We start from the raw sequence: 72,089 nt of genomic DNA on the forward strand, positions 1-72,089 counted from the left end.
TTTTAAATCATTATTGAAATTATTATCAGTATCCTGTGGAGAAACTGCATATTCTACAGGAGCCAAGGAGGAAAACTAGATAAAATTGTCTCTGCTTTCACCTGCTTTCTCCCCCACACCCAGACCCCCAAGAGGCAAGGGACCACCTTTTCAGAATCAGAAATTTTCTCAGTTTGCAAACTGGCAAATCAGAATTGAGCTGCTTTAGTTGAATGCCCCCAATCAAACGTTCACTATATAAAATTGGGCAAAATTTGTAATGAAAGAGCATGCAAGAAAGGAGAGTTGAATTGCACTTCTATCTTGTGGAGCTAGAGATATGGTACTTGTACTTGTAAAGATATAACTTTGAAACAAACTATTGCTGGCAGTCTATTCACATCAGATCAGGGGTGAAATCCAGCAAGTTCTGACAGGTTCTGGAGAACCAGTAGCAGAAATTTTGAGTAGTTTGGAGAACTGGCAAATACCACCTCTGGCTGGTCCCAGAGTGGGGTGGGAATGGACATTTTGCAATATCCTTCCCCCAGGAATGAAGAGGAAATGGAGATTTTGCAGTATCCTTCCCTTGCCATGCCCACCAAGCCACACCAAACCATGCCCACAAAACCGGTAGTAAAAAAAATTGAATTTCAACATTGATTCCGATCCAAAGGCAATGATTGTAGTTCGAGCCTCTTGAAATGTGTCACATTTCAAAATGTTCCATAGTACAGTTGTTCTTTATATAATGAATATGACGATGATGTTCTCAGCCTGATGTTTCCTTCCCAGCTCCTAATAGTCTAAGACCAGATGTAAGTTACGCATCAGATCAGCTACTGCTGGGCTCCAGGGAGCCTTATGGGTTTCTTACCTTTTGAGGCTGGGGTGAATTGGGATGGAGAAAAATGGCCCCTGGCTCTGCCCTTGGCTGCCAGTAGTTCTGGAGAGGGGATAAGGAGCAGAGGCAACAGCAGCTTTTGGAAGAGGGATCCTCACTTCCGCTGTCTTCCCTAGTGTTGGAATTCAAATTCTTTTGCTACTGGTTCTGTGGGTGTGGCTTGGTGGGTGTGGCAGGGGAAGGATACTGCAAAATCTCCATTCCAACCCCATTCCAAGGAAAGGATACTGCAAAATCTCCATTCCCAACCCACTCCTGGAGGAAGGATATTGCAAAATGTCCATTCCCTCCCCATTCCTGGAGGAAGGATATTGCAAAATCTCCATTCCCACCTCACTCTTGGAGGAAGGATATTGCAAAATCTCCATTCCCATCCCACTCTGGGGCCAGCCAGAGATGGTATTTGCTGGTTTTCCGAACTACTCAAAATTTCTGCTACCAGTTCCCAGGCACCCCTTGTCTTCCCCCATCGCCCCAGCTCAAAAGGTAAGAAATCCATAAGGCTTCCCCGAGCCTGGCAGTGGCCAATCCGATCCACAACTTGCAAATTCATCAATCAATCACCTTGCTCTACTGACATTTGAAATCCGGTAAGAAAGGAAGTCCCTTTCCCTTCTCTGCTTCTTGAGGGGATGCATCAAATAAGGCTGGCCCCATAGCCACTAGAGGCCCCGTCAATTCAATTCCTCAGAGACCAGCCACCTGCTCACCTAAGGTGCTTCTCCACTGGGCAGATCCAGGGGTATGCCACATTTTTCACCCTCCTGAAGCAGTTCTTTCTGATGCTCTCCCAGTAAAGGAATGGAAAAAGGAAAAGGAAAAGACAACAGGAGGAGGAAAAATTAAATTAAATTAAATTATTAAATTGTTATTGGGTGGAACAACTACCAATTAAAGAAAGAATAAAGAAAGAGAAAGAAAGAAAGAAAGAAAGAAAGAAAGAAAGAAAGAAAGAAAGAAAGAAAGAAAGAAAGAAAGAAAGAAAGAATGTTCTTTCTGCGCCAACTCAGTAAGCTCAAACTGCCCAAGGAGCTGCTGATCCAATTCTACAGAGGAATTATTGAGTCTGTCATTTGCACCTCTATAACTGTCTGGTTCGGTTCTGCAACCCAACAAGAAAAACACAGACTTCAGAGGATAATTAGAACTGCAGAAAAAATAATTGCTACCAACCTGCCTTCCATTGAAGACCTGTATACTGCACGAATCAAGAAGAGGGCTGTGAAAATATTTGCAGATCCCTCGCATCCTGGACATAAACTGTTTCAACTCCTACCCTCAAAACGACGCTATAGAGCACTGCACACCAGAACAACTAGACACAAGAACAGTTTTTTCCCGAAGGCCATCACTCTGCTAAACAAATAATTCCCTCAACACTGTCAGACTATTTACTGAATCTGCACTACTATTAATCGTTCCATAGTTCCCATCACCAATCTCTTTCCACTTATGACTGTATGACTATAACTTGTTGCTGGCAATCCTTATGATTTATATTGATATATTGATCGTCAATTGTGTTGTAAATGATGTACCTTGATGAACGTATCTTTTCTTTTATGTACACTGAGAGCATATGCACCAAGACAAATTCCTTGTGTGTCCAATCACACTTGGCCAATAAAAAATTCTATTCTTCTATTCTTCTACTGCTGGGCACCAGCCTGAGTTAGCAGTTGATATTTCTTCTGGTGGGGCACCAAGTTGTGTCCATGTCCAGTTGGCCAGGGCAACTTTTCCCATGCCGGCCTGTCTATGTGCACCCAGCCATGCCGACCTGTCTGCTCCAACCTGGCCATGTGAAGCGATCTATGCCAACCTGCCCATTCAACTCATTCATCCCCACCCACCCATCCATACTCAATCATCCATGCCCCCATCCCATACCAACCTGTCCATGCACACTCAGCCGTGACCACCTGTCCACCCCAACCTGGATGTGTTGAGTCCGCACTGAATCATCCATGCCAACCTGGCCAGACTCATTCATTTATGCCAACCCAGCCATATCAACTCAGCCATGCCAACTCATCTATGGTGAGTTGTCCTAGACCCATATTGTTATGACTTTGCCCTTCCATGCTTTACACATACCCTGCAAAGATTGAATGGGGAAGGATCTATGGGGGTGGGTGGGAGATGTTAACAAACCAGAAGTGGGCAAACCAGATAATTAACCTCAGATATCAATTAGATATAAAGTGACTTTCCTTCCTACCGGATGAAAGGAACAAACAGGAGTCATACAAGTATAAAGGGAAACAAGAATAAAAATGTGAAAAATCTGGGTGATTAAATCAGGATTTCTTTGAAATTTGAACTTTGGGAATCTCCCGCTGATGTAGTGCCACTCTTCCATAAAAAGTCAATACAAATCAAGAGAAAAAAGGACCAAAATGAAGGAGACCAAGAGCTTTCTGGCTACCTTGCATAGACTTCTAAATTGTGTTTTTGCATTAATTACAAATTAAAATGAATGCTTCCCAGTACAGATAAATGTTAAGTCTTAGATTGAAATAATACATACCACCTGTTATGAATATGTCATTGAAATCTGTGTTATTATTTTGTTAATCTTAGGTGACAACTGCACTGGATTTCATGAGCATGGAGAGGCTATTCTCTGCTCAATTCTATTTTCTTACTTTCATTTTCTTTCTTTTCCTGGCTGATAAGTTCATTAAGGTCAAGAGCTTTTACTCAACTTTTAAACCTCAAAATCACGGAGAGTTCTTTTGGAGTTATCACCTTTCTACCCTTTTGCTGTTTTATAATCAGCAGGATTGAGTCTTTTCAAATAAAAAAGTTTTCACAAGATTGAACTATTCCCTCTCATTGTAATTAGACATTCTCAGCAGTTGCCATGAGATATATGATTAATCCATGGACAACACGATGCATTTGATTAATTGTTTGGTTTTAAGTATTCTTTCTTATTCTTTTGTACAGTGAATTTATCTTCCCATCATCTGTGGAAGTCAGATATGGATATATTTCTAACTCCATTTACAGATAATATTGTAAATATTATTTGTAAATAATATAACACAATTATTATAAATAATATATTATAAATAATATTATATATATATATATATATATATGTAGGTCTGGTTATTCGGGTTTTTTCCCGCGTAAAATTGGAAGTGTCTTGGCGATGTTTCGACGAAGTCTCATTCGTCATCTTCAGGCTTCAGCTTTGTGCTTCTGGGAGCAATGTGTGATTGCAGCTGTTTCTTCCTTTTTAACTGCTAGTGGGGGTTTGAACTGATTGGGTGGGAGCTTGGCTTGCTCTGATTGGATGGGGGGGTTTGTGCTCTGATTGGCTGGGGGTGTGTCCTGTTTGGGTGGGGGCTTGGTTGTGCTCAGATTAGTCTGAGTTGCAGGGGGATTTGAGCTGGGTGAGCTGCATTGCTGTTGTTTGGCTTCGTGTTCGTGTTCGTGCTACATCTTCATAGTGGGTGTCAGTCTGCTGCATGTATGGATTGGAGGGGTTCGAAATGGCTAATGTTGCAGCTGCGGTCCCATATATAAAAGGCACCACAGACAGAATCAGCAAGATCCTCCACAAACACATCAAGACAGCATTCTGCACAAACCAAAAAATATCCACCATCCTAAGAAACCCCAAAGACAAAATTGAGTTAGAAAATCAAGGAGTATATGAAATCCCATGCACCGCCTGCCCCACCACATACATCGGACAAACCAACAGAAGAATAAGTGCACGCATTGAAGAACACAAGAACTCAGTCAAAAAAGAGGAACCAACTTCTTCCCTGGTCCAACACCTTAAAGCCACAGGACACGATATTGACTTTAAAAAGACCAGAACTATCGCCAAAACTGAACACTTTAACAACAGAATAATCAGAGAAGCCATCGAGATAGAAAAACGCCCACACAGCATGAACAAATGAGATGATACCTCCTGCCTACCAGCCATTTGGAAACCCGCCCTTATTGACAAACGAGTCCCTAACACGAGGAATGACACCAGACCCACACTCACGAGGTCCACACAGGATGTCACCACCACACATCCACCCAAAAAGCAGACCCAAACCCACACGGATCAGGAAGCACGACCAAGGACCAGAAGCCAGACCGCACATATGTGTGAGGGGAACCTTTACCTTTAACCCTGAATGATCACAGCTAATCAACTAAGAGCTGGGTAGATACCAAGACTGAACCTTAAGCTCATGCCTTACATGTACCTGGCCAATGTAAATTGACTCTGGCCAGATCTATTTAAGTTAGTCCCTTTTTATGCCAGCATCACCTCCTACCCAAATTACAAACAGTAGTAAATTAATGACTTATTATACAGGGAAAAGGAAAAAAATAGAGTTCCTTCGCCTTGTATTGAAAAGCTGGCTATGGAAGAAGAGTTTGATGGTTGCTATGGGCTATTCTGCATTTCTGAATAATATAGAGATAATAAAATCAACCTTGGTAGGTTTTGTACAGGTAGAAGAAGGTGAGAAAGTTGAAATGGAATTGCTGAATATTTTCCAGCAGGAATACTAAGCTGCAGAAAACAATTTTAAAAAGTGTTTTGTTTTTATTTATAAGTAAATTCAAAGTTTACAAAGCAGATACTGTAGTGTTGTGAAATTGTAGCTAGGTTACCATCACAAGCAAATCCTTACTTGAATATTATCACCTATCTCAATATTTAGAGATTTTCTGAGTTGTACACCTGAGAATTTCTTCCTACTGGCCAGCTCTAGCTGAAAATAAACCAATTAACCAACTAAATCGCTTTGAATGTCTTTGACCAAAACTCAGAAAGCAAGGATCATGTGAAACAACAAGCAATTCTCCCACTAAAAAAAGTATTCACTTAAAAAAAACCCAACAGTATTTGAATTACAAGACTAGTTGATCAAACAGAGCGTGAGTTTTCTTTTTCTCCTAATAATCACTGCAATCGTCTGATTACAGGGTCTAACTGCAGGGCCAGATTCATACAACATATTTAACCTTGTCAATCACTAATTTGATTCCTTGTGTGTCTAATCATACTTAGCCAAATAAAGCATTCACTTCAATTTTGTGATCACTAAATGAGGAATATCAATATTGTCTTTATAATTTTCAACCCATATCAATCCACTGCAAAATGAAAGCCTCTTTACATATCTATAGCAGTAGCAACAGTTCTTAGACTTTACAGCACTCTTTAAGTGGTTTACATAATCAGCATATTGCCCCCCAAAATCTGGGTCCTCATTTCAAAAACCTCAGAAGGATGAAAGGTTGAGTCAACCTTGAGCCGGTCAGGATCAAACTCCAAGCTATGGAGGTAATTAGCCTGTAATAGGCTCAAGCTTAATCCCTCCAAGACGGAGTGGCTGTGGATGCCGGCACCCCGATTCAGTCAGCTGCAGCCGCGGCTGACTGTTGGAGGCGAGTTACTGGCCCCAAAGGATAGGGTGCGCAACTTGGGTGTCCTCCTGGACGATCAGCTGTCGTTTGAAGATCATTTGACGGCCGTCTCCAGGAGGGCCTTCCACCAGGTTCGCCTGGTTCGGCAGTTGCGCCCCTTCCTTGATCGGGATGCCTTATGCACAGTCACTCATGCGCTCGTTACCTCTCGCTTGGATTACTGTAATGCTCTCTACATGGGGCTCCCCTTGAAGTGCGCTCGGAGGCTTCAGTTAGTCCAGAATGCAGCTGCGCGGGTTATAGAGGGAGCTACGCGTAGCTCCCATGTAACACCGCTCCTGCGCAGCCTGCACTGGCTGCCTGTGGCTTTCCGGGTGCACTTTAAGGTGTTGGTTATGACCTTTAAAGCGCTCCATGGCTTAGGACCTGGGTACTTACGGGACCGCCTGCTGTTACCACACGCCTCCCACAGACCCGTACGCTCCCATAGAGAGGGACTTCTCAGGGTGCCGTCTGCCAAACAATGTCGGCTGGCAGCCCCCAGGGGAAGGGCCTTCTCTGTGGGGGCTCCCACACTCTGGAACGAGCTTCCCCCGGGTTTACGCCAAATACCTGACCTTCGGACATTTCGTCGCGAACTCAAGACCCATCTTTTTATCCGCGCGGGGCTGGCTTAAATGGGGATTTTAATGTTAAATTTATTAATTTTAAATCGGGGTCTTAGTATGGCAAATTTTAATCACTGGGCTAATTTAAATAAGATTTTTAAATCGTATTTTAAACTTGTATATTGTATTGTCGGTTTTATTATGCCTGTACACCGCCCTGAGTCCTTCGGGAGAAGGGCGGTATAAAAATCAAATCAAATCAATAAATAAATAAATAAATATTGCATTCTGTACACTGCGCTACCATGGCTCTATATCCATATTTTCATCAACATGTAATTTCCCGTGCATTCCAAAATTAATCATGAACCCAAATGTTTTGGAGTTCCTCTTGTTCAAGTTAAAAGTAACTGAGTGATGGCATGTATGAATGAGTTATTAGATGTTAGACTTGTCTTCTGGACAAATGGAGCGTATTCCATGTGATTTTTCTCTATCATTCTCCAGAATGGTGAAACTATAATGAACAATATAATTTACTTGAATTCACCATGGGCTACTTCTTTTGAAAACAAAATTGATATTTTTTATGACTATTCCCCGGAGTCCAATGAATGCAGAGAACCATAATTTTTTTTTTTCCTGAGGTCTCTTTGGCAACCATTCTATCAACCCTTGCTTCAGGTGTGAAAATATTATTTCAGGACATATTTTGCTTGTTGGATTCTGGTTCAGATTATTCATGACAAACAAACAAAAAACACATTGTGGGCAGAAATCTCAGTAGAACATCTTTTATGTGAAGAGGTACTTTAGATTTTTCAATTAGCAATGTTCTTGCTGGGTTCTATTAATGACTCTTTCTAAGTACTTTTCCAGGAAATGCAAGAGAACCCAATGTTTGAGGACAAATCAACTGAATAATAATTTTAGAGGGCCAACTAATACCAGGTTCCTCAACTTCCAAATATGATGGATTACAGCTCTTATAATTCACAGCCAATTTATTGAATGGGCTGCATAATCTACTCACATTCTACTCACATTTGTACATTTTTAAATTGTACAATTGTATTTTCGGTCTATAAAATATATATGTCTTTTAAAATGACAATCCTTCAAAAGTGTTGACAGTTTGATTATAATTTGGCATTAATGCATTTTCTGCATGCCTTATTAATACCATCCTTCCCATTAGTATTTTGACACAGAATACATTAACCCCCTAAAAACACATCCACATGGCAATGAAAAAAATTACAATAAGAACAGTACCGCAGCTGTGTTTCCACAGCATATGGCCTACATACCTATGGTTTACTAAACTATCCTATTTGTCTGGATACTGCACACCAGCCTGTAGGGTTCACACTATAAAACTGGGATTGCACAACTCATTGAACTATCAAGTGACCACCAGACTATGCTTATACTACACACGGAGTCCAAATAGCCAACCACAACTAAGAGTAGCATGGCATGTGAACCCACTGCCATATTTCAGTATCTCTACTATGAAATGGAGACAAGATAACTACCCTCTCTTTCTCATAGTAGCTTCACCCCTTTTGCTATCTGTTGTGCAACTTGGTAGAATCCTCCATTTTTGTAGCAATTTTAAGAGATTAATGGAGAAAATTACTGAAAGAAAATAGCTAGAAATCGTGGCTTCTTTGTTTCCTGCATCAGTGATGAATCCAATTATATGATCTAAGGTTGCATTAATACTAATTAAAGCTTCAATCCTTTCCTGGGAGAAATCTTTATAGAACTCACCAGCTTTTATTTTTGAGCAGACATGCGTATGCATAAGGAAGACCCTATAGACTTCTCATAAACAGGAAAACAGCCTAACAATGCTAGATTAAAAAAATATACTGCAAACAAGATTGTTTTTTAGTGGTGAAACATGAAATTAATTTGTAAAAAGGCCTGGAAAAAGAGGGAACTGAAAAACCCAGCGGGAGCATAAAAAAGAGTTAAGATACTTCAACTCAACACCATTTCCACTCCCCGTCTCATCAACATTTTTTAAAGCTTCTTGCCCTGGCCAATGATCTTTGAGAACTACAGTAAAGATCACCACCCAATCACATGCCATTTACTTGATCAAAATTATAATTCTATCATTGCCCCATGCCCTGTGCTATAGCAGCTCTTGGAGTAATAACAGTTCCTGTGTCACAATCCCACAGAGAAAGGGGAAACATCTTATTGCTTTCTCCGCCCCCATCCTTGTTTTATGTATATGGCCATTTGATAATAAAACCAAGCTGATTGCCCATAACCTCTCCCCCCACCTACCTTAAAGTTCTGTCACGTGTCAATTAAAGCAACTTATCTCACCTCACTATGACCCATGGGTGACATTTAATTGGAGGGAAATTAACCCTGGTGCACGATACTCCAATTTAGCTCTCTGGGATGGACCTTCTGACCAGATATCTTTTTATTTTTGTTTTGTTTTGTACTACCGGGTATGCTTTTCTTATGCTTGGAACCTTTTCACACATTGTAAATGTTACCATAAAAACCAAAGCCACCATTTTAGAAGAGACCTGTTTAATGAACATTTGATTTAACCCACCTCTAAATTTTTCCATAAAAGCATATTCTAATGGCTTGGAGGGTCACTTTTGGTGTCACAAAATAAGCCATGGCAGTTAGTTTATTGTGCAAACATGGCTTAACATGGTAAACACAACACAAAATATCCTCTCATCTTTTTGATCACTTTTAGATATGATACAATCACAATTCTACAGGTACCTGGAAAGTCTAAGTATGCTGGTGATTTCCTCTTTCTGGACATGACCTAAACCTTTCTTGTAAGTACCCCCTGCAAAAAAAAAAGATCCCAATCCCCACCTCTATAGGGTGACAATTGCCTTTGTGAGATGTTGGTGGTGACTTCACTTTATTTCTACCATGGTGGTCTTTGAAATTGCTGTCACGTTCAATCCTCAGATGAAAGTCAATCTAAATGGCAGCAGGGAACCGAAGAAATCCAATGGTGGAATTTATTTTTGCTCCCTAAATAATGAAACGATAGGAACTATTTCTTTATTAAAAGGATGTACGATTTGGTTCTAGTGAGGCCTTTGTACAGAATAGATCAGTGTACAGAGATGTTTCAATTAGAAACAATGATAAGCAAGTCCCTCTTCATCTCCAGCTTGATCTGCAATAAGTCTCAATAAAATGGTGGGGGATGAAGATAAATAGTAATAGACTAGACTAGACTAGACTAGACTAGACTAGACTAGACTAGACTAGACTAGACTAGACTAGACTAGACTAGAATAGAATAGAATAGAATAGAATAGAATAGAATAGAATAGCATTCTTTATTGGCCAAGTATGATTAGACACACAAGGAATTTATTTCCAGTGCATAAGCTCTCAATGTACATAAAACAATAGTGATAGATCATTAACATAGTCATTGTAAAATACATTCATCATAAAACATTAGATACAACGCTTAATGATAGTCATGGATACTAAATAAGCAATCAACATAAATCATACTAGGATACTAAGTAAACAATGTAAATAGTAAGATACAAGCAACCAAGCTATAGTCATAAGAAGATAAGGAGATAAGTAATAGTGAAGATGAGAACAATTATGGTAATATTGCCTTTTTAGATAGTTTGACAATATTGTGGGAATTAGTTGTTTAGCAGAGTGATGGCATGGGAGAGGAAACTGTCCTTGTGTCTAGTTGTTATGGTGTGCAGTGCAGTGAAAACTCGTAATATGTCTTTAGTCTATTCATAGAGATAGATCTAGCAAAACAAAAGGGTTCAAGTACTTCATCTCATCCTCCCGTGAGTGCAAAGCTTCTATAAAATATTTGCCACTCGATCCATAATTTATGTAGCCAAGATTGTGGCAGGAATACTTTCCTATGGAAGAGGTCAAATGGCCAAGCCTTCTTGATAAGATTGCTTCTTTGCAGTCAACAACTATGCATTTTCTAAGAAATGTGCTTTTGGCAATCAGGAAATGTTGTACCTTGATGAACGTATCTTTTCTTTTATGTACACTGAGAGCATATGCACCAAGACAAATTCCTTGTGTGTCCAATCACACTTGGCCAATAAAAATTCTATTCTATTCTAACAACTATGCATTTTCTAAGAAATATGCTTTTGGCAATCAGGAACAATAACGGAAGTTGGGCAAAAGTTCTGATCTTTTTATTTTTTATTTTTTGTTGTTTCAGATCCTGCATTGGTCCTAATATATATTTAGTTTTATTGTAAATCAGAAAATGGTGAAAAATTGTGTTATTGAGTTTTGATGATTTGTCATCTTAACTTCAGTGGCTCTCAAGGTTGTACATTATATATATATATATATGTGTGTGTGTGTGTGTGTTTTCTGAGGTTTTCACGGGTGTTTGTATATAGGTCTTTGGTTGTTCGGGTTTTCTCCCGTGTAAAATTGGAAGTGTCTTGGCGACGTTTCGACGAAGTCTCATTCGTCATCTTCAGGCTTCAGCTTCGTGCTTCTGGGAGCAAGAAGCACGAAGCTGAAGCCTGAAGATGACGAATGAGACTTCGTCGAAACGTCGCCAAGACACTTCCAATTTTACACGGAGAAAACCCAACAACTAAAGACCTATATACATATATATATATATATATATATATATATATATATATATATATATATATATATATATATATATATATATATATATATATATATATACACATACATACATACACACACACACACACACACACACACACACACACATATATATATATATATATATATATATATAGTTCACACAGACTACAATGTTATTTGTTCAATTTGTCAGTCCAGTCAATCCATCTATCCATCTGCCAACACCAAAGCTTTAGCCTTCAATCTTTTCCTTCAGTGTTGGAGAAGGTGTAGGCTTTTTGCTCCATATTGGGAGAGAGAATATGAAAGAGAGTTTTTATAAAGATTTTAGATAAATTACCAGGCCAAGTCCAAAAATGCCAGGGAATTTCTAGAAGCCTGGCACTTTGACAAATTAGCCATCAATAGACACATAGGCATTATCAGCATCTATAAACTATGCAAAAGAGACAATCTACCAGCACAAAATGCAACAAAAAGACCTAAACACCTCTCCACTAGCAATCAGCACCCAGATCAGCATAGATTAACTCCATGGTTAACTTCAGACCAACAATCAAGTAAATAATACCATAATCAAGGAATTGCCAAAGAGCTAACAGTAAACAGCCAAACCAAAGAATCTCTGAGACCACCCGCACCAACATTGACAAGCAAGACAGCAAAATATAAACTGACAGCAAATGGCACTCCTTACTAGCACTGATGATGTTACCTAGTTTAGGTAATGAAATGCCTGCAAGAAAACAAGAAAGCTCAGAGAACACCAAGGACCCCTTATATAAATCTAAAAGAACAAGAATCCAATAAGTGTTCATGAGGGAAAGAGGTTTTAAGGGATAGAAAATATTGGTATAATGATACTGGGAGATTGCAACAAGGACGGCCAAACCAATGACTAATAAATCCTTTGCGTATCAAACGAAAATATAGTAATAGATATCACCACCCAAAAAGTGAGAATTAACAGCCTGCATTGTGAGTGTTAGGTAGAGTGGTGCGATGGCCTAGAGATGGAGTTCTTGTCTCACAATCAGGAGGCTGAGAGTTCGATCCTAGGTAGAGGCAGATATTTCTTTCTCTGGACAATGAGAATATATCTGCTGAAACAATTTCAGCACTGGTGACAGGAAGGGCAGCCAGCCAGTAAACACACAGCTCCATTCAGTTGCCCAAGAGTCCACCCCGCAAGGGATTATGGGGTCTTTAAAAGATGATGATGATTGTGAGTGTTATGTAGTTAGAGGGTGAACCAGTGGTGGGCTCCAAATATTTTAACAACCGGTTCTCTGCCCTAATGAGTGGCTGGCTGGGTGTGGGTGGGTGGGTGGGTCATGTGACCGAGTGAGCGTGGCCAACTCTACATCACTTGTGTTGTTGGTACCTGCATGGGACAGGCAGGTTAGGGGAGGGAATCCAAAGGTCTCCGGTGGGGGGACAGGAGGAAAGATCTAACCTGTTTGTGTGTGTGTGCGTGCGTGCATGTGTGTGTATGTCTATGTGTGTGTGTGTGAGAGAGAGAGAGAGAGAGAGAGAGAAAGACTGCATCAAGCTAGACTGGGAAAGCTGGCTGCGAGAGGAAGAGAAGCTGGGTAAGCTGTAGCAACAGTAGCAGTAACCTCACACCCCCCTCTCTGCTAGCCCCGTTCTTTGCACAGGATCACCCCACAGCAGAGAGAGAGAGGGAGAAGGGGGCAGTGGCGGCTACTTGCATATAGGAGAGAGTGCTACACAGAAATGGGAGCACACAGAAACACCACCCCCTTCTCCCTCTTGGTCTCCATTGCTGGGCGATCCCGTGCAAAGAAGAGGGCTAGTAGAGATGGGAAGAGTGTGAGGTTGCTGCTTCTGGGACAATGGGACCTGGGACACATCTGGATCCAGCTCACCTAGCTTCTCTTCCTCTCATAGCCAGCTTTTTGGGGCCATTTTCAGGCTGGTGTTTTTTTTTTGGCTGTTTGTGGACCAAAAAATGGCCTGAAAATGGCCCGAAAAATGGGTGGGGGCGGGGCCAGCCGGTGATCCGATTTCCCAGTTCTCCGAACCATGCAGAATTGGAACAACCAGTTCAGGCGAACCAGTCCAAACCGGCAGCAGCCCACCTCTGGAGTGAACCCAGATTTGCTGGACTTCTTGGAACTTTTCATGGTGTGTACTATATTACATGCTTAGGTTCAAGCTATCCTGATCTGGGTCATTTAGGATTTGATTTGGAAACCAACAGTAGCATTTTTGGCTATTCTCTCAGTTCTCTTGAGCCTGTTTTGCTTCTTGTTTAAGCCAAATTAATTGAATTCTTAAGTGACTGGAATCATTTTGTTCATGCAGAGAAACTATGCTAACTGAAGAATGCCAGTTTACGGATCTGATTAAATGTGAATGCATGAACTGTATGTGAGATATATTTCTGTATCATTTCCTATAGTGATGTAATGCTTCTTCTGTTTTAGTTTTCTTACAGGTCATAAAAAAGCTGAGTCAGTGCAGGAAAGACCAGAGTTTGAGTTATGCCCCATGTAATAAGAGCATTACTTATTAATGACAGATTTTTTTTAATGTTTGGCTCTTTTCAATTCAAAGAAAGCACACACCACAGATTAACAAGGAGCTAAATGGATAACGTAAAAACTGGGAATCTGTTTGGGGTCTTTTCATATCATTGATTCTGTGGCATTAAACATTAGAGAGAAAAAAAAGAAAATGAAACACAATGGCATCTTGGCAGGTACACGGAGTCAACGTCAGAGACTCAGAAAGTGCCTTTGACACATTTCAAAGCTCTCAAGTGGAAAATATAGCTTCCTTTAACAAATCATCCATCTAGGAGGTTTCACAGTGAGCAAGTGCTTTTTAAAAGTGGGATAGAAAAGTGCAAGGGAAGAAGCAAATTTTAAAGTTTTTTGAAAGGGATGGAACCACTGAAATCCGGCTAGGTAATAATTAATGTCTCACAGAAGAGGAATGCATTAAGGTTTTGTTCTTTACTGAGCATTCAGGATCAATTTCCTAGCACTATATAACCCAACCTTTAAAGAACCTGAGAACTAAGGACATTTTCACCCATCCTCTCTCCTTGTCCCTCTGCAGCACTTTTGGAGTCTCAATGAACCATCCTCCAGAGTTAGACAAGTCAAAGATATAGAAGTTGACAGCACTCATTCCTTCCTCTCGTTATTTGTTTTTCACAGTGAAAAACAGTAGCTGCAGCAACTAAGAAGGTCAGAAGTCTGAGAGCAAAGTATCATGTTGTCTTACCTGTAGGAGGGAATAAAGAAATCCCATATCTACTGAGGCCCATCATTCCTGAAATAAAGCTGTAAAACCAAAAGTATTTTTGCAGATTTTTTTCCCCCTAAAGCAAGAGATAAGCGAAGATTGAATATGCTTCAGTTTCCAATCCTGTACAAGTATTCAATATCATAGGATACAGACAGGGGTAGGATTCATCCGGTTCTGACTAGTTTGGGCGTACCGGTAGTGCCAATGATCAGCTGAGAGCGAATCGGTTCGCTCCGACGATCAGATGGTGCCACCCACCCGTCCCTGCGCCATAACCTACCTCTATTTCTTTTGTTTTAAGCCCAGCTGATAGTCACAGCAGAGCCAATTGCCATGCCTCAGCTGTTTTACTCCCTCTGGATTCAGTAGAAGGTGATCGTAATGTGCATGCGAGTGAAGTGATAGCAATAGCACTTACACTTATATACCGCTTCATAGTGCTTTACAGCCCACTCTAAGCAGTTTACAGAATCAGCCTATTGCCCCCAACAATCTGGGTCATCATTTTACCGACCTCGGAAGGATGGAATGCTGAGTCAACCTTGAGCCTGGTGAGATTCGATCTGCCAAACTGCTGATAATAATAAAGGTGCAAGATTCCTGTTGAAGACTACTTCAGCTTCAATCACAACAATACACGAGTACACAATAGATTTAAGCGTAATGTGAACCGCTCCAATCTTGATTGCAGAAAATACGACTTCAATAACAGAGTTGTTAATGCCTGGAATGCACTACCAGACTCTGTGGTCTCTTCCCAAAATCCCCAAAGCTTTAACCAAAAACTATCTACTATTGACCTCATCCCATTCCTAAGAGGTCTGTAAGGGGCGTGCATAAGAGCACCAACGTTCCTACCGTTCCTGTCCTAATGTTCCCTTTTATTGTATCCAATTTCGTAGTTATTACATACTTATGCTTATATATATGCTTATACATCGTATAGTTATTTCATGCTTATGCTTATAATACTGTTGTGACAAGTAAAATAAATAAAAATAAAATAAATTAGGAGGGGAGAGATCCTCCCCTAGGCACAAATGCAGCTGGATGATGTGGGCTGGTTCTACCCTCTCAGCTGTAGACTGAGAAGTCAGAACATTGTCTATCAATATGCACTGGATCAGTATAATGTATTATTGTCTCTAACCTTCATTGAATTGGCCTTCATACAGCAATGATTGATTGGGGTAATAATTACAATTGTAATACGCAGTATTTAATTAATGTCACTGTTACATTAGCAACTGTGACTTTGAATTATACATGCAAAAAGTATTGAATCCACCTGAATAAAAAGGTACCTGTTGAATTACATAAGAAACAAAAGCTCAATTGCTCTGTTCAATTAAGACTTAAAAAAAAAGAACTCCAAGCAAAGAAAAATCAGTCAGCAAATGGTTTAGATTGTTTATCAAAATTTGATTCTCTCTCACACAGCTGGATAATGGAAATGTTTTGAAATATTTGGCATTAGTGCAAACAATCAGAATTATGAAAAAGAAACTATGGGAAAATGGAAAGCAAACTTGTGGGTAAATGGCAATAAAATTGGAAATACAAAGATCAGGAGAGGGATTTTTTTCAAGAAGATTCGCTGTCTCCATTTTTTTTTTTTACCATCTTGACAATACACTTGAGCCATAACCTGAATAAAACAAAGATATGAATAGTAGAAACAGATTGGGAAAAAATATTCCACCTATATATACCTGGAGACTTGAAGCCAGGGGTGAAATCCAGTTCTGACAGGTTCTCGAGAACCGGTAGTGGAAATTTTGATCAGTTTGGAGAACCAGTAGCAGAAATTTTGAGTAGTTTGGAGAACCGGCAAATACCACCTCTGGCTGGCCCCAGGGTGGGGAGGGAATGGGGATTTTGCAGTATCCTTCCCCTGCCACGCCCACAAAGCCATGCCCACCAAGCCACACCACAGAACCGGTAGTAAAAAAAATTGGATTTCACCACTGTTTGAAGCTATATGGAAAAATAAAATAAAAAAATGAATGTGATTGCTTTCTTCATTACATAAGGAAATTCAGGGAGGATATCAAAATGGAATTTTGTTTAAGTATGTGATGATTACCAGAAAGAAATACTGAACCAATAAAGGGATACAATTTGAAAAGGGGAACCTTGCAAAACTTTTGTTCATGGCAGAAAGCTGCGTATAACTATGAAAAATTGAATCAGAAAAACACTTTGTGTGGCAAAGTTAAAAATGTGTCGTTAATTTAATTGAGTATGCAGAATTCAATTTTAAGTGGCAACAATACAATCAAAGCCATAAACACATGGCAATACCAGCAATAAGATACACTGCTAGGGCAGTTGCCTATATATAGCCTGAGGACATCTAAAATTGATGGTAATGCATCATGCGTTACCTTCATAAAATTAGGTTGATCAACTATGGCAGCATTTTTCAACCTGGGTGACTTTAAGTCACCTCAATTCCCAAAATTCCCCAGCCAGCCTGTACAGAGTTTGGGAAAGTGAGTGGGTTGGAAATCTTGGAAGTAAAGAAAGAAATATGCCAAAATCACTGTGGAAGATATTAGATCAGGGTTTCCCAACCTGGACAACTTTAAGATGGGTGGACTTCAGTGGTGGGATTCAAATTTTTTTACTACCGGTTCTGTGGGTGTGGCTTGGTGGGTGTGGCTTGGTGGGTGTGGCTTGGTGGGCGTGGCAGAGGAAGGATACTGTAAAATCTCCATTCCCTCCCCACTCCAGGGGAAGGATATTGCAAAATCTCCATTTCCTCCCGATTAGCTGGGATTCAGGAGGCAGAGAATAGATGAGGGTGGGGCTAGTCAGAGGTGGTATTTACCGGTTCTCCAAACTACTCAAAATTTCCGATACTGGTTCTCCAGAACTGGTCAGAACCTGCTGAAACCCATCTCTGGTGGACTTCAACTCCCAGAATCCCCAAAAGTATGACTGGCTGGAGGATTCTGGAAAATGAAGTCCACCCATCTTAAAGTTGTCAAGGCTGAGAAACCCTGCACTATGGTTAGCACAAAAAATGTATTCCGTGAATTACTGAAAATAAGACAGCAACAGAAGAACACAGATTAAATAACTACATCAGGGTAAGCCAAGAGCAAATTCCCATCAAAGAGAAAATGTTCCTCAAAGAAATCAGAAAGAAATTCTGAAAGTAGCAGAAGGAAAATAGGATTATAAAAGGTGTTTAAAAGTTGGAAAGCTGTTCAAAAGAATTGGAGAAGTAATGGCCAATATCTAAAAGAAAGTGAAGGTAAAGGGGACAAACCAAAAACTAGCAATGCTTACAAGAGAAAGAAGACCAATCCTAGCTTGGATTGATTAGAAGAAGGCATTTGATTCACTGTCACATGATTGGATAATCAAGTAAATCAAGTAATCAAGTAAAACAGGAGTGAATAGAAACATGCAAAAATCAATGGTAAATGAAAGACACAGTTGCTATTCAATGGTGATGGAGCGGTTGATATTAAGAGAGGAATCTTTCAAGGAGATTCACTATCACCACTACTGTTTGTCATTGCACTGATCCCTCCGTCAACAATTCTGAACATGTCAGGCCAAAATTATCAAACATCAAAAACATATGCCATCCCACTTCCCTACATGGATGATCTGAAAGGGAAAAACATCCTCTGAAATGTGATTGCTGCTCAACATTGTCCATTTATATAGCCAAGATAATGCAATGGAGTTGGACTAGACCAGGGGTTTGCAATCTTAAACACTCAAAGAGCCATTTGGACCCGTTTCCTACAGAAAAGAAAACACCGGGAGCCATAAAACCCTTCCCGTGCCTGACTATTTCTTGAGTGGCCACAAAACTAGCATATGTAGTTGAATTAAATGTTCTGTTTTCTTCTGAAACTTTTCTTTTCTTGAATTTATCCATGGTTGGCCTACCAGGGGTTGAAAAGTTCAATAAATTGCGGGCCGGCGGGTTTTGCACATTGGTGGTTGTGATGCATATTTTGAGTAACAGGGAGCCGCAGCAGAGGGGTGAAAGAGCCACATGCGACTCCAGAGCTCCAGGTTGCTGACCTCTGGACTAGACAAATATACCACTTATCAGAACAGGAGGAAATGGTAAAAATTGAAGGAATCTTATGGAAAAAAACACATCAAAAGTGGAGGAAGAAGAGTACTACAATTCTTCAAGCTGACACCAAGGACAAGTCAAGAAAAAGTTAGAAAGGTGGAACTGAATAAATCATAAGAGCAAATGCCAATCATTAGATACAAACCTGGAATAATGAGGCTGGACTAAAGTCGAACTAAAGTCCTGCATAGAAAGATAATAATGACAATGAATCATGTCCCTTATTCATGCAGCGATGTTGACAGAATCTACTTACCAAGGAAAGTAGGTGGGTGTGGCATGGTGCAAGTATACCAAACAGTTGTAGAAGAAAAAGGGGGGATTGGAAGAATATCTGAAGGACAATGAAGAAGTGGTGTGGCCTGCCGGTGGCCAGTGGAGCTGGCAGCAGAGTCAGACAGTGAGGAGGTTGGGGGAGGAACATGGGCAGTCCTGGGGCCTGGGGAAAGCTTGGCCAAGGGCTCTGCATTGGAGGCAGAGAGGGAGATAGACAGCAATGAAGCAGAGGAACAGCTGGAGCCCGTTCTCAGTGCGCACATGCGCAGAGCTGTCAGAAGACAAGAACAACTCAGAAATCAGGGTCGACTTGGGAGTAAAGCCACACCTTGGAGATGATTGGCCCCTCCCATAGGAAACAAAAGAGGAGTGAATGGGGAGGGAGCTTTTGCAGGAAACAATTCGTTCCTTCAGTAGTTTCAAGAAGTTCTATTCATGACTCTAAGAGACTCTGTGCCAAGTTTTGCCTTACTCTGCGGTTGAAAACAAGTTACTTGGCAGCTTGCCAAGTGAGATAAGGTGTGTTGAGAAATATTCCTTTGAAAAACTGTTTGGACAAACCTTGCTGACTGTGAATGAAAGTTAATTCACAGTCACGTAAATAAAACAGGTTTTGTCGGGACCAATTCCTGCTTCCTGCTTTTTAAGGGAGCCTAGGTGAAAACAAGAAGATGCATCAAAACTGGTACACCATGGAGGCTTACTGAATACTGGAGAGGCCAAACTGACTTACGGTACAAGAAAGACCAAATGAAGAATAGAAAAGAAATATGGCAGAGCCAAGTATTACATGATCAATACAGTTTATTCAGTAGACCATTGTTTGCCTAATCAAGGTTTGTCACAATGGTGAATTTAGTCTTAGATAGAAAGATGAGAAGCAAAGAAAAGTTCATTTCACAGGGAATTGTATGGATGTGAAAAGCTGGATTTCACTCAATGTTTTGAGTCAAATCTTTAATCCAGGTTCCTAGAATGGTTGCTGCATCAGATACAAAGATTCCTAGTTATTAATTTATGAACTATACACATAACCACTGAATACAGAATCATGTAATTCTTTACAAGTATAGAAAATATAATACAAAATTTAAAATGTGGGGCAGCTCATTCTTTGCTCATTTTTAATCTGAGAAGTGTTTGTTTTTTAAAAAATATAAAATTTTAATCTTTTGTAGATGAAAAAAAAAGAAGTCCAGCTTCAGTCTCATAAGTCATCATCACATTGTTGGAATCTCTATAGTTTCTCTAACCCTTGAGGTTAAACATCAGCACCATCCCCTGAATCTTATTGACTTAAAGCTCCAGTTCTTAGGTTACAGTCCCTGCGGGAGGTAAAGTATTATTTTTCTCCATGACAAAAAGCTCAAAAGACTTTTCCTTTTCTCAAAAAAGTACAGATACGTGTACTTTGTTTGAAGACACCCAAGATCCAAGGAACTAATTAAAAATGGGATTTAATAAGCACATGTGTATGTGTCAAAATACCGCAAAGGCGGTCATCTGTCCAAATCTCGCCATTTTTGCAAAAGCAACAGAGTATCCAAAATATTACACCAACATCTCCATTCTGTTTCCCCTTTTGTCTTTTAAAGCAGGGGTCTCCAACCTTGGCAACTTTAAGCCTGGAGGACTTTAACTCCCAGAATACCCCAGCCAGAAAAGCTGGCTGGGGAATTCTGGGAGTTGAAGTCCGCCAGGCTTAAAGTTGCCAAGGTTGAGGACCCCTAGCCTAGTATGTTATCTGGACCAGGTTCATAGCTGCTTTAAGTTGTCTGATTTTCCACTGATTCCTTTCCCCTGTGTTGGCCTCCTATTCTATAATACAGGGGTCTCCAACCTTGGCAACTTTAAGACTTGTGGACTTCAACTCCCAGAGTTCCTTAGCCAGCTTTGCTTTGCTGGCTGAGGAATTCTGGGAGTTGAAGTCCACAAGTCTTCAAGTTGCCAAGGTTGGAGACCCCTGTTTTAAAGAACGTGGAAAAGGGGAAAACCTTGGTTTCTCCACACTTATATCATTGATTTCATTATTTCTAATTTACAATTTCCCTTTACTTGTAGATTCTCAGTCTTAAAAAGCCATTTTCCCCTCAATTGTTGATGTCAGGTGCAGGAAATCAGGAACTGGGATAGAGTTCAAAAGCACTGCAAATTTATTTCATACTATCTATTCACAAGAATCTGATCTACTAACAGTCAAGGTAAATTGATACCAGATAAGAGGCAATGGATTTTAAGAAGTGGGGGGGTTGGACTCTTCCAGGGTATAGCAATTCTAAACTGATGATCAGTTTGACCCCATCCTCAGGCTCAGCCTGGTCTTCTCCTACAGATGAGTCTTTCAAAACATGTCAAAGACTTCTAATTTAGTTTAGACTGGAATATGAAAGAAGAAAGAGACATTAAAACACCAGGTTATGATCCTGAGCTTTTGGGCTAGAACAGAGATGGGCAACTATGGCTCCTTTATGACTTGTGGACTTCAGCTTCCAGAATTCCTGAGGCAGCATTCATGGCTAGCTCAGGAATTCTGGGAGTTGAAGTCCACAAGTCGTAAAGGAGTCATGGTTCCTCACCTCTGGGCTAGAAGGTCAGGTAGTCTGATCCCGTTTTGATAAGAAGCACCATTTCTACTCAACTGTGTACCTGAACTGCTCTTTTACAGGGCAGTGGAGCACCCAGCCTGGTTTTTCAGCATTGGCAAGCTTAATGATTCTATGGCTTTAATATATCAAAGCTGAAAATCCTTTTCCTTTCACTGATTGCATAAGCCACTGAGGCTTTAAAAACTTTGAGGGATGAATGTTATGTAAAGAGTTGAAAAGAGGACATACGATAGTAATGGTGCAGAAGGCTCCCATGAGTCAAACAAAGCAAGAGGTTCAAACATTTCTGTTTATATAACTCCGATACAGCTTAAGTAATTATTTGCACAGAGATATGAAAATCTTTTTGTGTTCTTGTCTTTAGCATATTTCTGTTTAACTGAATAAGCATGGGGAGAAAGTCCACTGCTTACAAGAACATGAAAAGGATTCTCCTGGAACAGAGTCAAGCCCATTTGGTTCAGCATTCTGTGTCACATAGTCGCCAAATAGGTGAACATGGCTTACATCATTTGCTTGATGAAGCTGAGAGGCAACCTTAAGTGCTGTACTAAAGAGCTGCAGTCTGTGCTCTGTGTGGGTCAATGCAGAGGTGGTATTCAGCAGGTTCTGACCAGTTCTTGAGAACCGGTAGCTGAAATTTTGAGGAGTTCAGAGAACCAGTAAATACCACCTCTGACTGGCTCCGCCTCCATCTATTCTCTGCCCCCCCCCCCCGAGTCCCTGCTGATCAGGAGGAAATGGGAATTTTGCAGTAACCTTCCCCTGGAGTGGGGAGGGAATGGAGATTTTACAGTATCCTTCCCCTGGAGTGGGGTGGGACATGCCAAACCTACCAAGCCATGCCCACAGAACCAGTAGTAAAAAAAATTGAATCCCACCACTGGGTCAATGACTTAAAAATAATTATCAAATCTTCAGACGACATAGATGGGGGAAATAGAAAAGCCTTAGAAGATAGTATCAAGATTCAGGAGGAACCTGGCAAGCTGGAATATTGAGTGAAAGGGGGAAAGAATGAAATTCTGGCCCATATCAAGACATCAGACAACTATTAGAATACTGCACCCAGCCCTGAGCACTGAATTTTAGGAAGGACATCAACAAACTAGAGCAGGTCCAGAACATTAAGGAAATGGCAAGGAATGGTTAGGAAAACCCCATGAGGAACAGTTGAAAGCATGAGAACTCTCTTCAGGTTTTTAAAAGACTACCATGGAAACGGGGCAAAATATTCAGGATTGTTCCAAAAGGCAAGATATGAAACAATAAGTTTCAATTTCAAGGAAGTAGATTTTGGATTTATTAGTGAATTTCTGCACTGGGGAGCATAGTTGTGTAAGTTGAGGACTTCCTGTTTAAAAAAGCCAATCTCTCCAGCAGTATTTAGCCCAAGTGGGATGGTTTTGTGGAATTTCTAAGCCAGGGGTGCCAAACTCAAGGCCAGAGGCCAAATCCTGCCCATGAGGTACTAGATCTGGCCCGCGGGGCCACCCTAGAAACAGTGAAGGACCGGCCTGTGGTACCTCTGCCAGCAAAAATGGAGTTTAGCAGGGGCACGTGCGGCCCTCCCAAGCTCTGTTTTCACTGGCAGAGGATTGCACCATCACAGCCGACAGTGGAGCTCGGGACCCTGTTTTCGCTGACAGAGCCCTCGGGCCACCACAGGTGCCCCCGACACAAGTGATGTTGATCTGGCCATGCCTACCATAGCCATGCCCACCCCAGCCCCTGAGGTCAAACACAACTCTGATGCGGTCCTCAATGAAATTGAGTTTGATTGCTCTAAGCCATCTTCACCTTTGTTACTCTCTTTATAAGGTATCTAAGAAGACATATATCTATTCCATTTTGCTTATCTGTCACTTCTACCTGGCCAGAACCCTATCATAGCTCTCCAAGTTGTTTGATTTTGTGTCATTCTTCTATCTGTTCTACCCACAATTGAAGATTAACACAAATATTGAGGGTTGCCATTGTTATCTGTATTATTGTTGCTATATCAATTTATTTTTCTGTATTTGTATGTTATTCTATGTACTTTCTATTCTATGTAAGTAATGTTTTTAGCTTTATTAATAATTGAAGTTTATGTAATTTTATTGTAATACTCTCTGGTCTCAAGGCCATAATAGCAGCAGCAATAGCATTTATCCCTATATACCAGAGGTGGTATTCAGCAGGTTCTAACCAGTTCTGGAGAACCAGTAGTGGAAGGTTTGAGTAGTTCGGAGAACCGGTAAATACCACCTCTGACTGGCCCCGCCCCCATCTATTCTCTGCCTCCCGAGTCCCAGCTGATTGGGAGGAAATGGGGATTTTGCAGTATCCTTCCCCTGGAGTGGGGAGAGAATGGAGATTTTACAGTTTCCTTTCCCTGCCATGCCCACCAAGCCACGCCCACAGAACCAGTAGTAAGAAAATTTAATCCCACCACTGGTATATACCATCCCACAGTGCTTTACAGCCCTCTCCAAGTGGCTTAAAAATGTCAGCATATTGCCTTCAACAATCTGGCTCCTCATTTTACCAACCTCACAAGGCGTGAGGGTATACTCAACCTTAAGCCAGTCAGGATCAAACTCCTGGCTGTGGGCAGAGTTTGCCTGCAAAACTGCATTCTAACCACTGTGCCACCACTGATCGAGGTTTGATTGATTGATATTTACTGTATGTAATATTTGGGCTACAAAAGCCCAGTTGATCATTACAGGGCAGTGAAGAAATTCAGCAAAATAACACTTAACTTTTGCTACCATCAAATAATTGCCAAGACATTGGCAGCCCAAATTTGATAGCTCTGAATTTTTCTTTCTATCAGTTGACAACTCCAAAAATGTCTAGATGTTAAGAGAGATTAGGTTATCTTGACAGAAGGCACTCTTACCTCTTTTCATCAAACCTCAATCCTTTGTGTGTTTGCTTATTTTCTGTTAATAATACTTCCCACCATTTTTCATGGATCAGATCTTAAAACTATTGCTGTTTTATTTCCTTTAAATCACAACCACATTGCCCTGTTTTGCAATCTTCCTGATATAAAGAGAAAGGCTTTTATTCCCCCTTTTTGTTGAAAAAATCCTTCGATAACTCATTCATCCGGTATCAGCCGACAAGCCTTTTCAAGATACCACACAAATGGGTTTATTTTTTTTCCCCTAACAACTTTTCAATTATTGTTTTATTTGTTTGTAATTATCAGGAAACAAGAATATTTCAAAGTCTAGACCACAGTCCACAAACAATGCAATCTATCAGTTACGTATATATGGCTAAAGTATTAACCTTGTCATGAGTTGAAGATGCATCTAGGGAGGGAGTCAGTGGTGGGTTTCAAATTTTTTTACTACTGGTTCTGTGGGTGTGGCTTGGTGGGCATGGCATGGATTGGTGGGCGGGGCTTGGTGGGCATGGCAGGGGAAGGATACTGTAAAATCTCCATTCCTACCCCACTCCGGGCGAAGGATACTGTAAAATCTCCATTCCCTCCCCAATCCAGGGGAAGATTACTGATAAATCCCCATTTCCTCCCCATCAGCTGGGACTTGGGAGGCATAGAATAGAATAGAATAGAATAGAATAGAATAGAATAGAATAGAATAGAATAGAATAGAATTTTTATTGGCCAAGTGTGATTGGACACACAAGGAATTTGTCTTGGTGCATATGCTCTCAGTGTATACAAAAGAAAAGATACGTTCATCAAGGTACAACATTTACAACACAATTGATGGTCAGTATATCAATATAAATCATAAGGATTGCCAGCAACAAGTTACAGTCATACAGTCATAAGTGGAAAGAGATTGGTGATGGGAACTATGAGAAGATTAATAGTAGTGCAGATTCAGTAAATAGTTTGACAGTGTTGAGGGAATTATTTGTTTAGCAGAGTGATGGCCTTCGGAAAAAAACTGTTCTTGTATCTTGTTGTTCTGTTGTGCAGTGCTCTATAGCGTCGTTTTGAGGGTAGGAGTTGAAACAGTTTATATCCAGGATGTGAGGGGTCTGTAAATATTTTCAGGCCCTCTTCTTGATTCATGCAGTATACAGGTCCTCAATGGAAGGCTGGTTGGTAGCAATTATTTTTTCTGCAGTTCTAATTATCCTCTGAAGTCTGTGTCTATCTTGTTGGGTTGCAGAACCAAACCAGACAGTTATAGAGGTGCAAAGGACAGACTCAATAATTCCTCTGTAGAACTGAATCAGCAGCTCCTTGGGCAGTTTGAGCTTACTGAGTTGGCGCAGAAAGAACATTCTTTGTTGTCCTTTTTTAATGATGTTTTTGATGTTGGATGAATAGAATAGATGGTCAGAATTTTTACTACCGGTTCTTTGAACTACTCAAAATTTCCACTAGCGGTTTTCCAGAACTGGTCAGAACCTGCTGAAACCCACCTCTGGAGGGAGTACAAAACCTGTTAGAAACGAATCTTATTCTATGTATAGATTATACACCTCATGAAACAGGTCTAGCATTTATGAGGTTGAAAGATTTTTTTTAGCCATAGCAATGGCATTTAGACTTATATACTGCTCCATCTGTAATCAGTTTACAGAATCAGTGTATTGCCCCCAACAGTGTGGGTCCTCATTTTACCAACCTCAGGAGGATGGAAGGTTGAGTCAGCCTTGAGCCTGGTGAGAATTCCTGGCTGTGGGCAGAGTTTTCCTGAAATACTGCATTCTAATCACTGTGCCACCACAGCTCCTATTTTTTTTAATTAATTTATTTATTTTTTGTTAATTGACACTTCATCACTGACCATCATTCTGAGTCTATCTTTCCCTGATGATATCTGCCTATTCCACTAGATCAGGGATTTACAAACTTGGCAACTTTAAAACTTGTGGAATTCAATTCCCTAAATTCCTGAGCCAAGTTTGGAGACTCCTGCACTAGATCAAATAAGGAAGACATATCCTGTAGATCAGAGGTCCCCAACTTTGGCAACTTTAAGCCTGGTGGACTTCAACTCCCAGAATTCCCCAGCCAGCTTTGCTGGCTGGGGTATTCTGGGAGTTGAAGTCCTCCAGGCTTAAAGTTTTCAAGTTTGGAGACCCCTGCTATAGATGGTTGTTGGAACATCCTGCATGGATGATTCGATATGTGGGTTTTTGGTTTCTGTTTTATGATTTTGTAGTTTCATTATTGATGCGAGCCTTTCAGAGCTGTGATCTAATCTTTTAAATAAATCAACAACATGACTTGATGGCACACGTTTAGTCGATATTCTTGAAGGGGGATGGTAGATGCATGTTCTTTGTAGCCCTCCTGTACCATTAGAAATCTGCTTGTTCCTTGAGGCTTCCAAGGAACAAGATTTGTTGGGAGAAAGAAAAATCAGTAGAAAAATTTGTCTGTGTCCTCTAGCAGAATACCAGATGCTAATTCATTCTGCCAATGGAACATGTTTTCTATTCATGACACATGACTGTGTACTTTTCATAACAGCATATGAAATAATTTAGTTTTCTTACCAAAATAAAATTGTTTCTTCCGTATTATCAGTTCAGTATAATTGAGTGGAATATTCAGTCATATTTACTGACAGATCACATTATTTTGGTGCCTATTTTTCTTTAATCCTGCATTTATCCAGTGCGTCTTTCATATTCAGAATTTTTTAGAAAAAGATCAGAGGGCTACAATAGCTGCAAGTATACATTCTTTAACATTTTTAAAAGTTCTCCTCTTCCATCTTCCTTTAGAGAAGTGATACAACAGGAATATGAATTTTCACAGCTCCATATGCTTTTAATAAAATTTTGGCTGTCAGAATCATTTGATAAGCTTTCAATTTTTCACGAAATTTTTAATTGGGAGAAATGTTTTAACTACTAACTGAGTTTTAACTGAACACACTGAAAACCGTAGAAATGGTGGTAGACTTTAGGAGAAACCCTCCCATACTACCACCTCTTACAATACTAGACACCACAGTATCAACAGTAGAGACCATCAAATTTCTAGGTTCCATCATAACTGAAGACCTAAAATGGACACCTAACATCAAAAACATCATCAAAAAAGCACAACAGAGAATGTTCTTTCTGCGCCAACTCAGAAAGCTCAAACTGCCCAAAGGAGCTGCCCAAGGAGCAGTTCTTCAGAGGAATTATTGAGTCTGTCATCTGCGCCTCTATAACTGTCTGGTTTGGCACTGCAACCAATCAAGAAAAACTCAGACTTCAATGGATAATTAGAACTGCAGAAAAAACAATTACTACCAACCTGCCTTCCATTGAGGACCTGTATACTGCACGAATCAAAAAGAGGGCTGTGAAAATATTTACAGACCCCTCACATCCTGGACATAAACTGTTTCAACTCCTACCCTCAAAATGACGCTATAGAGCACTGCACACCAGAACAACTAGACACAAGAAGAGTTTCTTCCTGAACACCATCTCTCTGCTAAACAAATAATTCCCTCAACACTGTCAAACTATTTACTAAATCTGCACTACTATTAATCTTCTCATCATTCCTATCACCCATCTCCTTCTACTTATGACTGCATGACTGTAACTTTGTTGCTTGTATCCTTGTGATTTATATTGATATTGATTGTTTCCTGATTACTTATTTGTACTCTATGACTATCATTAAGTGTTGTACCTTAGAATTCTTGATGAACACATCTTTTCTTTTATATACACTGAGAGCATATGCTCCAAGACAAATTCATTGTATGTCCAATCACACTTGGCCAATAAACAAATTCTATTCTATTCTATTCTATTCTATTCTATTCTATTCTATTCTATTCTATTTATTTTTATTTATTTATTTTTGTCACACAGTATATATAAGCATAAGCATGAAATAATTATACAATATATAAGCATATATACGAGTATGAGTATGTAATAACTATATTAATTGGATATAACGAAAGGAAACAATAGGACAGGAATGGTAGGCACGATTGTGCTCTTATGCACGCCCCTTACAGACCTCTTAGGAATGGGGTGAGGTTAATGGTAGATAGATTTTGGTTGAAGCTTTGGGGATTATGGGAAGAGACCACAGAGTCAGGTAGTGTATTCCAAGGATTAACAACTCTGTTACTGAAGTCATATTTTCTGCAATCAAGATTGGAGCGGTTAATGTTAAGCTTAAATCTATTGTGTGCTCGTGTATTGTTGCAATTGAAACTGAAGTAGTCTTTGACAGGAAGGACATTGTAATAGATTTTATGAGTTAAACTCAGGTCATGTCGAAGGCGGCGTAGTTCTAAATTTTCTAAACCCAGGATTTCAAGTCTGGTGGCATAGGGTATTTTGTTGTATTTGGAGGAGTGGAGAACTCTTCTTGTAAAATATTTCTGGACACGTTCAATTGTATTGATTTCAAAAATGTGGTATGGGTTCCAAACAGTTGAGCTGTATTCAAGAATTGGTCTAGCATATGTTTTATATGCTCTGGTTAGCAGTGTAGTGTTTTTGGAGAAGAAGCTACATAAGATTAGGTTTACAACTTTTAAGGCCTTTTTTACGATGTAGTTACAGTGGGCTTTGGCACTTAGATCATTTGATATGAAAACTCCAAGATCTTTAGCAGGGTGGGTCATCAGTAAGGTAATGTCCATCAAGCTTGTACTTAGTGTTTAGGTTCTTTTTTCCAATATGTAAGACAGCATTTGCTGGTTGAGATTTGGAGTTGCCAAGTTTTAGACCATTCAAATAAAAAGTCAAGGTCTTTTTGGAGGATAGCTGTATTGTTGGTGGTGTTAAATAGTTTGACATCGTCAGCAAAGAGAACACAATTACTTGTAATATGTTCACAGAGATCATTAATGTATAATATGAAGAGTGTTGGTCCAAGAATGCTGCTTTGGGGAGCGCCACTTTTAACAGGAACAGGATTTGATAGAGCATTGCCAATTCTATTCTATTCTATTCTATTCTATTCTATTCTATTCTATTCTATTCTATTCTATTCTATCACCCATCTCCTCCCATTTATGATGTAAGACTGTAACTTGTTGCTCTATCCTTACGATTTATATTGATTGTTTCCTAGTATGATTTGATTGCTTATTTGTACCCTATGACTATCATAAAGCGTTTTGCCTTATGATTCTTAACAAATGTCTCTTTTCTTTTTATGTACACTGATAGCATATGCACCAAAGACAAATTTCTTGTGTGTCCAATCACACTTGGCCAATATAGAATTCTAATTCTAATTATTGAATTATTGGTGAAACACTACTTAAGTTAAATTTATTACATTATAGCATTATCAAGGCTATAGAAATACAGACTCTCTGGAGATTATGTAAGACTTGACTGATACAGACTTGACTACACAATACAACGCATTTAAATTTTTCAAAGTTATAAAAACGTTTTCTGTATATATGGAATGGAATGGGATATGAAAATGAATATGCAATTTATGCAAAGTTTAGGTTACTGTAGGTCTTCCAGAACTAAATAGTTACATAAGTCATGAAGTATCAGTAAATGAATAAAACAATTAAATAGTTATCTTGTCTGTGAATTAAACACTTTTGATCTATATTTCTAATCCAAGACAGACGTAAAACACCTTGCTTTTTTAAACAATTCATGAGTAGTTTTTTTTTTTTTTTTTTGTTTACATTTATACCCCGCCCTTCTCCGAAGACTCAGGGCGGCTTACAGTGTATAAGGCAATAGTCTCATTCTATTTGTATATTTTTACAAAGTCAACTTATTGCCCCCCCAACAATCTGGGTCCTCATTTTACCTACCTTATAAAGGATGGAAGGCTGAGTCAACCTTGGGCCGGGCTCGAACCTGCAGTAATTGCAGGCTTTGTGTTCTTAATAACAGGCTGTTCTTAATAACAGGCCTTACCAGCCTGCGCCATTCATCAGAAGACTGGATAGGCGGAGGCAACAGAAGGAAGGGAGGGGCAGGCCTTAATGAGTGCTGAGTCATGGAGCCACACCCCATGGCCTATATAAAGGATCTGCTTTCTGGCATTCTCTGAGTCAGGCAAAGTCTAACATATCTTGCTGAAGTCACTTTCTGGTCTCCTGCCTGCCTTGAGAACTTTGCTAGGACTTTGGCAGAGCTGCAGAGGCACGCCTGATTCGGATTTCCCTGACCCGGCCGTCAGCGGAGGAGCAGGACACGACAATACATGGTGTAAGTGACTAACTATAAGAAAAATGATAACAAGCTCAGGAAGAAGAATCCATATTAGCAGTAGACAAAACTTGAGACTGATAAGCCTTGACATTACATTCTTGCTAAAAATAAACCCCAGTCTGCATTGTCTTAGACAATCCTTAATATGGCCGAGACTCATATGGGGAAAATTTTCTCATGGTGAAGTTTTTAGAATGTGACTGTTTAGAACGTGAATACAAATGTAATTCATGTATGCACTTCCATGGGAAAAAATATTTGTATTTTGAGTGGTGGCATAGAAACCTCATGAATAAAATAAAACAATGCTAGTGGTTTCAAATATTGTCTTCCTCTTCTCCAGCATCTATTTTATAATATCGGATAATCCAGTTATATACTTTTTTTTTTAAAAAAAGGAAAAATAAATGCAGAGCTCTGTGTTGTTGTTTTTTATTTCCGTGCTAAAGTTTTAAATTATTGCTACAGTAGTGCCGCTTTATAATCTTCTTTTAAAAAGAAAGAAAAAAGAAACAAAATATGCTTGATGAGTGGCATACTAAGGCACCACAGACATTGTGTGAGACTTCTTTCTGAGTTAAACATTTGAATTTAACTAGACGGAAATTGGTAAACTCATCCTTTCAGAGTTAAAATCCTTTCCGATTAAGATGATCTATGCATTTAATAAACTATCGGTCCCCATTATTACAGAGCGATCATTCACCAATGTTTATGAGAGTTTCTTTCTCTCTCAGCTATAAAGGGCTACTCCGCCATCTTTTTCTGATTTCTCTGTCGGTGGCTATTTATCCTCAACTGCATAAAAGCATAAGTACAATTGGAGACCAATGTCAAGGTAGCAGCTTCACAAAGCTCCCTATAGTACACTACTGGCCTTTTAATATTTTATGAGCCTATATGTAACTGCTAAATTATTCAGATGCCCTCTTTTGCCTCAACATAATCTTTCTTTTATAAGGGCTTTTGTCAAACAGGACTGAAATGTGATCTTCTACTGAAAATCCGATATTGCATTAAGTGGTTGCAGATGAGCTGAAATAGAACTGACAACCATATTCAGAGTATTATAGTAATTACAGGTCCATTACCCCAGTGGAGAAATAGATGTACTGCTATGCATAAAATGTCTTGACCTTTTTCTTAAAATAAATAAATAAATCCAAAACTAAATAAAAAGACGATCTTGTTGAAACAAATACAGAGATACTACACTTAGATGTCTCAAACCTGATATTTATGTGTATTTCGTTTTCCCATATACTTGTTTCTTCTTCTTCTTCTCCTTCTTCTTCTTCTTCTTCTTCTCCTCCTCCTCTTCCTCCTCCTCATAATATCATAATATCTCATAAACTCATAATATCTTCACTTGAAACATGTCTGGGAGGAACACACTCCCTGTGGTGGCCATGGTGAGCTAATGATCTGCTCATTAACAAGACAGAAGTTACAAGGAAATCACATCAGTACTGGATTCACATCAGTAAAACCTCTCTGGAAGAAAGAGATATCATAGAGATTATCCATGTGACTTCGGAGAGCCACTCCTTATGGAAACTACCATCGGGAGTTGGGATTTCATCAATCTCATAATTGCAAAGCAGCCTTTTATGGATACAGGTAGTGTTTGACTTACAATAGTTCATTTAGTGGCCATCTGAAGTTACAACAGCCCTGAAATAAGCAATTTATGACCATTTTTCAGACTTACGACCATTGCAGCATCCCCATGCATGAAAAAATCCAGACACTTGGCAGCTGGGATATATTTATGATAGTTGCAGTGTCCTGGGGTCATGTGATCACCATTTGCAACCTTCTGGCAAGGAAAGTCAATGGAGGAAACCAGATTCACTTAGCAACCTTGTAACTAATTTAACAACTTCAGTGATTCACTTAACAACTGTGGAAAGAAAGGTCATAAAATAGGGCAAAACTCATTTAATTGTCTCAACATAAAGCACAGAAATTTTGGGCTCAATTGTGATTGTAACTTGAGGACTACCTGTACTAAGGTAAACAAAACCCATTTCTTAATCATTTTTGTATTTTTTCTTGCATATGGAAAAGATTAAAACCATTCACACCAAGTAAGTTTTAGTATATTCATTGGTGAGTTCTCTTCTTCTTAAAGGTATACATTTGATTTAAATTTTTTTAAAAATATATGCTTTTTGGACTATGAAGCAAAAGCGTACTTGGTATATGGATTTTAAAGCATTAACAACAGATTAGGGTACCAGAGGGACTTGTAATTATACTTTTGAGTTCTTTAAGAAATTGTCTCATGGGAAAATGGTGTTCATCTTTGAATTTTCATGATAAGGAGACCTTGAAGATTGAAGACTAGAGGGAGCCAAAGGATAAGGAAAAAATGGAGCAGAAATCTTTGTTGCAAGTTTTTTTTTTCCAATAAGCTACTTGACAAAATGGATGAACATACTGACAAACGGACAGAGCATTCACTGCTATGAATTTGTGAAAGAAAAACAAGTTACAATGTATTTTGTGAAACCACTTGAAAGGGGACCTAAGCAGAGGTGGGTTGCAGCAGGTTCTGACCAGTTCCGGAGAACTGGTAGCGGAAATTTTGAGTAGTTTGGAGAACCAGTAGTAAAAATTCTGACTGGCTTCGCCCCCATCTATTGTCTGCTTCCCATGTCCCAACTGACTGGGAGGAAATGGGGATTTTCCAGTAACCTTCCCCTGCCATGTCCACCAAGCCACACCCACCAAGCCACACTCACAGAACCAGTAGTAAAAAAATTTGAAACCCACCACTGGACCTAAGTATCTAACAAGATGTAATTCAGTGGTGAAAAACAAGATCCTATACTAAGGAAGGAAAACCCAAATGTGCAAGTTCAGAATAGTCAGTAACTGGCTCAATAGTACTATCTGTGAGAGGATTCCAAGTGTTCTAGTGGACCACCACTTGGGTCGGGGTCAGCAGTACTACAGCTGCCAAAAAAGTCAATCCAGTCCTAGGCAGAGGGATCATGGAAAGTGATAATACTGTTCTATACTGCACTAGTGAGGCTGCACTTAGTTATTATATTCCAGTTCTGATCACCACAATACAAAAAAAGATTTTGAGGTCATAGAAAAAGCAGAGAAGAGCTTCTCTGTTATTGCAGAGAAGAGCAATAACAATAAGTGGTATGGAGGCTAAACCATTTAATGCAGGGGTGTCAAACTCGATTTCACCGAGGGATGCATCAGTGTTGTGGGGTTTTTTTTATTTGCATTTATATCCCGTCCTTCTCCGAAGACTCAGGGCGGCTTACACTATGTTAAGCAATAGTCTTCATCCATTTGTATATTATATACAAAGTCAACTTATTGCCCCCGACAATCTGTGTCCTCATTTTACCTACCTTATAAAGGATGGAAGGCTGAGTCAACCTTGGGCCTGGTGGGACTTGAACTTGCAGTAATTGCAAGCAGCTGTGTTAATATCAGACTGTCTTAGCAGTCTGAGCCACCAGAGGCCCAGAGGTGTTTAACCTCGGGGTGCTGGAGTGGGCGTGGCCAGGGTGGGCATGGCCAGCTCGATGTCACTCATGTTGCGGGTGCCTGAGGCCCAAGTGCTCTGCTAGGGAAAATGAGCTTCTGAGCTCCATTTTGGCTGTGGCAGTTTCCTGCAACCCTCTGCCAGCAAAAATGGAGCTCAGGATGGCCCCTCCAAGCTCTGTTTTCACTGGCAGAGGCACCACAGGCCAGTCCTTCACTGTTTCACGGGCCAGATTTAAGCACCTCAAGGCCAGATCCGGCCTGTGGACCTTGAGTTTGACACACGTTAAATAATGTATGGCTAAGGGAACTAAGTATGCTTAGTATGCAACAGAAGACTTAGAGGTGAAGTGATAGCCATCTTCCAATACCTGAAATGTCACAGGAAAGAGGGGATCTATTTATTCTCCAAAGTCCCTGAAGGCAGGACAAGAAGCAATGGGTAGAAGCTCATCAAAGGGAGATCTAAGACTAAGGAGGGATTTCCTGACCATGAGAACAATTAATTAATGTGAAAACTTGTCTCCAGGAGTTATGGATGCTCCATCACTGAAGGTTTTCAAGAAAGGAGTGGATAACCATTTGTCCAGGATAAAATAAGGACTTCTGTCTTGGCCAGAGGGTTGGACTACAGGACCTCCAAGGTCACTTCCAGCCCTCTGATTCTATGAAATATAACACAAATGGAACAAATAGATGAATCATTCCCTAAAGGAGGGATACAGCTATTAAATCAGTAAACTAATTTGTATACGTTCTTTTTACTGAATATGCAAAAGAGCTCTGTTAAGGTTTTGAAAGACTTTATGAGAATTTATAAGCAAAGGGTAAAGTTTACATACTGGACTTAAAAAACAAATTTTTTAAAGCTTTGAAAATATTTTCGTCTGCACTGAAATACAGATAAACAGCAGGCTTTTCTTTAAATGGATTAAAGAATATTACTAAAAATTCAGGGAAAGAATACAAGGTTGGCCTATTTGACCAAGCTTAATGAAGATGTTAGTTATATTTGGTTGCTGGACTTTTGCTAAGAAGGAATGATTGATGTACCATTTTATTTTATTTTTTAATTAAGCTATGGAGAGAAGAGAGATTATGTTTTATTTAGAGATTGTGATAGACTGCTAAAATTGTTTCTACTTGTTGGGTTAAACGGAGAAGTTACTTTTTCTTGTTCTTTTCTTTTGTCTTTCTTGTACTTTTTTTTCTTTTGTACTTTTCTGTCTATATTCTGTGTAGTTTGAATTTGTTTTTCTTTATAATCCTTAATGAAAATATTTGGAGAGGGGGGGAATAAAGAAACATGTCTGGGAGAAAAAAGGATTTTCAGCAAGAACAAGTCCCTGCAGTTTTTGTGACAAGTGGTTTGTCATTTCTTCTTTCCTAGTCTGGAAGAAAATGACTTGCCTACTGGTTTTATGCCTCAGGTAGAATAGAACTCATGCTCTTTCAGTTCTAGGTGTGATGTCTTAACCACTACACCAAACTGGCTTTCCAAGTCAGTTGCCACTCATGCTCTACTTTGTTAGTATCTGTTATGTCGCTCTTCTGTGAGAAAACCAATTGGGGGAAAAAGTCAGAAGAGAAAAAAAAATCAAAGATTTATTAAAGAAATGAAAGAGTATGTAACCAGTGTATGACAGTGGCGCAGATAAGGCAATATTAAGAACAATCAGACTAAATTCTGAGAAATGAAGGACTAGGTGACATGATAGAAGTGTTCCAATATTTAAGGGGCTGCCACAAAAAAGGAGGAGTCAACCTATTCTCCAAAGCACCTGAAGGCAGAACAAGAAGCAATGGATGGAAACTAATCAAGGAGAGATCTAACTTGAAACTAAAGACAATTTTTCTGACAGTTAGAACAATTAATCAGTAGAACAACTTGCCTCCCAAGCAGGGATTTGGACTAAAAGCCCTCCAAGGTCCCTTCTAACTGTGTTATTCTGTAAAAACAAATATTTTGTCAAGGACAAAATAAAGTGCTACAATGCCCATTATTATAAGACATAAAGAATCGGCACTGAAGAGATAGGAGCATCTGTTAAGCATTGGAACCAAAGACAAAGAAGAGATTAGGGACACCTTTCTCACAATAAGAGAGAAAAGCGTTAGCAATATATGAAGATCTTGGTGGGGAGGAAGCTGGAAGTCCTGAAAAATACCCTCCTTAATTGTGCTAGTATTTATTAGGATGATTGCGTTTGGTAAAGTTTTGGTTACAAATGTGTTTCCATTCTTGAATAGCTTCTCCTTAACCCTATTTTTCTCATAACTCCTGTTATTCATATTCTTTTATTTTGCATTGCGTGACAACTTCTGGGAACACAATTATTGGGTTAAATAAAAGCTAGCTATTATATTAGAATACTGTACATGAAATCTAATGTTCCCATAACAAAAAGTATGAAAGCATTGATAAGGTTGGTAAATTTACCTTAGCAAGTCTTTTTAAAAATTATATGTAATAATTCTGAATAAGAGACATATTTGACTGACTCTGCATCATCTCTATCCTATACTTTTCCTACTTGTGATAAGAGGGGATGAATCTCTGCTGTTTTACTGATTAACACACCTTATAAATTCCCCTTGACTATGGGATTTTTTACAATAGAACACATGAAACAAAATGGTTCAAAATGGTTCCGTTTTATGCCACGCTTAGAACAAAACTCCAGATCTTTTTCTGGATTTTAAAGAGAAAGATTCGAATTGGTTTGTAGGAAGTTAGCACCCACCCCTCTCCTAGAAAAATGAAAGATTCTAGGAAATATTAAAAAGGCAGAATATTATACCTTCCTGAATGAGAAATGGAGTAACATGTTCTTTTAGGCAGGAAGCAGACTCACTCTTAATAGCCCCCACACTCTCAATAGCCCGTGGCAGATGTCAGCACTTAAGAGATAATGAGATAGCTAGGTCTATTCATAAGCAAATGCCCTCACCCAAGCTCCAACAAAGGTAGGATTAGCCCTCAGCCATAATAGGAATTGCCCAAAAACCCCTTCATTACATCATCACCCAGCAAGATTCAACCAGGCCTGGGACTCAAAAGACAACCTACAAAGTTACCCCTGCATGGCCTCATGGGAGTCTGACAACCAATCAGAATATAAGCTCAAATTCAAAGCCCAATAGAGGCTCTCTCACCCATGTGCTTATTTTGTCCAGGACCCAAAAAACCCATGTGGTCCTGTCCACCATTAAACCATCTTTCCAAGCAGTCTCCATGTTTCCAGTGTCTTTCTTCCCACTTGGAACTGAACCCAGATGGACATTTCCTCCAACAGGCTATTCCAGGTTTCAAAGATTTCAGACTGGAGAGTTACTTGTGCCTAGCTGCCTTATTGGTCAATCTAACATAGGTATGGAAAGAAAATTAACTGATTTGGCCATTGATTGATTAAGCCATAGATGTGGATGGAGTTCACATTTGCAGAGAAATGCTCCCCCTCCCTGGAAAAAAATGTGTGGAGACTTTCTCTCCACTAAAATGAGATCCAATGTTTAATGAATAATTATTCAGAAATGATAAAAATTAATAAAGGCTATCTCTGAGTTTAAAAAAAGTTTTTTCCCCATCATTTATGAATGTGTATGTACTTTGGGGGATTAATGATTTTGATTACAGTTAGCTTTTAACATTAACCCGAAGAGAGATTATCTTATTAGGGACTGTATGATTAACTGTAACTGTGAATGTAGTCAGATCAAAAGTTCAACTCCTAGAGAGATGAAGGAAAGGGAGAGGGAGAGGGAGAGGGAGAGGGAGAGGGAGAGGGAGAGGAGAGGAGAGGAGAGGAGAGGAGAGGAGAGGAGAGGAGGTGAGGTGAGGTGAGGTGAGGTGAGGTGAGGTGAGAGGAGAGGAGAGGAGGTGAGGTGAGGTGAGGTGAGGTGAGAGAAGAGGAGAGGAGAGGAGAGGAGAGGAGAGGAGAGGAGAGGAGAGGAGAGGAGAGGAGGTGAGGTGAGGTGAGGTGAGGTGAGGTGAGGTGAGGTGAGAGGAGAGGAGAGGAGAGGAGAGGAGAGGAGAAGACAGGAGAGGAGAGGAGGTGAGGAGAGGAGAGGAGAGGAGAGGAGAGGAGAGGAGAGGAGAGGAGAGGAGAGGAGAGATCTAAGGAGATCAAACTTGATTATAATGTCTTGGCTTGATAATAATGCCTTAGCTCTAGGAAGATATTTACATTCAACATAAAGAATTGAGACAGTTCATTTAAGATATCCTAACATTCAACTGAGAGCCAGTTTGGTGCAGTGGTTAGGGTGCCAGTCTAGAAACCAAGAGACCTATGAGTTCTAGCTGTGCTTTAAATACAGAGCCAGCTGGGTGGCCTTGGGCCACTCTCTCTCTCCTTTTGCTCTGTGAAGCAGGCAATGGCAAAGGAAATCTTGTCAAGAAAACTGCAGGGACTTTTCCACACAGTCTCAAGGATCAACGCTGACTTGAAGGCATACACACAAACAAACAAAAAAATTACACAGCTCTACCAGTTTTTGGCCTCTGGGGAAGGAGGCTCTAGAACAAAAACCCTTTGCCACAAACACCATATATTTAGATGCCTACCAGATGCTAATGATTTATTTATTGATTATACTTAGTGATATGTGTTTTAGTCCTATGTTCTAACAAATATATTATTCATCAATCACCATTGTTAAAACATGCATATAAATTAGAATGTATGTGTGCAGGCAGTTTCTTCTAACCAACAATATAGACACAACTGATCCTGCTATATAGATGATAAATATAGATATACTGTATACAGGAGATCTATACAGTCCCAGACTGAACAGATTTAGCAGAGAAATGATGGATGAAACAAAATTCTCCCTCACCAATACTTGTGCATAACAAGCCTTTTTAATAATGTGTCCTTGATTTTCAAAAACTAGATGTTATTGCATAGTACTCCTACATCATATATGTATTATTATTTATTTAATTTGTATCCCACCTTTATTATTTTTACAAATAACTCAAGGTGGTGAAACACACTTTCCTCTTTCTTTATCTGAAGTGGTGTAGGGTTTCCTGCCTAAGCAGGGGGGTTGGACTAGAAGACCTCCAAGGTCCCTTCCAACTCTGTTATTCTATTCTATTCTATTCTATTCTATTCTATTCTATTCTATTCTATTCTATTCTCCTACCCCTGTGAGGTGAATTGGGATGCTTCCAGTGGTGGGTTTCTAAATTTTTTACTACCGGTTCTGTGAGTGTGGCTTGGTGGGCGTGGCATGGCTTGGTGGGCATGGCTTGGTGGGCGTGAGCTTGGTGAAGTAAAAGTTTCCGCTACCAGTTCTCCAGAACTGGTCAGAACCTGCTGAATACCACCTCTCCAATAGAGGTGAAATAATGTGCAACCTAGTTTTATTTGGAAATGTTTATGTTTCTCAAAAGATCCTCTTTCACTTTCTTCAGTGTATGTCAGAATGTGTCTGAGAAGTTTTCTACATCAAGGTAAGCCTGGTGTGACACATTTCTCTTCTGTGTCAACTTCTTAAAATATAGACAATAAAGGTTCTCAAAAAACTCAAGGCAGATTTCTCCCCGCAATTTACTCAGAGAGATTTGGATACTCTGGGAGATGCTTTTGTGAAAATCAGTGTTTAAATTACTTGAGTAGTAATATAATATTACTTGAGTAGAACCAATAAATACCATCCTTGACTGGCCCTGCCCCATCTATTCTCTGCCTCCTGAGTCCCAGCTGATCAGGAGGAAATGGGGATTTTGCAGTATCCTTCCCCCCTGGAGTGGAGAGGGATTTGAGATTTTACAACAGGGGTAATCAATCTTTTTATACCTACCACTCACTTTTGTATCTCTGTTAGTAGTAAAATTTTCTAACCGCCTACCGGTTCCACAGTAATGTTTACATTACATTAAAGTAATGTGCCATGTATCGTCGTCTGCGCATGCCTCTTACGCATTGTGGATTGGGTTTGGGGATGGGGGTATCTGCTACCAGCTCTGCTTGTCTGTTACAGCTGGGTGGTGTGGTGGAGATGTGCAACATATTCTGGGATGAGGCTCTTTTGTTTGCAGTTGCACTATAGTGCCATTTAGTTTCATTTATGTTACGCGAACAAAACTTATGTGTGGGCAATACAAATAGTATATTTTCAGAAATTTAAATTGTCACGGGAAATTTTATGAAAACCTAATGGAAATGTTTTTAAATAATTATATGAAAATTTTTAAAAAATTTAAAAAGTCAATTAAATTAAAAAAGGAAGTGTTTCAGTATTGGACAAAACTCCTACCGCACACGATGAAAGCTGGAATGCCGACTAGTGGGCGGTAGGGACCAGGTTGACTCCCACTGTTTTACAGTATTCTTCCCCTGCCATGCCCACCAAGTCACACCCACCAAGCCATGACACGCCCACCAAGCCACACCCACAGAACCGGTAGTAACATTTTTTGAATCCCACCATTGCTCTATTGCTCTATTTTACCCCACCCAAATAACCCTTTTAAATTTTTTTATTCCTGTATTTCAAGGGTTACATTGGCTACATGTTTTTGGTTTGCATGATTAAGTGTAAATGGCTTTTCTCCCACTGAACTGGTAATTAAGTGTTAGGTATATGGGCTTCTGGTGGCTCCGCTCTCTCCGAAGGACGCCCTAAGGGCGCCCGCGCTGGGATTCTGTAAAAGCCGGCGAAATCAACGGCTGAAAGTACCTTCCCCGGTAAGGAGAAGGGAAAGAGCAGAAGAGGGAAGGGTAGAGCTCTCTCTAGAGGCCCCATTTGGGGAACTCGAAAGGGAAAGTTCCCTGAATTCCTTCTGCAAAGCTCCAGCCCCAGTGTGTTTCTGCTTTAAGCAGACAGAGAAGAGAGCGACCACTTCTGCTTCAATTGATTGTTATGGATATTTATAAGCAGACGGAATAAAACACAGGAGATCAGTCATTTAAATTGCAAGTATTAAATCTGACTTCTATTTTTTCTTTTAAAAAAATAATAATTTTTTTTTCTCTCATCTACAATCAACACAATGAAATAAAATGGCGTTTACTTGTTGAGAAAGTGAAACTGAATGGAGATTTTATCTTATTGTACTGGACTGTGGATTGTTGGATTATTTTAGTTTGTTTAAGTATTTCATAAGGGGATTTTCAGCAAGAACTTTGCCATGAAGGTTTTTTCAGAAGAATGGATTCGTGACTTTATACAGGATTATACAGAAAGAATGTATTTAATTATTCAACAATACGAATTGGAAAAAAATGGAGGCGTTTTGGATGAGAGTTTGGAGGAAATTAACCAAAGTAATCAGGACTTGGAATATGGAATGGATGTAAAGAAGCCTTTTTTAAAAAGTTTGGATGAAAAGCCTGAAGTTGTGCTACAGGAGGCTGTCTCCCGAAATGGAAAAATTCACAGGGTTAATGCTTTCCAAGAGTTCTCTTTTTGGATTGAGGGAATATACGGCAGTAACTCGTGGATTCTTGGACATAAGGAACTATTAGGAAATATTGTGACTGACTTTTCAAAAGGAGTAATGAAGGAAAGACAGAGACTAATGCATCAAAAATGGCAAGAGACAAAAGTATCATTTTTGAAAGAATTTTTTTTTGAAATATTAACAGAAAAAGATTTTAGCCTTTCTGAAAGACAATACGTAAGGAAGATTTGGAAGAAATGGGTTGATTATATGTTTTATAACCATCATAAAAGACTAGATATTTGGATTTACACTGGATTTTGACGAGGAAGGACTAAAGTTGAACAGATATTGTAATTTCCCTGTATTGAAATCCTATAATTTGTTGTATTGAATTTTAAATAGAATATTCTCGAAAGATCTTATGTAAGAAAGACTTGGGGGGGAAATTATATGGTTATAGAAGTTATAAGGGAGATATTCTCTGAATTGGATTGGATTTTTATGCTTTAGCTGGCTTTAAATATTTTAGGATTAATTTGTTCTACTGATCTATATATTTTATTACTGTTTATTGTTAACATTTTGAAGGATTTTGGTTATGTAAGGAGGAAGTCAGAGCTAGAGAGGGAGAATTGGTATAATAGTTTTGGGGAAAAAATTTTTTTTAGCATATGGTTGTTTTATTTTTAACTATACCTTCTGTTTGTTCCGGGAACCCAGGGGGGGAGGGGGGAGGAGGTTTGTGAAGGGAGAGGGGTTGGGGGGAAAGGGGGGGGAATTTTTTTTGTAAAACTTTTTGAATAAAAAAAAAAAGTTAGGTATATGACTCCCCCCACTCTCTTAAAAGGTATTTGTGCAAACCACGAAAAGATAGTGGGGTTGTTGTTTTTTGTTTTTGTTTTTTGGCTAAGTGCTATCTGTTTCTACATAACTGAATCTACATAGAAGTTCTATTAAAAATATTTTAAAGCTACTCTAATGGTATCTACTTAGACTTACCTGGAATTTTCTAAAGAGAGAGACAAGACTGAGTTTTTTTGACAAGAACTCAGTCAAAAAAGAGGAACCAACTTCTTCCCTGGTCCAACACTTTAAAGCCACAGGACATGATATTGACTTTAAAAAGACCAGAACTATCACCAAAACTGAACACTTTAACAACAGAATAATCAGAGAAGCCATTGAGATAGAAAAACATCCACACAGCATGAACAAACGAGATGATACCTCCCGCCTACCAGCCATTTGGAAACCCGCCCTTATTGACAAACGAGTCCCTAACATGAGGAATGACACCAGACCCACATTCACGAGGTCCACACAGGATGTCACCACCGCACATCCACCCAGAAAGCAGACCCAAACCCACACTGATCATGAAGCACGACCAAGGACCAGAAGCCAGACCGCAGCTGCAACATTAGCCATTTCAAACCCCTCCAATCCATACAAGCAGCAGACTGACACCCACTATGAAGATGTAGCACGACCACAAAGCGAAACAACAGCTATGCAGCTCACCAGCTCAAATCCCCCTGCAACACAGACTAAACTGAGCACAACCAAGCCCCCACCCAAACAGGACACACCCCCAGCCAATCAGAGCACAAAAAAACCCCCATCCAATCAGAGCACAGCCAAGCTCCCACCCAATCAGTTCAAACCCCCACTAGCAGTTAAAAGGAAGAAACAGCTGCGATCACACATTGCTCCCAGAAGCACGAAACTGAAGCCTGAAGATGACGAATGAGACTTCGTCGAAACGTCGCCAAGACACTTCCAATTTTACACGGGAGAAAACCCGAACAACCAAAGACCTACATATATATATATATATATATATATATATATATATATATGTATGTATGTATGTATGTATGTATGTATGTATGTATGTATGTATATATGTATGTATAAGCATGAATTGAATACATAAAATGAATACTATTAAAGGGAACATTAGGACAGGAACGGTAGGCACGCTGGTGCTCTTATGCACGCCCCTTACAGACCTCTTAGGAATGGGGTGAGGTCAATAGTAGATAGTCTTTGGTTAAAGCTTTAGGGATTTTGGGAAGAGACCACAGAGTCAGGTAGTGCATTCCAGGCATTAACAATTCTGTTACTGAAGTCATATTTTCTACAATCAAGATTGGAGCGGTTCACATTAAGTTTGTCTCTATTGTGTGCTCGTGTATTGTTGTGGTTGAAGCTGAAGTAGTCATTGACGGGTAGGACATTGTAGCAGATGATTTTATGAGCTATGCTATAAAAGAAGATACAGGGCAACCATTTGTCTGAAATGGTATAGGATCTCCTGCTTGAGCAGGGGGTTGGACTAGAAGACCTCGGAGGTCCTTTCCAACTCTGTTATTCTGTTATATATGTAGCTCAGAGCTAAATTATGGAGTTCTTGCTACTCTCTGAGTTTGGCTGATATGTGCGAATGATTGTATTGTTTTTGGCTTCATAGTTTTAACGCCAGGCAATCAATCAAGCATAAAACAGTACCCCAATCAAGAAACTATCAAGGACAAAACTACATCTCTATCAAAATGGGCAAGACAAGCTACTGTAGACACCGGGAAATAGGGAAGCAATCTCACACTCACACACATTGATGATGATGTTACCTAATGAAACATCTCGAGCAAAGAACCAAGATCAGACAGCACCAAGGACTCCACAGGCCGGGGTTTATTGCTAGCATACAGGCATCATATATATTCTATAGGAATCATACAGATTGTAGCTAGCATACAGGCATCGTATATATTCTATAGGAATCATACAGATAATACAACTGCTCTAATTCATAGGTGGGTGAGGAGAGGGAGCAAGAAATAAGATAGAAGAAAGTGACACTGATTGGGATTTAGGGGAGGTATAGCCCAGCACATCTGAGATGCTGTAAATAATGTATTTATGAGGAATGAGTTACGAAAAAAAGTTGATTGCCACCATGTGCAATGCTGCATATGTATCTTAGCCTTGTTTTTGTCATCTTTTAGATGTCCTGATAGAAATGTGTCTGTATTCCACTTCTGAGTTTGGAAGACTGATGAATTCTGCAAGTTAATTTATTCCTTTTATATTGTCAAGAAATTTATTTATTTATTTATTTATTTATTTTTCAAATTTATATACCGCCCTATCTCCCTAAGGACTCAGGGCGGTTCACAGGCAGTTAAAATACATATAAATACAGATTAAAAACAACAATTAAAAAACTTATTCTATTGCCCAAATTTAAAATAGTATAAATAATAAAAACCCCTTAAAATCCATAACTTTAAAATCTAATCCAGTCCCGCGCAGATAAATAAGTATGTTTTAAGCTCGCGACGAAAGGTTCGGAGGTCCGGAAGTTGACGAAGTCCTGGAGGGAGTTCGTTCCAGAGGGTGGGAGCCCCCACAGAGAAGGCCCTTCCCCTGGGTGTCGCCAGACGGCACTGCCTAGCTGACGGCACCCTAAGGAGTCCTTCTCTGTGAGAGCGCACGGGTCGGTGAGAGGTATTTGGTAGCAGTAGGCGGTCCCGTAAATAGCCCGGCCCTATGCCATGGAGCACTTTAAAGATTGTCACCAGCACCTTGAAGCGCACCCGGAAGGCCACAGGTAGCCAGTGCAGTCTGCGCAGGATAGGTGTAACACGGGAGCCACGAGGGGCTCCCTCTATCACCCGCGCAGCTGCATTTTGGACTAACTGGAGCCTCCGGATGCCCCTCAAGGGGAGCCCCATGTAGAGAGCATTGCAATAATCCAGGCGAGACGTCACGAGGGCGTGAGTGACCGTGCATAAGGCATCCCGGTCTAGAAAGGGGCACAACTGGCGCACCAGGTGAACCTGGTGGAAAGCTCTCCTGGAGACGGCCGTCAAATGATCTTCAAAAGACAGCCGTTCATCCAGGAGAACGCCCAGATTGCGCACCCTCTCCATCGGGGCCAGTGACTCGCCCCCAACAGTCAACCGAGGACTCAGCTGACTGTACCGGGATGCCGGCATCCACAGCCACTCTGTCTTGGAAGGATTGAGCTTGAGCCTGTTTCTCCCCATCCAGACCCGTACGGCTTCCAAACACCGGGACAGCACTTCGATAGCTTCATTGGGGTGGCCCGGTGTGGAGAAGTACAGCTGGGTGTCATCAGCGTACAGCTGGTACCTCACACCGAAGCCACTGATGATCTCACCCAGCGGCTTCATATAGATGTTGAACAGAAGGGGCGAGAGAATCGACCCCTGCGGCACCCCACAAGTGAGGTGCCTCGGGACCGACCTCTGCCCCCCTGTCAACACCGTCTGCGACCGGTCGGAGAGATAGGAGGAGAACCACCGATAAACGGTGCCTCCCACTCCCAATCCCTCCAACCGGCGCAGCAGGATACCATGGTCGATGGTATCGAAAGCCGCTGAGAGGTCTAATAGGACCAGGACAGAGGAACAACCCCTATCCCTGGCCCTCCAGAGATCATCCACCAACGCGACCAAAGCCGTCTCCGTGCTGTAGCCGGGCCGGAAACCGGACTGGAACAGGTCTAGATAGACAGTTTCATCCAGGTGCAGGAGAAACTGATATGCCACCATACTCTCTACAACCTTCGCGAGCGGGTTGGAGACCGGACGATAATTACCTAAGACAGCCGGGTCCAGGAGGGCTTCTTGAGGAGGGCCTCACCACCGCCTCTTTCAAGGCGGCGGAAGACTCCTCCAACAAGGAGGCACTCGTAATCGCCTGGAGCCAGCCTCGTGTCACCTCCTGAGTGGCCAGCACCAGCCAGGAGGGGCACGGGTCCAGTAAACACGTGGTGGCATTCAGCCTACCCAACAACCTGTCCATGTCCTCGGGAGCCACAGGGTCAAACTCATCCCAGAAAATGTCACCAAGACCACCCTCAGACGCCTCATCTGAATCGTCGCAATTTTGGTCTAGACCGTCTCGAAGCTGAACGATTTTATCGTATAGATAACCGTTAAACTCCTCAGCACGTCCCTGCAATGGGTCATCCCGCTCCCCCTGGTGAAGGAGGGAACGGGTCACCCGAAACAGGGCGGCTGGGCGGTTATCTGCTGACGCAATGAGGGAGGAGGCGTACCAACGCCTCGCTTCCCTCAGTGCCACCAGGTAGGTCCTAGTATAGGACCTAACTAGTGTCCGATCAGCCTCTAGACGAATGTATTCCATTCCATTATCTCCCCCAAACTTAGAATGTGTTGTCCATTTGCAGAGGGCTAGGTTTATGTAACTAAGTCAACAAAACTGACTGTCCACTTCAAACCGAACCTGGCAGAAACCATTTTCTTGTTTCTCAGTTGCTACACATTATTGGGGGGGAGGAGGGACTGGAATGCATTGCCAGACACAACACCGATCTATCTCGTGGGAACCAAGGTCATCTCCACAGGTGTCAGATGGAGGAGGAGGGAGTGCGCAAAGAGCCCACCATTTAACACAATTGGACAATTGGACCAGTGACACTTGGGGAGAGGATCATTTATTATTTTAATATTATTGAAACCACTGGGAAAGTTTAGAGTTGGTTTTACACTTGATCATGCCGATACGATGTACCCAATAAAGAAGTTCTTTGAGGAAGATTCTAGTCTCAAAGTTTTGATTTGCTTGTGTTAGTTAGTCAGAGCATTGACACTGACAATTAATAAATTATGTGTCGGTATATAGCTGGCCTGAATTCTGGAAATAAAGTTCCATAATTGTTGTTTCAACGGTTAATTTCTCAGCTTTTTCACCAATTCCCAATATTGGCTACTCAAGCTTAAACCCACTGTATTTTCATAACAATTCTGTGAGATACAAGCCTTGTGGTATTGAAAGCTAATCCATTCATTACAATAGATGCTTTCATGGATTAGACATATCAAGGGATTTACGAACTTTTTATAGAAGCTTATGGTTTTCAAAGCATTTATGCCATAACAAAATTGTTCATGTAATAATAGTAACAACAGTAACAACTGCAGCATGTCATTCCAGTTTTCAAGATATACATATAAATGACATTTTAAATGAAAACAATACAAAAAATAAATACTTACCAGGAGTTTTGTGTGCAAGGATGAGGACTATCACATTTTGACTGCAAAAATCCAGGTGATCACTAGATGGCAGCAAATTTCTGCCTGCCACCTAGTGGTCATCAGATGGCAGCAAATTTCTGCCTGCCACCTAGTGGTCATCAGAGGTTTGCAGCTCAGTTATGAGAACATCAGAGAAATGAAACTGAAGGAAATCTTCATCAGTCATCAGATCCTTATTTAAAAACATCACACAACTCTTTCATTCTTTTGTTCCAACAGATGAAGAAAAGCAACTTTTGGAAACTGGGAATGACTACACTGAGCAGTAACAACAGATCCAAAATTGTCAGCAAAAATCATAGTAGATGAGATTAAAACGCAGGTTTTCATGATCCTAATCTTCTCTTCAAATATTCCATCAGGCTATTTTTCTGAATTTGCCCACAAAGCACAGCGTTTGTTTTTCACACTTCAGAATATTTTCCTAAATGGAGTATGGATAAATTCCAAGGCAAAAATAAAGCAAGATTGTTAAATTTATAACTTAAATTCCCTGAATTTATGTCAATAATATTTGATCTGTCAGAGGAGAGACTGTACTTCTGCAGCACTTACATGGGATAGTTTTCTAGAACAGGGGTCTCCAACCTTGTCAACTTTAAGACTGGCTGATGAATTCTGGGAGTTGAAGTCCACAAGTCTTAAAGTTGACAAGGTTGGAGACCCCTGTTCTAGAAAATGTTTGTATCATGAAGTGTTAACAGTGAGAATGGGCAAATATTTTTTCAATCTATATATATTTTCAATCTATATCTCCTTTATGTGCTGTGAATCCTCCCCTCTTCTATATTGTTGGGGCACTTTCGACCACATTAGAACCATTTTCTCTCCATGGAAACAGTAAAATGATGAAAGGATGCAATAATAATTTTTTTCTATGTGTGTGTGTGTGTGTGTGTGTGTGCATTTTACTGTAATGGAATAAAATATACAATTCAAGGAAGCACTCTCCTCAGAAACTGCTGAAACCTGGTCTTTTTTTCACTGAGATCTTCAACATTTGTAATTGTTTCCCAGTTTTGGCATAATGGTAAAGCTTTAGTGTGACACTGCAGTTGATATATCCGGTTCAGTCCTGTATTACTTGGCGCTCCATCTCTTTAAGGACAGCAGCATTAGTCTTGTGATGGAAACTGAATTAACTCCACAAAGAATAGAATAAAGATTGATGATATTATTATATTGTTAAATGACCTAAGGAGCTTCAGTCACATCACTGTGTAGACGGAAACTGCTTACAAAGGCCTATCTAAACCACTCTGAAGATTTTTAAGAGAAATATGGAATTATTTATTTAAAGAAGAAGAAGAGTTGTGCACAAAATATGTAGATCTGGACTGAAAAACTGAGATGGCTTTTGCAATAGTTTAAACCTCCTAAGGCAGGATGGGTCTACTTTTTTTTTTCATCTGGGAGCTACAGATAATTTTTTTTAGTCTAGTATTTTTTTATTCTATCAAGTTTATATGGCCCACCTCACAAGAAACTAGTCAACATACAGCAAAAAACAATAAAAAATATCAAATAGAGTCATACTAAAAACACACAGACATGCAAGCACACACAAGATCTTTGATCTGCAATGGAGCCATCTTAAGACTTCACTGGTCCCCTGAGACACCCCCCCCAAATGTCATGACAAAGCCAGGTCTTCAGGAACGTCTGGGAAATAAGGAGAGATAGAGCTGACCTCACTTCAAGGGGCAGAAAGTTCCAAAGGCAGATACTGTGCCCATCCCTACTCATAGAAAGTATCCATAGCCTGCTTCTTCTTGTCAGATCTGATAGGATGAGAAGATTTAATTCAAGAAAGGCAGTCCCTCAAATAACCCAGCCAATTGTAGACATCATTTTGGGCTCTGTGGTTTTTTCTACCTCATTTTTGGAGATGTTAAGCCTTGAGGGAGACCATGTACATATATTTGGGTTTAATTTGTCCATTAAGCCCCACCCACCCACTCTGCCCTTCTCATCATGCTCCCTCTCACCTCATCTCTTCAGGTATGTTAGTTTTTATAATATTGTATTGTATCATTAGGTTTTATATATAGCCGTATCTTTTAATATTGTAAGCTGTCCAGAGTTAGCATGTGGTAAGATAGGGGCTAATAAATTTTACAAACAAACTTAGCATTGAAAGCCACCCACCCAATGTTAATGGTATAATCCTGATGAGATTTATCCACATGAGATCTTTGTGTTGCCTACAAGCCGAATTTTATCCACCTGTATACTAAGAGAAATGGGTTTCCTGGGTTTGTATACACACAAACACAAAAATCCCAGGGGGCCAGGAAAAGATATAAGGATATTCATGACACACCATAAGTTGTCTTGACATTCATTTTGTGCAAATGCTGCAATGGTATCTATTTTATATGGCTGCCCATCTCATAGCAATGACTGCAGGCTGCGTACAAAGAGTTAAATCAACCTAACCCTCCCTCCTTACAATAAAATTAAACCAACAATCCATATAACAAATGTCTGAAGTTGAAAAGAATCGTTCCCTATTTACAAGGAAATAAAGCAGCAATAAATCCAATCAACCAGCAGAGTTGCTTAACCAGGCATCCCAAATGCACTAGGGACTAGTCGGATCTTCAGTGCTTTGCATAAAAGTTTGCAGGATCAGGACTATTTGGATTTTCAGAGAGATGCTGTTACAGATGCTTTCACAGGATCTGTTCTTTTTGGGTATAACAAGGTGAGGTTGCTTGTTTGGTTTTGGGCTCACTCTTTAGGTTCTAGTGAGACCAGCAGAAATAATCCCAGTTTGGGATAAAGGAAGTTACCAGTGCAAGCAAATTGATTCAGTCATAAGGTTGCTGTTATGGGAATAATATGTGTCAAAAAAATAGTTAATTGACCAGCACTGGTACATGAATGACTCATGTGATTAGGATGCTGGGGCTGGTGATCAGCAGGCTTGTGTTTGAGACATGGTTGCTGCCAAAGGACAGGTGAACTTCTGTCACACCCTCCAGCTCCTGCCAACCCAGCAGTTTGAAAGCAGGCAACCATGAGTAGATAGATGGATACTACTTGGGTGGGCAACTTAACAGAGACATGAAAGGAGCTATCATCTGGGCGTCCCTGGGCAATAGTGATGGCACCGTTTAATCCTTTCAACCTGGAAGCACTTGGGTGCTCCTGACACGAATATCATAGTATCAGCACTGGTGAACCTAAACCATCCTGAAACTAAGATTCAAAACTGTTTATTTCTGAACTCCTTTTCTACCTTGAACAAGCTCAGGATAGGTGAAATATTTGTCATGCTAACGTAACTGGGAAATAGCTGGGAAAGTAATTGAATATACATTTTTTAGCTTGAATGTTTAATCACATTCAAAAGCTGCCATACCATTTATTTAGAGACTGTGAAAATCATTTTTATCCTCCAGACATTTTATCCATCTGATGGCCTGGAAGAATTGAAGACATTTGTGGAAATACAATTGGTTGGGGTTTTTTTAACATTCATTGAAGCACTCCAAACCAAGAACGTTAATGCACTGGAGAAGTTCAATCAGATAAAGGTATCAGTTTCGTAATCATTAGTGCTTCTGAAAGAGCACCAAAGAATGTTGCTGAAGAGGAATGGACTAAAAAAAATATCCAGTTCAGGTGATATGCCCAAGACAAATGGCAAAAGAGCTCAGAATGCCCAAGCTTGAGTATGTAATGCAAGGGCAACATAGTACAGACAACAGCATTAAAACTGAGGATCCCCACATACTCTTCCAATTCAGATTCTGCCTTCAAGATTCAAACAAAATGTGTGTTCTAGTTATAGAACTAGAAGATTGACATTATGACAAGAAAAAGTAGAAAATTAAAGAAAGGTGTGCACTTTTGCACAAGCCAATTGAGAGCCTGATATTTTATTGATCCATCTCCAATACCCTTCCGAACAGATTCAGGCCAAGGCTTTCCAAATTAACTTCATCAACGTGAAGGCTGCTCATCCACAGTTCTCTTTAGATTGGTGCTTGCTAATGAAATAACGATGAAGAAAATGCATTACTGCCTTCTGAGGAAGAAATGGCAAACTAAAGATGGCTTTGTTTTCAGCAACAGCTATGGTAGAATGAAGAGTCAGCAGGTAGACTAAGTTTTCCTGGTTCTTCTCCGCACAAACAAAAGATCAGAGATTACCCAAAAGCGTTCCTTACAATTGCTTCAAGACAAGAACTATTCTTCGTTATGTCTAATATTTTTGAACAATGGTCCCAGAAGTTAATTTTATTAGTGTCTGTCTCTATAGATAGACTGGGTTTAAAAGATATAATGGAGGAGGAACCTGTTTAATGGACAAGACTGAGACTGATCTGAAAGTGGATTTAAAAATGATAGGCTACAAGAATGATATGGAAAAAAGGTGCTACACTGGACTTACAAAAGAAACCAACTGATATCCTAATAATTAAAAGGAATATAAAAATCATAAACCAAGAGAGTAACCTGCATAATCTTCCTATATTGGATTTACAAAAAAGGTTTCTTAAGCTTTGAAGAATTTTGTTAGAACGGCAAAGAAAACATGAAAAGAGTGCTTGTGGGACATTGTTTGAAGGGGCAAGATCAAGATTGTTAAAAGTAAAAGGAAGGGATATAAAATTGATTTGTTTGATCAAGGTTAATATAGATCTGATGTTATCTTTGGTAACGCTTGATGGATTTTTTTGGACTGAAATGATGAATGTTTTTAAGGATTTGTTACAGATAAGATGTGGATTATGGGATAAAAGATTATTCATTTATTTATTTTATTTGTAACATTTATCTTACTTTAAGGTAACTTATTTGTTGTGCTTTAGGAGGTGAGTAATTATTATTTTTTATTTTTGTTGTAATGAAGGGGGAAGTTGCTTCTTTATGAGTTTCTTTTCTTTTTCTTACTTAATATTACTTTTTTACTTAATATTGGGGGTTTTTTTATCATTACTTGTAATTTTAAATATATTACCATTAAAAAATAAGAAAATGCTACTGTTAGGAGTGGCAGATAGGGCCATGAGACTATTAGTTTCTGACTTCGTTATTTTCTCAGATTGTACTGTCTCTATGAAGCTAATTAAAACTTCCAGCATCATTTCATGCATTGGGGACAAAAGAACATTGACTTTGGTAGTTTGCGCTGATGCTCAAATTTGTAAAGGAGCTGTTGACAACAAACAGCTTCATTTCATTTCACATGTTCAGAGAAGTGGCTGCAAAAGCTGGTAAAGAAATGGAAAAAGCCCTTAATTGGAAATGGTGATGCTTGCTGTGTGCCAAGTAACAATAATGAATAATCCCTTCCCTGAAGGGCTGTAAAAGGAGGGATAGAGATTCCTATTACTAGATGTCTCTCTTTTTAAGAGGATAATGCATCTAAGTTTCAGTTTGTCTTCACGGGGCAAGTGCAGACCTTGGATTGTTCCCTGTTTGGATGACAGTGGGAATTATTTGTTCGAGATCATGCTTGTTTAAAACAAATTTAAAGAGTAAAAGAAAATTAATTTACCGGGAATTCCAAACTGATTTTTCGCTTTATATATAGTTTCCAAGTTTTCTTGGAAGGGGAAGAAGAATTGAAGCTGTTGTTGCTCCCTGGATAGCAGTTTTGTGAGAAAGGTGAACAGAGCAGATGATAATCTTGTTGTGTGCCCCCCCCCCCAAAATGAGAGCATTCAGGGCATTTGCACTCAAGAATGTTGCAGGATTTTCTGTTTCCAGCCACTAAATCACTAGGTCAGATTTGGATACCATGGAATTTGAGCAGTGGTGAAATCCAAATTTTTTTACTACTGGTTTTGTGAGCGTGGCTTGGTGGGGGTGTGGTATGATTTGGTGGGCGTAGCTTGGTGGGTGTGGCAGGGGAAGGATACTGCAAAATCCCCATTCCACTCCTGGGGCAAAGATATTGCAAAATCTCCATTCCCACCCCACTGTGGGGCCAGCCAGAGGTGGTATTTGCCGGTTCTCCGAACCGCTCAAAATTTCTACTACCGGTTCTCCAGAACCTGTCAGAACCTGCTGGATTTCACCCAGTGGTGGGATTCAAGTAATTTAACAACCGGTTCTCTGCCCTAATGATTTCTTCCAACAACCAGCTCAGCAAACTGCTCAGAAAGTTAACAACCCAAAGTGGTGTGAACTGGCTGAATCCCACCACTGATTTCACCCCTGATTTTGAACTGATGGGGGAAAGGGGGCCATTTGCTTGTCTCCTGTCCCAAAATTTGTCCTTCTGTGCTACCCTTTCACCAGCAAGATCATATATCATCCATGGCTTTTTTGTTCCTGAGAGATGGATTTAACTGAGAGAGAATGGGGGACCCAAGATCACATTCGGGGAAGAGGAGAAAATGTAGGTCCCTCAACCCTTCAACTCAAGAGCTACATTACTCAAATGTAGATTTGTGATTTTTGCAGAAAATCCCACATATATTTTTCTTTCATCCCTGGTGATAAGTAAATAAATAAATTTAAAAACCTCTGAAAACATTAACAACAGTGTTGTCTTTTCATAACACCAACAATCTACTGCCTGAAGAAACCTGCCTGAAGAAATATTCTGCCTGAAGAAATATTTAAGTAAATTTAAATAAAACTTTTGGATTTGACATTCTAACTTCTCTGCCATACAACTAGCACACGGGCTTTTTCCTTTATCATTTTGTTCCTTTTAATATTATTATTTCTTCCTCCTCCTCCTCCTCCTCCTCCTCCTCCTCCATAAATCAAAGAGTTGTGCTTGTGCTTTCTCAGCTTTTTCCTTATTAAAAAGAGGCAAACATGAAGGAAAGAAGCTTGAAACAAGAGAAGAGCTCATTTCTCATTTCTTCTACAGCTTTCCATGCTGCTTCAGTAACTGAAAAATATGAAGCATATTAGACTGGGGGTGGGCACTGGGATGGGGAATGATCTATAGTAAACAATGCAATCCATAAATATGAGTGTGAGACACCCTCTTGTGAATCCCCCACTTTTCCACCATACCCCTTTTCCACCCCTCTAACGATGCCAAAAATGAATGATCGAAACCACTGAACAACCCTTCCCGCCCAACGTGCTCTGCAGAAGGCCTATTGATGATGTTTAAAAATGCATGGTTATGTTTCATAGCCCCTTTACTAACTAAACTTCCAGGATGTATAAATATATATTTATATGTCTGTCGTGTCCCACTCCTCCTCTGACGGCCCGGTCTGGGAAGTCTGTATCAAGCGTGGCCACGAAGTCTCTGCAGCTTTGCCAAATTCCTGTCAGAGTTCTCAGGGCAGGCAGGAATCCAAGGTGTGACTTCAGCAACCAGATGAGACTTTGCCTGACTTAAGGAATGCCGAAAAGCAGATCCTTTATATAGGCCATGGGGTGTGGCTCCATGACTCAGCACTTATCCAGGCCTGCCCCTCCCTTCCTTTTGCTGACGTCGCCTCTCCATTCTCTGGAAGCAGGGATCTGTCCACTTTTTGTCCTCCTGCTCAGCTGCCGGCAATTCTAGCTCGTGGCTGGCTTCGTGCTCACACACTGTAGGGAGGTTTGTTTGCTCAGTCTGTCCGGGCATGGTGCCAGGGCTGGGGGCTGGAGGCATGCCAGGCCATTCTTCTTCACTATCAGTCTCTGGCTCAGATAGCAGGAGATGGGAGGGGCCCGGCTGAGGAGAGGAGGGCGGATGAGGCACAACAATGTCATTGATTTGTTTTCTTTGAAAATGGCCAAATTTGGTTGTATTGCCTATAATCATGATGGTGAATCTATGGCACACATGCCAGAAGTGGCACACAGAGCCATTTTTCCGGGCATGCGAGCTGTCGCCCAGCTCACCTGCAGTCGTCACTATTGTTGCTAGTCATCCTCTTTTTCTCTTTCCTTCCATTTTTTCCAGTATTAGAGCCTTTTCCAGGGAGTCGGATTTTCAAATCAGGTGTCTGAACATACCATGCTCGTAAGGCAGTTAATGATTTACATGGGGTTTTTTTTTTTAAAAAAGGGAGGGGGTTAAGGGAAAAATAGCTACACTCTACTAAGGTGGCTTAGAATCCATCCTTTCCTCACCTCCTTTATTGCAAATAGCTTTATTTCAATTTATTCTCTTCCAAATAATCCCAATAATTTATTTCTGCTTCCATGGAAATACTGGCTTGGTTAAAAAAACAAAAAACCCTTTCCATCTATTTGGGAAATCATCTTTTGGGGATGGATTTTCTATAGCCGGTTAAGAATTCTTTTTTGTCTCCAGCTGTGATAGTATTATTCCACACTGAAGATAAATACTAAAGCTTGTATCTTTCTCTGCTTCGCAAAAATGGAAGATATTGTTTATGTTCCTTGGCATTGGACCTGCTATAAGGATCCCTGTTCAGCTGACAGTATAGGTCTTGAATTCCACCATAATCTTTTTTTATATCATGAAATAAGAATCATTCTGGTTCCTAGCTGGCAATTTCCATTCTGCCTCCAAGATCATATGCTATTCTTTATCTATCCAGAGTACTAAACAAGTTCCAACCAACTTGGAACTTCCCAGAACAGTAGTAAATACAAGTAGTCCTCGACTTACAATCGCAATTACAATCCCAAATTTTCTTTGCTAAGCAAGGCAATTGTTAAGTGACTTTTTGCACTATTTTATAACTGCCACAGTTGTTAACTAAATCACTGCAATTAACTTAGTAACACGGTCGGTAAGTGAATCTGGCTTCCCCATTGACTTTGCTTGTCAGAAGGTCGCAAAAGGTGATCACATAACCCCAGGACACTGCAAATGTCATAAATATGAATCAGTTGTCCAGCGTCTGAATTTTGTCCACTGGGATGCTGCAATGGTCATAAGTGTGAAAAACGGTCATAATTCACTTTTTTCAGTGCTGTTGTAACTTCAAACAGTCACTAAATGAATGGTTATAAGTCAAGGACTTCCTGTAATTTATGGCACCATAAATACAGCTGAACTCCCAACATGCCTAAATTAATTAGTTATGCTTGTACACAGCATAAGTGCACAGACCACAGATTCAGTGGTGGGTTATCCCCGGTTCGGATCGGTTCTTGCAAACCGGTAGTAAAATCGGGGGGAGGCTCCGCCCACCAACCCCAATGTCATCAGGAAGCTTCTGCGCATGCGCAGAAGCAACTATGTGTGCGTGATCCCACTGCGAACTAGTAATAAAGGTAAGTAGAACCCACCCCTGCACAGATTGCACATACAAGTTATAAAATCAAACATGCTGAATCCAGATTTAATCCCTCTTAGAGCAGGCCTGCTAAAGTAATAGTACACATGTTTGCCAAGATTAAAATGTTGCTAATTTCTATAGATTTACAGTACTCTAAGCATGAGTAAGTCTGTATCCAAATCAGAAATTTTGATAATAAAATTCAGTACTTAGTTTAGCATCTTCTTCTAAAAGTGAGATTTAAAGCCATTTAATCTGAGTTCTACCAGTCCTTTCTTTTGAGGCAGGGATCCCTAAACTCTTCAGCTCACCAATCCCTTATTCATTGACACACACACACACACACACACACACACACACACACACATTTATTATATATTTAATTGCTTGCTGCCACCAGGGGGGCAGGGGTTAATTTTCACTCTTTTATTTTTTGTAAATTGCCTAGCATCACTGAAGCGAACAAGCATCCATATACATTCTCTAAATAAATAAATATGAAAATAATTTAATCAACATTATTTTAATTAATAGTACTACAAAGAATGATAGCAACAATGACTTTTTGATAGTCCATCAATCCTGGGGGTCAGTGTTGACCACATTGGAAAACCCTGTTTTGGGGAGAGAATTGTCTTAATCCAGGTTATTTTTTATATCATTCAGCTATGTCTGTTCTGAATGGAACAGAAAGCCATGTATCTAAGAATTACTACATTTTCAGTTTCAGATTCCAAAGTTGGGTTTCCATGTAAAGAGTTCTCTTGTTACTGAACCAAAGAAGAGGAAGATTGGATTATCTCCTTTCTTGCTGTTCCTTGAATAATAACATGATTACGATTTATCAACGTTCAGCTACATATAATACACCTTTTGGTTTAAGGCCTCCTGATTACCTTCTTATTCCTAACATTTCCCAAATTTGTCCAGTTTCCTCAAACAATTCAGTAAAAACAAAATGTGCCGAGTGCTACATCTTCTCTTTCCTGAAACGCTTTTCTTTGTTTTTTATCCCGGAAATTTTTTTAGATCTATAGGAAACTGGACAGTCATTTGTCTGAAATGGTATGGGTGTGAAATTCAACAGCTTCTGACAGGTTCTGGAGAACCGGTAGCGGAAATTTTAAGCAGTTTGGAGAACCGATATTGGAAATTTTGAGCAATTCAGGGAACCAACAAATACCACGTCTGGCTGGCCCTAGAGTGAGATGGAAATGGAGATTTTGCAGTATCCTTCCCCCAGGAGTGGGGAGGGAATGGAGATTTTGCAGTATCCTTCCCCCAGGAGTGGGGAGGGAATGGAGATTTTGCAGTATCCTTCCTATTTATTTATTTATTTATTTATTTATTTATTTATTTATTTATTTATTTATTTACATTTATATCCCGCCCTTCTCCGAAGACTCAGGGCGGCTTACAGTGTGTAAGGCAATAGTCTCATTCTATTTGTATATTTACAAAGTCAACTTATTGCCCCCCCAACAATCTGGGTCCTCATTTTACCCACCTTATAAAGGATGGAAGGCTGAGTCAACCTTGGACCTGGTGGGACTAGAACCTGCAGTAATTGCAGGCAGCTGTGTTTTAATAACAGCCTTCTTACAGAACCGGTAGTAAAAAAAATTGGATTTCACCACTGGTATAGGGCCTCTCCTTGAGCAGGGGATTTGACTAGAAGATCTTCAAGATCTCCCTTCCAACCCCGATATTCAGTTCTATATGCTATTCTATGTCCTATGTTCTAAACCAAGGGTGTCAAACTCAAGGCCTGGTGGCCAAATCCAGCCCGTGGGGTGTTTATATCTGGCTTATATCTGGTTTATATCTGTGGGGCCGCCCTGGTAATATTGAAGGACTGGCCTGCAGTGCCTCTGCCAGTGAAAATGGAGCTCAGGAGAACCACACGCAGCCCTCCCGAGCTGTTTTCACTGGCAGAGAGCTTGAGTCACCACAGGCACCCCTAACATGAGTGACTGCAAGCTGGCCATGTCCACCCTGGCCAAACACACCCCCCCCACCCCCCTAGGTCAAACACAACCCTAATGCAGCCCTCAATGAAAATGAGTTTGACACCCCTCTTCTAAACTATAAAACGGGGTGGAAGGAGGAGAACGTGATCAGCACCTTTTTTTATTACCACTTGTTAACATTTTTCTCCTGGGCCATATTTACTCTTTGTCTACTTTTCTACTATGACTCTTTGTCTACTCTGTTAGCCTTGGCAAAACTCACTCTTTATTTTAAAGAACTCTAAGCACACAAGACTAATTTGATTGTGATTACTTCCCTGCAGAACTATTTCAAGGAAATATCAGCCACTGGGATTCCAATTTTGTGATTTATTCTATTACATCAGTTTGATATAATTAACCCTCTTTAGGCAGCAATGCAGGCAATGGAAAGAGCAGTAAAACCTCCGTAAAAGGTTTTATTCTGTAATATTCAAACAAATATTCTAAATCATTAGCGTGTCTACACAAAACAGGACTCTGTTATTCCTGGCAGAAGAATAATGACTGTTGGATATTGTTATCGTTATAATAAATTGCTCTTGTAGATTAGCATAACCTCTCATTATTTTTAATTTTATGATTTGTATTAAGTTCCCAAAGTATTTCAAATCTTTATATTGGAAGCAAATTCTATATTTGACTAATATTTTGGCACTTCCTCAAGACCTAAATATCATATGCATTTGAATTATGAGCCACCCAGAGTTGTTTACTCAGACGGGCAGTTTCAGAATCAGTTAAATAAGTAAAATAAATATAAACCTTCTTACATGCTAAAATTAAAAATCTAATATAAGTGCCAAATTTGTGCATTATTTCCACCCACCGCATTCTGTTTGGCACTCTCCAACAAGAAGGGGCTCCATTGGATAAGGTCTCCATGATATTTCATGCTTATCCAGGCACCAAGAAAATTCCCAATAGCATTCTATAAAAGAGATAAAAAGAAGCCATGGTACCTCATCTTTAATTCTCAAGAGATTCATGGTGGGAAAAATGCTAGTAAAAATGAAGCCCAGCTATTGCTCAGCTCGCCCTTTTTTTCAGAGAGACAGAAAGATGAAGAGAATTTTCTTCACTCTAAAAATATAAGATACAGTTGGAAAACTCTGCTAGTTTTTTTGCCCACTTAAAAGGACTTATATACTCGTACAAGAAGATGAGGATGTCCTTAAAAACTGGGTCTCCTTTAAAGTACTTCTGTGGCTATAACATAATCACGTAACCACAATATTTTGTATCCAGGTTTTCTCCATCAAGCACTGAGTTTTATGTATATGGGAGGGTATGGCTTTGTGCTTTAATGCAAAAATAAGAGCCAAGAATATGTGTTACCTTAAAGGTAAAGGTAAAGGTTCCCTTCGCACATACGTGCTAGTCATTGCCAACTCTAGGGGGCGGTGCTCATCTCCATTTCAAAACTGAAGAGCCAGCGCTGTCCGAAGACGTCTCTGTGGTCATGTGGCCGGCATGACTCAATGCCAAAGGCGCATGGAACGCTGTTACCTTCCCACCAAAGGTGGTCCCTATTTTTTCTACTTTTCTACATTTGTACATGCTTTTGAAACTGCTAGGTTGGCAGTGTGTTACCTTACAAAGGCAATGTGTTGCCTTACAAAGCTTCAAAAGGAAGGGATGGTCCTCATTTCTAAATAAACCGGCACATTTGGCTTAGAATGTTTCATTAAAGATCCTGCCATTGGTGTGCCAAAGAAGAAAACAAATCTATTAAATAAAAAATAAGAGCATTTGGATCTAAATAACAATAGTACTTAGATTTATACTGTCTGTTGCCCCATAGTGCTTTACAGCACTTTCTGTGTTAGATCAGATGATGGAAGAGATAGACACAGCTCTTTCAGTAACAACAGGTCTTTATTAGTAGACCAGTACAACCCAACAACTTGCTTGTCTGGCAGCGTTCTCTTTTATAGAGGGCTGTCAGATGGCTTAACCAATGAGCTTTAAGTATTTTCCCACCATTTTGGAGGACCTGAGTGAAGCCTATAGCTGTAGTTATGGTACATAACACTTTGGGTGGTTTATAATGTCAGCATATTGCTCACAACAACCTGGATCCTCATTTTATCAACTTCTGAAGGACTGAGTCAACTTCCCCATCAGGATCAAACTCCTGGCTATGGGCATTCTAATACCTGCATTCTAACCATTGTGTCACCACGGCTCAAGGTTTGTCTGTTTGATATTTACTGTATATAATATTTGGGCTCGAAAAACATTACATGGCAATGAATTCTTAACTCTTTGCTGCCATCAGATGATTGCCCAGATTTTTGCAGCCTAGATTTGATAGTTCTAAATTTCTCTTTCTGTGGGTTAACAATTTCAAAAATGTCTAGATGTTAAGAGAGACTAGGCTATCTTGACAGAAGGCGTTTTGCCTCCAACAATCTGGGTCCTCATTTTACCGACCTCGGAAGGTTGAAAGGCTGAGCCAACCTTGAACTTCAGACTGTGGGCAGAGTTTGCCTGCAATTCTGCATTCTAGCCACTGTACTACCAGGGATCATGGAATGACAGAGACAGAAGAGGTGTTTTAAATCATTGAATCCAATCCCAGCCCAATGCAGAGATAAGAGATTTATACATCTGCATTTCCTGCTTGAACACAAGGAATGTACCATCTAGCCAGGGATAGGCTTTAGATGGGTTCGTTGCCATGTGGGCATGGTGGGCGTGGCCCAGTTGTCCACTTGCACCATGGTGCACCAAAGCCCTCCACAGGCTCTGGAGACTTTCCTTGAGCCTCTGGGAGGGTGAAAGCTCATCTCCCGGGGTCTGGAGGCCCTCTGGAGGCCAGAAACAGGTCCATTTCTGGACCCCTGGAACCTCCAGTAGGACCATTTTTTGCTTTCCCAACCCTCCACATGGCTCATGCACTTACCTGGAATGATGAATGGACCGTGTGGAGACCCTGGGAGGGGAAGGGTGGGGTGGGCATGGCCAGCCAGGGTGCATTTGGGGGTTCTCTGAACCCCGGCAATCCTTAGCTAGAGGATTGCCCAAACCCTGCCGAGCCCCCAAGGACCCCTCCCTGCATCTAGCTGTAAAATAAGCCCCATTTTTAAAATGCTTTTATTGCTAGGAAGTTTTTTTTTTCTAACTTTCATTCAGATCCTGAATACTTGTAGATTAAACCTATTATTCCCTATCCTGTATTCTAAAATAAAACATCTTGATATTCTTTGTGTCATCCTTTTTAGTGATTGAGGAATCTATCATACCTCCTTCAGGCATCTTTTCTCAAGGCTAAAGTAGCTTGTTCAGTTTTTCTCCCTGTATCTCTTGAGTGTCCTCATTCCTTTCCTCTGCCCAGAATCGGATCAAATATTTGACATAAGAAGAACAAAGTAGAATTATGATTCGGGAACTCTAGCCCTATTGATGAAGCTTAAAACTGCATTTGCCTTTTTTGCAACCACTTCTGCTTACTGAGCCTTATTTAATTCCAGTCAAGTACGATGACAATAGACAGCAGATCTAGATATACCTCTTCTGTAGTCAGGAAAGACTGGTTATGAATTGGCTTTATATTAACTTGTCAACTTTTCCAGATGGCAACAATCCATGTTGCTCATTCAATGGTCTTGACTTGGAATAGTTAACTTGCTCTCTTCGCTCTCCATGCATACAATAAAAATGACATCTGGTCTGTTTACACACAAATACACACCCACTCACAAACAAACAAACAAACAGAAAGAGAGAGAATCTTGGCAATTTTAAATTTTAACTATTGGTTGACAGCAGCCCAGAAATAAAGAGGTAGAGTTAGTTCCTTTCTTTCCACCAGCTTCACTCACAAATTCTCTGTTTCACTATGAAAGATTCACTTTTATCATATCATATTAAATTAATAATATATAGACTCTATTGTTTAAAGATATTTCTTCCCTTCCAAAATGTTTGTTTTTCATTTATCTCTCTTAATACTACAGTATGCTTTCAAGTTGGTATTTCCTTGTTTTTGTAATATGTTGCTTTTGGTAAACAATATCAATAATTCAAAAGACAATATATATATTTTTTTTAAAAAGAAACCTGACAGAATGAATCTGTCCCATGTATTAGAAGTATTAACATTCTTGAGAGCAGAACTCATTATTAAAAAAAGATAAGACAAGGCTGAAGCAAAAACTCTATACATCAAGTGTCCCAGAAAGGCAGTCTTTGAAATGGGATTGTTTTGTACGAGATCTTGTTAGAATTGACTTAAGCCCAATTCGATATATTTAGCAGGCTGACTATTCTTTTCCTTTTCCTTTTTTGGCATGGTGGATATGGATACCATTTTATGGATATGGCAACAGTAAAGAACAGAAAAAAGAACTCTGACCCTATACCCAACTCCTATGATGGAGGGAGGGAGGGAGGGAGGAAGGAAGGAAGAAAGAAAAAAAGAAAGGAAACCTTAGTGTGAAATGGTAGAACACTGTAATTTTTTTCATGAAATAACTGAAACAAATGGAAAAATCATAGAGTTGTTTGCCATTTTTTTTTAAAAAAATCTACACATTACAAATTGTAGACTACTGCCACCATGAGGCGAAGCCCATCATTGAATGCTTTGATTGAAATGTCAGGGAGTACAACTACTGCCTTGTGGCAAAGCTGTTAAAATGGTGGCAGCTTTCCAGTGCTAGACTGACTCTGTCTATCCATGTCAGCAATTAGAAGAACTACAAATTTCTAGTAGCAGCTGACTATGACACAAATACGTATGTACGTACTGTATTTTTAAAGTTGTTCTTCCTTGCTTCTTTGCTACTCCTGACTTGCTGTCAGACTCTGATTACCGCTTAGTCTGACCCATAGCATCTTCTGCAATTCTGCTGTTAGGTTTGTTCTGATCCCAACATTTCAAAAATCTGGGTCTATTTTAACAAAGTGTGTGTAGGTGGAATTGTAGGCTGAGTGCATAGAGCTATCTAATGGAGCAAATGATAAATGTTGTGCAACAATAGTATCACACAAGTGCCAGCATTAATGTATTTGGATCAAGTGTCAAGCATTTGTATGATGATGTGTATTGTCATCTTGGCATCTTTTCTATTTGCTGTAGGCACTGTTGCTGCGGTGGAAGGATAATTCAGCACATATAACAAACAAAAGCAAATCTCAAAGCAAGGACTTTACACGTAACAGGTTCCTGTTTTCTTATTCATTGTTATGCATTGCTTTTGCTCTGAAGAATAATGTGTTAGACTGTCTGGATCATGACTTTTCCCTAGGCTTTGGAAGTCATTTTACCAATAAAAAGGGACAGTCATAATTAACTTAAAATCCTTATGGCAACAAATTAGTTTGAAGTGGATAACAGCGTGCATATGCTACCCAAGCTTGCCACTTCTTGCTCATCACAATAGAAGCATTATTGTCCAATTATTCTAATAATTAAATTCCTGGAAACATAAAGCCGTAAGGTTATTCAATTTGGCTAGGATTGGGCTGTAATTATATCTTTTTGTTTGCTTGGGTGACTGACAAACTCAAATATTTCCTGTTTTTCTCATGTTATCTGGGGTATGAACCACACCGATGAAGACACTTATCAGGATGTGATAACTTTCATTTGAGAGTATGCAGGCACTTGTCTCTTTCATCTCTGGATCAAGAGGCGATCCAGAGAACAAACAGAGCTCCCTATTTTATGAAACTGTCATATACCTGTCCTGTACATGGGTCCAATGTTATTTGTATCAGAGTTAGGAGACATATAGGGCTACTCTTGGCAGTGGATGGAACTAGGACAAGGATGTTGATAACCCAGAACAAAATGTTCTGTCTTGCACAGTGGCAAATATATATATATATATATCAAAACATAAAATACAAATTAGATGGACATGACCTTATAGATGACCCTCACTCTGTCAAGGACCTTGGAATACTCATTTCTAAAGATCTAAGTGCCAGAGCCCACTGTAACAACATTGCCAAAAAGGCACTAAGAGTTGTTAGCCTAATCTTGCAAAGCTTCTTCTCTGATAATATTGTACTACTAACTAGAGCTTACAAAACATTTGCTAGACCAATTCTTGAATACAGCTCATCTGTCTGGAACCTGCACTGCATATCGGACATAAATACAATCAAACGAGTCCAGAGATATTTTACGAGAAGAGTCCTCCACTCCTCCACCCACAATAAATTACCATATGCCACCACAGTCCAAATTTTGGGCTTAGACAACTTAGAACTACGCCGACTTCAGTCTGACCTAAGCATAGTACATAAAATTATCTACCACAATGTCCTACCTGTCAATGACTACTTCAGATTCAACCACAACAATACACGAGCAAATAATAGATACAAACTCAAGGTAAACCTCTCCAAATTCGATTGTAGAAAATACGACTTCAGTAACAGAGTGGTCAATGCCTGGAATGCATTACCTCATTCTGTAGTTTCTTCCCCAAACCCCCAAAACTTTAAGCTTAAACTATCTACTGTTGACCTCACCCCATTCCTAAGAGGTCTGTAAGGGACATGCATAAATGCACCTGCGTGCCTACCGTTCCTGTCCTAATATTCCTTTTTACTTACTCTTTTCATGTATCCAAATTATGTTTATACTTTTACCTGTTATCTTATATATGATTGACAAAATAAATAAATACATAAAATAAATAAAATGGGCATTTGATTTAACTGAAAAATGTTGGTCAACTTTTACTGAACCAAAAATAAAAGAATGCAAATATTTGGGGTTTTTTGCTCTTTGCAAAATTAGATCACAAAATTAATCACTTCCTGCCATGCCCCATTAAAAATTATGATTTGGAGGAAGTCTGAGGACACAGCCTTGTTATCAGAAGACTGCAGACCTGGTCAACAAAATTTTTTTAGCAAATCCCCAAGAGAATTTCCATCTTTATGTGGAATTTCCATCTTTATGTGAAGATGGAAGAGATTAAATTTGGGATTATTTACATGTATGCAGGGGTGGGCTTCAAAAATTTTAGCAAGGGGTTCTCTGCCCTGTTGCTGGGTGGGTGAAGCCATGGTGGGCATGGCCTAGTAGGCCTCCTGCACCACGGCGGGCGGGGGGAGGGGGGCTTTGTGCCCTCCCCGGGCTCCGGAGGCTTTCCTTGAACCTCTGGAGGGGCAAAAATGGCCTCCCCAGGCTCCAGAGGCCCTCTGGAGGCCAGAAATGGGCCAGTTTTTCACCCTCCCCAAGCCTCCATGCGTGCCCTGCAGTCACCTGCATCCAAAACAGGCTACGTGGGGACTCCTGGGAGGGGCACGGTGGGCGGGGGCAGCCAGGAGTGGGATTTGGGGGTTCTCCAAACTGCATAGAATCTTAGCTAGAGATTTTCCCTAACCCCTGCGAACTCCCAGCAGCCCACCCCTGCATGTATGATCCACTACCGATATGATCTATGATGGATGTAGCTTCCTTATAGACGAATGCATATGACAGTTTCAAATTTGCCATTTGAACAGATAGGAAATCCATAACAATTGTCAATGTTAAGGTAAGTGAAAGTATCTCGTTCGATGTTGATTGAAAAATGCTCTCATTCAGCATTACTATTGATTAAGGTAAATGCCGACAGTGGCAAGAATTCACCTGGCACATCACTTGAAAAGAGAAATCTTGCCAGCAATACAAAATTGGGTGATTACAAGTAGTCCTCAACTTATGACCACAACCGAATTACGATTGTAAGTCATTGTAGTCGTTAAATGAGGCACCCATGGAATTGTCTTGCTCAAATGCCACAGTCCCACATCTCCACATTGCAATTGTTTGGCAATGGTCCAATGGTCCATTAAGTGGCCTCAGGGAGATGGAGGAGGCCCAGGGAAGTTGGTTCAGGTCCAGGCCTCCTGGACTGCATTCTATTTTAGGCCAACAATTGCAGTTTTGAAAATTGTGCCCTTCTGAGAATGACTCCCACTTCCAGAATGCCCAACATACATTTCTGGGATAGTGTGGGATGGTTCTGCAGGAAGGCTCCCTGTGACATTGGCTGGGAGCTCTTTTAGAACAGTGATCTTTGGAAAGAGGCATGTTGAGGCAGGGAGGAGTCCCAAGACCTCTGGGACCCAGTGGGGCAAGCAGTGAGAAGATAGACAGAAGGGGCAACATCCCTACAATCAATTATTAATTTGGGTGGATGGATTGTCAAGTGCCTGAATTTTCATCCTGTGACCAGAAGGGTGTTGCAATGGCCATAACTTCAAGTGCAGGGATGTCCATTCAGCATCAAAGCCAAGGTGGCACAGTGGTTAGAGTGCAGTACTGCAGGCTACTTCAGCTGACTGCTAGCTGCAGTTCAGCAGTTCAAATCTCACCGACTCATGGTTGATACAGCCTTCCATCCTTCCGAGATGGGTAAAATGAGGAGCCACACTGTTGTGGGCAATATGCTGACTCTGTAAACTGCTTAGAGAGGGCTGTAAAAGCATTATGAAGCAGTATATAAGTCTAAGTGCTATTGCTATTGTCATATAATTTGAGCAGTCGCTGAATGGATGGTTGCCAGTCAAGGATTTCCTTTAAAATAAAAGGATACTTGGCAAGGAGAAATAGCAGAAGTCTGACTATATTTTAAACAAGGGTGGTTCAACATATTACACAGCAAGGCAAAGTAAGCTACTTAGAATGTTTTTTGAAGAAAATAAAAACTATTGTAAAATAATCAAAGCAATCCAAGTAGAAATAAGCAATAACTACAATGTTCAAAGGTTAGTATAAAAATATTTAAGTAGCAATTAGCAGCTGGGAAAAAGAAAAGAAAGGGGAGGAAGCTACTAGAATGTATTTTTCTTTGTTTTTCCTGTTTTATTTTCTTATTTGTTTTGCCTTCTTAAGTAATTATTGTATTTTCACTTCAACCTTCACTCTAGGGTAGTTTCGTGTGTGTGTGTGTGTGTGTGTGTGTGTGTGTGTGTATTCCTTTCCTCTTTCATTGTTTTTTTGTTGTCCTTTGTTGTTTTGTTCTTTGTTTTACCTAATGAAGAAAAACGAAAAAAATGTTCCTACTTCACAATCATCTCCAGCAGATATTAGATTGGATGAATAACTTAAGTAAACTACTATTGACTGAGGAAGTCCAAACCACTAAATTAAACTATTCATCTTCTCGTCATTCCCATCACCCATCTCCTTCCACTTATGACTGTAACTTTGTTGCTTGTATCCTTACGATTTATATTGATTGTTTCCTGATTGCTTATTTGTACCCTATGACTATCATTAAGTGTTGTACCTTAGAATTCTTGATGAAGGTATCTTTTCTTTTATGTACACTGAGAGCGTATGCACCAAGACAAATTGCTTGTCTGTCCAATCAAACTTGGCCAATAGAGAATTCTATTCTATTCTATTCTATTCTATTCTATTCTATTCTATTCTATTCTATTCTATTCTATTCTAAATCATAAATGGAAATTCATATAAACCTTCAAAACCGTATTACATTTTACTACATATATGAACAAACCAATGGATCTCTTTAATATAAACAAGATTTCCTGGCAATATATTCTCTGAGAATGATTGAAGAGCTTGCCAGCCTTATAAACTTAAATATAAACATCATCATCATCCTAATCAGAATCAGAAGACACCCCTTATGCTTTGCAACATGTCTATCACCCAGAAATCTTCTTAGCCATCTCTATTCTCCCAAATGTTTTATACAATAGGTAGACTCCATATCTCATTCAATACCAGAAGACTCTATAGTTGATTTCAAATGGATACAGAGTAAAATGAATAGCACTTCTGAGAGACTTACCACATACACACAAGAATGGCAGTACAACATTGCACAATACTGGACAATCTGTGTCCTGAGATATAGCCTTACATACAGAGATATATCCTTATGTGCTAAGAGAAACAGAATAACCATGAGTGGGCAAAAAAAAGCAGGTGGAACAAGTGACTTCCAACTTCCTACCAACTCAATGAGTTTCCTGAGGGAGCATCAGAAACCAAGCCTTCCTTCCTTCCTTCCTTCCTTCCTTCCTTCCTTCCTTCCTTCCTTCCTTCCTTCCTCCCTCCCTCCCTTCCTTCCTTCTTCCCTCCCTCTCCCTGACCTCCCTCCCTCAAATTCCTGCTAGTTTCCCTATTTACTTTGCTTGTTGGAAGCTTGTAGGGAGAAAGTCAGTGGGGAAGCCAGTAAGAAGTTGCAAGTCCAAGGCCAGCAGGCAGGTAGATCATTGTTGCTGGGTGGGGAGGGAACAGAGTTGCAGATCAAGAATGGTATGTGGGTATTTATGAGAAGTACCGTGTGGGTCTGATGCAGATGTGTAGCAGAGATGTAACTCACTGAAGTGTAGTGTGAGGCTGTGTGGGTTGGGAAGGGCATGCCGGTGGGCAATGTAGGACTGGAAGGATACCTGAGGGTGTACAAGATGTATTGCAAGGGTGAGCTAAGGCACACAGTGGGCAGTGAGGGTAACGAAGGGTGTGTAGAGTAGGCACTGGTCAAGAAGAAGCATGCATGGGGGTTGCAAAGATTTGTGAGAAGAAATGTATCCCCCAGGTTGGAGATGGTCTATGGTAGTATAGTGTGAATAGAGTGGGCCAAATTCCCAAGAGAAAAGGGTGCATTCCAGAGAAGCAAGAGGCAACTCATTTCAAGCAAGAGGCAACTCATTTCATTTCATTTCACGGGCCTCCGTGGCTCAGGCTGCTAATGCAGCCTGTTATTAACAGCAGCTGCCTGCAATTATTGCAGGTTCTAGTCCCACCAGGCCCAAGGTTGACTCAGCCTTCCATCCTTTATAAGGTAGGTAAAATGAGGACCCAGATTGTTGGGGGCAATAAGTTGACTTTGTATATAAATATACAAATAGAATGAAGACTATTGCTAACATAGTGTTAGCCGCCCTGAGTCTCCGGAGAAGGGCAGAATATAAATGCAAAAAAAAAAAAAAAGATAGTTTGTATGAAAAAAAAACAGAGTGAAAACACCTTTCCTCATAGTTCCCAGACTATATGATTGATGTAGATAAGGTTTTATGTATGGTTATGGAACAATAAAGAAACATGCTTGGAAGATTCACTGTGTGTCTTTTTTGAGGCTAGCATGGGTTGGGAAGGGTGCCTGGGGATGCTTGGGAGTGCAAATTAGGGGCGGCATTTGGAGATGTGCAACAAGGAGGGAAAGGTGTAGGGGGGTACCCAAGAGATGCCACTTGGGTTTAGGAAAGCACACAGGAGGGACATGGATTGGGAAGGGTGCTTGGGAGTGTGCAAGATGTGCCATGCAGCTTGCAATAGAGGCAGCCCAGTTCAGTGTGTGTGTGTGTGTGTGTGTGTTTCCCCCTGAGATGTTGCATGGGTTAGAGAAGGAGTGTAGGAAATGTCCAAGTTGGGGATGGTGTCAACTTCAAAATGACTTCGGCCAAAGCCATGTTTACTTTTGCTTCATTTCTTAGTTGCCACTCATTGGGGGGAGGGGGAGTTAGGATGGACTGGAATGTGGTGCCCTAATCTGCTAGACAAAACATTGACCAGAAGCAAGGTGAGAACCAAGGTCATGGCAATGAACATCTGCTGAGACTGAGGGGGAAGTTACTAATGGATTGATTGGTTAACATGATCTGGGACACCTGAGGGGGCTGAGATGTTTCTATTCTTTCAATTGCTCTGAAGCATAGGAAATACTTAGAGCTAGCTTCACCTTTCTAAGAACGAATACGATGTACTCAATAAAAAGGTCTTTCAAGCCTGAATGGAGCTTCCAAGTCCTGATGCAGTTGGGTTCATTGCTCAGAATTATGACAGATGGTGCATAGCAGGGGTGAAATGCTCCCGGATTGGACCAAATTGTGCAATCCGGTAGCGATTGTGGCCGGGAGTTCGGCAATCCAGTAGCAATGACAGAGCAAAGCTCCACCCACCCACCCAGGTGTTATTATTTCCTGGTTTTAACCAGGAAGTAATGTGTTTTTTATCTTCTGAGCATGTGGAGAAGGTTTTGCGCGGCGTGTGCACTTCCGAACTCATAAGGAAAGTAAGTAGATTTCACCCCGGTGCATAGGGTGCGCAAGAGATGCTACTTGGGTCTGGAAAGACATTCAGGAGTGACACAAGTTGGAAGTCATGGAGGCTGGCAGAGAATAGGGAATGCATGGGGGCCAGCATGGCCTGGGAAAGATGTGCTAGGGTTCCTTCTTCCCTCCCTTCCTCCATCCCTCAATCCCTTCTTCCCCCTTTCTTCTCTTCTCTTTCCAACCGGCAATTAAGTGGATGTGCTGCGGTGGGGAGGGAGGGATTTTAAAACTGACTGGGAAACTGTCTCATAATATTGAAAATGAAGGTCATGTTACCAGCAGCCACAATTTCCCCAAATTTCATTCCCTTCAAAGTGAATTTGGGTCCTAGATTTCAGGTACATTCTGTATAACAACCCATTTGGTAAAAAAAAAGAAGTTGCCCTACGATGCACCCAGTTAAAGGTCATGACAATGAGAATTTTATTAGTATAGAGATGATCAATAAGACTTGATAAAAACAGAATCCTCATATCCTCCAGCATTTATGTGGAAGCAGTACAACAAAAATTCTATAAGATTGGAAACTGATATATCTTGAACCTGAATTGCTTTTCAGTAAAGCAATTTCAAAAATGTGCTATTTGCTCATTGGGAATTTTCCATTGTTAATTATTCCAAGCATCTGGAGGGAGATATAAATTCTTCCTCTGGGAGGCAATCCAATTGGGGAGAGGAAATGGGTGCTCACATCTGATTGGAGATGTGTCCTAAGCATCACCACAAGTAGTACTCCATGCCAAGAGTGCTAGCAAGAATATTTATTTAAAAGGCAATGCCATCTTCTTCTTACTTGCCTTTCTAAAGATTTAGTTGTTAGTTGCGAAGTTGTGTCTGATCCATCGCAACCCCATGGACAACGTTCCTCCAGGCCTTCCTATCCTCTACCATCCTCTGGAATCCATTTAAG

The sequence above is a fragment of the Ahaetulla prasina genome, chromosome 2 (assembly GCF_028640845.1).
Source record: "Ahaetulla prasina isolate Xishuangbanna chromosome 2, ASM2864084v1, whole genome shotgun sequence".
Classification (NCBI taxonomy): domain Eukaryota; kingdom Metazoa; phylum Chordata; class Lepidosauria; order Squamata; family Colubridae; genus Ahaetulla; species Ahaetulla prasina.